Source organism: Marmota monax, unplaced genomic scaffold (assembly GCF_021218885.2).
Source record: "Marmota monax isolate L192 unplaced genomic scaffold, Marmota_monax_Labrador192_F-V1.1 WCK01_AAM20220418_F8-fsc00026, whole genome shotgun sequence".
In the NCBI taxonomy this organism is placed as follows: Eukaryota; Metazoa; Chordata; class Mammalia; order Rodentia; family Sciuridae; genus Marmota; species Marmota monax.
The window spans coordinates 10,492,851-10,564,939 of NW_026693108.1; the positions used below are offsets into that span (position 1 = coordinate 10,492,851).

Here is a 72,089-nt window from a genome sequence, read left to right on the forward strand (position 1 = left end):
ACTGGGGTTAGGACTTCAGCATAGCTTTTGGGGAAACAACATTCAACCCATAACAAGGGTACATATACTGATCAGAGATTAGTAATCAGTAATCAGTAATAATTAGTAATTAGTAATCAATAATCAAACGTTCTCTTAGAAGCAGTGTCAGTGGTAGATACATATAGGGAAGTTAGGTTGTTTTCCTGAACTGCATTTCCAGGTCTCATTAGTCCAATGTACAACCCAGTATCTAAAGAGCTAAGACCCAACATGTGCAAGAGGTAAATAAGGCAACTCACGTGCTAATCCATTTCTATTCATTCTTGTGCTCCAGTTGGTATGGCTGTGTGACAAATGACCCCAAAACTACACGCTGTAAAGCTATCAGTATATGCTCACAGATTTTGTGGTCTTGAATTCAGAGAGATAATCACAGTGAAGACAAGTGATCTCTGCTCACAATGCCTGATGCTACAGCAGGAAAACACAAAAGCTGGGGATGGAATCACCTGAAGCTTATTCACTTATAGGTCTTGTAAATGATGTTGGGTGAGTCCTTGGCTGAGACCCTCAGCAGGAGAAATACATTGCTTCCCCAGTGGCCTAGCCTCCCTCATATTTGGTGGCTGGTTTCCAAGGGTGAGCCTGTGAGTTGGGGCCAGGGTATGTACGAATCATGGCCTAAACTCAGAAGTCATGCAGTAGCAAAGGCTGTGTTTGTGTAAAATATTTATATTTATCAGGTATTTTTGCATTAGCTTTGTTTTTTAAAAAATATTACATTAGATAAACATTTATTTCTATTGCTGGTGTTTTGTTGTTGTTGTTTGTTTGTTTTTTGTTTTGCATCCCCTATGTGGTACACTCTAGGCCAACACCACACTGACCTCATCTTTATCCTGGACCTAGACAACATCATTTCTACCACATTCTATTTATTCAGACAGTCTCAACGCCCTGTCCATTTTCAAGGGAAGGGAAAGGAAGCTCCAACTCTCCATAGGAATGGAAAAACTCAGAAGGGCACAGGAGCTCAGAAATATTACTATGGCCACTTTGGGAAAATTCCATCTGCCATATCCCACAATAAAGCAACACTAAGGAATTTGAATTGACAAAACAACAACATAAGCCAATTTGATTCCAGAATCCCAAAGAGAAAAATGTCAAGACTAATATCCTCAGTGAAAAGATTTTAGAACTTCCCGCAACCTTGTCTAAGTAAAATTTCTGCTGACCAAATTGTCTCCAAAGAACAGTCATTACATTAGATGTTCTTTTACAAAGCAATGCTCAGTAAAGACCTCAATAAATATCTGTTCAATCCATTTGAACTGAGAATCTTGTTTTTGTAGAAAATATTTTTAAAGGCTTGATGAGATAATAAAAAGGAAAATCTCCCTTTATTTCTTAGGAAATCACCTTAATCATTGTGATTTTCCAAGAAACATGATGCATATTAATTTTAAAAAGTAAATCCTAAGAACTTATTTGTGTGGATAAATATAAAAAGGCAAAAGGCAACATTTTTCAACAGACATTCCAGTCTCTATTCAGATGCACAACTCTGTGAGAATTAGAGATAATTCGAAACATTCTCCCAGTCATTAGATATAATATAAAGCTATTCTCTTTCTTTAGATTGGAATTCTCTTAACTTATCATTCTTTTTTTATAAAAAGGAAAAGTTTCATTTAGAACATTACCAGGAGCAAAATGTTCCTTTGTACTTAGAGAACAAAAGGAGCTTTCAGGAAACAAACTTGAAAACTATCCTTAAAAAAATACTTAGGAGCTTAAGTTTTATCTACATGTAAGGAATTGTGGAGATTGTGAAATTTTACGCTATTAGAAGCTAGCAAATCAATCTGCCACAGTTTCGTAGATGTTGGAAGAATATACAAAACTTCTGGGTCAGAGACAGAAGAGTTTATTACTCCCAGCAACAGCAGAAGTCATTCTGTTGGGCAGCCATCGTTTATGCTCAAAGAAATTTAAGTGGCCAATAGCCATACCTGTATCCACCTGTTCCACAGGAAGACACTGCCTGTATTTCCAACACTGCTCACTGCACAAACGTCTTTGGAAAGATAGATAATCCAGGACAAATACTTTTAAATATGGTGTTCTCTAGTCAATTAAATAAGAATTAATTAAAACCAACCAAACTTTAGAATTCAGTTCTTTGATTGCATTGGCCATATTTCAGGAACTCAATCGCCACGTGTGATTATTGGCTAGCATATTGGACAGAACAGAGATGGAACATTTCTTAACAGCCCTGAATGCAGTTGAGCCAGTCAGCCAACCACAAAAACTGAAATAGATATACAATCCAGTTAGTCATCCACATTTATTTAACATTTCCTTATGCCAGAAAAATGCTTTATGTCAATTTTTTTCCCTATAATTCTAAAGTCTGCAGGGAAGCAGGGAAGATAGATCTTATAAAATAAATAAGTTATAATAGTTAAACAGGTGATTGAAATTAAAAGGATTCTGACTTAAGATGAAGGGTCTGGCAATGCTCCCTGAAATAGTAGAAGTTTAGGCTGAGATTTCAGTTAATTGAAAAAAAAGAAAAAAAGGGAAGATTTTTCCAGGCAGCTTAACCTTGAGTAGCATCAATATCAATGGTGGCTTATTTCAGATATTAAGAAAATTCAGATGATGTGGAGAGACTGGGGAGAATATAGCACTAGATGAGCTCCTCAGAGGTCATGGTAATCTGGGGTTTTGTCAACCACATTAAGAAATTTAGACAGTCCTAAGGGAACTAGGGAACTTTTGAAGTGTTTTAAGTAAATAACTGATACAATCTATCACTCATTAATCTTCTGTAAAGACCACTTCACAGGATGCATGGATTAGGTGGAGAAGGACAGGATTGGAGACTTGAAGGCTGTTTCAGAGGCTTAGATCAAGAGGGATGACTGAGTACCTACTTTCAAAAGAAATTTTAAAATAATTCTAAAAATAAATTTCCTAGGGAAAAATCAAAGCCCAAAAAGAGACCAAGAGAAACTTCAAACACTCAGCCATGGATCCAAATAGTGAGAGGGCCGTGGGCACATTCAGGGTAATATTTGGAGAATCCAGCTAGTCTTTCCCCCACCCCGACCTTGGGCTGCTACAGCAACAATCGGTTCTATTCTGTTGGCTTGCTGGATCCCAGAAGAGCATCTGGAGAATAGTGGTTGCTCACTCATGAATGGTGAGCCATCAATAGTTGTCAAGTATAAAGTATTAGTGAAAAAATGACCCTGGGTATGAGACAGAGGGTCAGGGCAGCATCCCAAGAGGAACACAGATCTCCCCAAAGCAGAAGACAGATCTCTCAATAATATTCCACCACCACCACTCAATCACCTGAGACAAGCTAGAAAGGGCCTGCAGACAGTTAGACAGTATTTTGGGGGGAGTCTCAAAATAGAGAAACAGAAAGCCAGGAAGCAGGACACAGAGCAAAGATAACCCGTGAAGAAAGGAGCTAAGCTTACTAAAGAGAATAATTTACTTCTAAGAAACAGAGCTCATTTAACAAACAAAAGACTTTCAAATAAGGGTGGCTCATAACCCCAGCGATTTTGGAGAGGAGAATATGGCAATAGCTTAGGACCAGATGATGGAGGTCTGGTCCAAGGGGGATGGAGTGGAAATGGAGATGTCAGAAGATATTTTACCATTTCAGAGACAGAAGTGATAGAACTTGGTAATTGGTTGAAACTAGGAAATGACAGAGGGAGAAGAGAGACTAACTAGGTGTCTGCTCGAGGGCTTGGTGGAGTGTGGTGTGTTCCCCGGGCAGGGGAGCACTGGAATAGCAGACTCAGGAGAGATACTGTACCTTCAGTCTGGAAAATGTCCAGCTGGTTGGAATGGACATCAGACATCTGATGGAGACACCAATGGGCTGTCAGCTGTCTGTGTTTGGCACTCAGGTACGAGCTCACTAAGAAGGTGACATTGTCTACATAGAGCATGAGTGTATAGAATGAGCTATTATGAAACTAACAGAAGTCACAGAACAGAAACCCCCCTGTCAGGGAAACTCTGGTGGTGGGCAGTGAGTTGTGTAGGGGGAAACAGAAGGCTCTGTGAAAAAAAAAACAAGTTAACTGTAAAACTTTCAATTTTCCCATTTCCATTTTGCTTTGATGGAGACCATGTTGGAAAAAAAAAAAAAAAACTCTGAGATGGGAATCAGAACAAAAGCAGTCCGCAAGAGTTTAATGTGAAGGTTAAGATGGTGAGCAGTTGTCACTTAGCTCGGGGGCTGACCCATAGCAACTGTTCATTTAATTTAATGAGTTAATATAGCACAGAGTTGACATAGGTAGAAAGAAGTTTCTCCCCAGGGTCTCCCAGGACTGAGGAGTGCTTTTCTCAATAGTTTAGGGATTTTAGCTTTGGAATTTTTTTAATCTATTTTCATTAGGCTTTTAAAAAACATAAAATGAAATACAGGGATATTTTACTTATTTCTGCAATAGAAATCTTGTAAGTATATTTGTATTGTACAGATTTTGCATTGAAAACTTTAAATTAATCTTGTGTGAAATATGATAAGCAGAATATCTGGAATAGTAAACATTCAATCTCATGTCACAACAATAACTGGTACAATTCATGCTTATATTACCTCTCCTTATGCCACAGCAAGTGCTAATTTTATTCTAAACACACAGAATAAATGTATCTCTCACTAATGATTACAAAGCCTGTGGAATGCAATTAAGAGCAACTAGGATTTTTGTTGTTTTTCTGACAGTCGTTTAGCGGAATCCTCTGATGCAGGTAGGCTGTGCATTTTTGTTTGCATTTGAGATAAACTAAACACTGAATCCGGAATCAGCCTCTGAGAACAGAACAGGAAGACTTCTGCACTGCTAGCAACAATCACAGGAGCAGCAGGCTGAAGTCATTTTTTTTTCAGGCCATTTGCATACTACAAATCCAACAGAAAATGAAGAAATCGTTCCAGAGAACTATGAGCCTGCACTACCCTCTTGTCTGCTGACTCGGAATAGAAGTGAAGAGGGACTAGGAAAGGCCAGAGGGGAAATGAGCTCTTTCTCTGTGTTGGGGTTCATCTTAGCTGAACTCAGAGGGTTATCCCAAGTAGACTAAGAAACAATAAAGAAACCACAAAGTTTTATTTTAAAAACAATTTTAAAAAGAGAATGTCACTGGAGTTGAATCTCCTCACACAAGTCCTTTTCTTTTTTCAAGCTCACCTGGGAATGGTGGGGTCATATTGGGGTAGGGTCCCAACTTATCCGCCCTCTGTTTCTTTTCCTGTAACTCCATTTGTGAACAGATGAGCTCTGCTCATCTTATAGACCATATACCCCCATGGCCCTGTCAATCTAGCAGAATTCCGTCTTCATACGTATCATACTTAATGAATGTGAAGCCTTGCCCGTAACCACTCCAGCTCCTGGTGTACTGGCCTTTCTGCTGACATTGGAGCCCTGAGCCTACCACTAGGCCCTCTTCCCAACTCTCCGCCCCACACCCATCTGAGAACACCTAACACCTCCACCTTCCAAATGGCTGCTGTCCTCTCCCTGTGACTTGACAAAACTAGTTTTGTCTGGTGAAAATTTGATGGCAAAACACTATGTGCAGTTTCCAGATTTGGGGATATGATAAGATTTGCATTGACAGGTTGCAGGACTCTGCATAACATTATTATCCTGGGTGGCAACATAAAAGACTTTCACTTTTATCTTACACATGTCTGTGATACTTAAACTTTGCATTTATTTATACATAATAATCATTAAAATAAAGAATAATTATTCTAGGACCATCTCCTCTCTGACATTTCGTCATATTTCTCCCTTTGAACTTCACCCATTGCCCTTACTCCTATAGAGTGTTAAAGGTGGATATTTCTGTCACTCTTTATATGCACGTATTTATGTGTTCATATATAACTTCTTTTTTCCTCATTAATTATGGTCCTCTCTGTCCACCCTGCCCCTTGTATTTTTTTTTATTAGAGACTTTTGTATAAGATGATGAACAAGACTGCCCATAACCAACAGACACAGATGCCTATTTTAATATTCCCTAGAACCCAGCTCTGGGTAGACACATTATTGAATGAGTACAGAGTGAGTGTCGTAATGCATGAATCACACTGGACCTATGTACTGGCTTCAATATTCTTGTGTCCTTCACTACTTGTCTAATTACTCTGAAGCAATATAAAAATGTATCAAATTATCCTGGTCCAATGAATTCCTGGAAATCTCCCTTTCCTTGTATTCAGCTGCCATCAGAATTCCTGAAGCCAGTTCTACTTACCAATAAGCCCAGGCATTCCTGGCAACTGGCTGAAAACTCAAGACCCTGTTCAAAACATCAAAAATGACCAGCCATGCTGACGGGACCTCAGAGGAGGTCCATGGGACACGTTCCACTCAGCTTCCTCCAGCTGGTGAGACCAGACTGCACAGCTTCTTGGGAACAACCTGCTTCTCCTGCCTCGCATTTGTCTCTCAGCCTCTAATTGTACCTCTGATGACTGGAGACAGACTATCTTTTGTTCTTCCCAAATGAGAATTTGCATGAGTTTTCTGGTCCCATTTGCCACCAAATACACATCAGAAGACGAATGTCCCAGCAGGAGGTCAATGACAGCCAAGGAAGAAAACAGCCCCTTCCAAGCCCAGAACCCCAGCCAGCAGAGGGCCTTCCCAGCTCGAGTTGCCATGGCAAACCATCGAATGAAAAATGCTTCCATTCAGAATTCACCACTGGAGGGTGATTAGAATGCAAATAATGATGAGATATGTAAGTGATAACATTTTTCTATTAAAAGCAATGTGATGAAAAGCACATCCCTGTTTGACAGTCACCAGCCACGGGTGTGGCTACTGTTTATCACACACCGAAACCCCTAAGCCCTTTACAGAGTCTACTGTTTTCCATTGCATCTTTCTATAAACTTTCATTATATTGCATTAAAAATATGCAACAATTAAGGCAATTGAAAAGTTAAATGGATTTGGGGCAAGTAGAGCAAAGTGTGTCATTTTTCTCACTGTAGGGTACAAGTAAAGAATTGGTTAGCATCTGTTCTCCATGATCCCTCCAATTCAATTACAACACATTTGGAAACTGCAGAGATATGGGAGGCATTATTTTCAATCATGATTTATCTCCCCCACCCCCATTTTTAGCTATTCAGAATATAGATTTCTAACCAAAAGGGAGAATTTGACACTTTCCATTTCCAGCTACAAAATGGCCCCATTTTTGAAAACCACAGTTTGCCATTCGAACGTAGCCCTCTTGCCTCCCTGCTTTTGCCTGCTGGACTATTCAGACCCCCGATGTGGGGACCTTTCTCCCACACTAGGAAAAGTGAGGCTGTAATTGTACTCTGGCACTGAGGTTTGATGAGTAGAGATAGAGAGACACCAGCACACGCCAAAGAGAAAGAGTTCTGTGTTTCTTCAGCATTCATTTATATCTTCATGCACAACTCATTCACCAAGGTCATTGGCATCTGTGCATGGACTGGAACTGGTTGTCTCCATGAAGGTGTCTGTGCGTGGCACAAATTACAAGGTTACTTTCCAAAAGAATCACCAAACTCTGCCCAAGACCATGAAACAGGTAACAAATCTCATTACGTAACTGTTGAAGAAGGATTGCAATTGATACAACAAATCACTTTTAGTTCTCTCATCTCATTCCAAGATTACAGCACTGGGTCGCTGTCAGCACTGTCACACTTGTGAGAATTACAAAATGTCACCCTCTGAGGGAGCAAATTATAAAAGCCACACCTTTCTCAGATTTTAGCCTCCCTTTTCCTGCACCAAGCTCCTCTGAGTATGTGCTGGTGGCATACTACATTTTGGTTTTTTTACTTTGAGACAGAGTCTCACTAAATTGCAGAGATTAGCCTTGAACTTGTGATCCTCCTGCCTGGGACTCCCAAGTTACTGGGATTATAGACATGTGCCACCATGTCTGGTGATCCAGATTAATTTCAACAGACAACTAATGAGAATCCCTGAGTACATTCAAGATACCAAACATGTGCTTGAAGTTTAAGAGAAAAAATCCTTGTGCTATTGATGAATTGTGCCCTAAATTCATACTCTAAGTCCTAACCCTCTATGTGAGGGTGTTTGAAAATGCAGCCTTTGGAGATAACTGGATTTAGATGAAGTCTTCATGGTGGGATTAGTGCCCTCATAAGAAGAAGTACCAAAGAGCTTGCTTGTTCTGTCTTCACCAGAAAATAATCATGCTGGCACCTTGACCTTGGACTTCCAGCCTCTAGAACACTGAGGAATAAATTTCTGTTGGTTAAGCCACTCTGCCTATGCTATTTTTTATGGCAGCCCAGCTGACTAGGACACTAGGTATTTGTCTTTAAAAATTAATGTGAATTTAACAAGAAGATGATCATAACTGAGAACCAAATTAATGACTCAAAAGACCAAGATCTCATTATCCGCACAGGAAAAAAAAATGCAAAGAGATGAAAATCCTAAGGGAAAAGATAAAAGATTTAGAAGAGAAATCAAGTCATGGTACCCTCAACTATCTGGATAAAGTTTTCATATCTGCACAGACTCAGGATATATACGATCATGTTTCCAGCCAAGGAAAATTGGAAACATGTAAGTAAATGCCAATTGACTCACATCAGAGACCTTAAGAGAGTAAATGAAGGAAAAGGAAACGGTAATGAACAATGAATCTTTCCATCTGTAGCTGCCGGAGAGGGTCAATGGTGGTTTGTCAGGAAATCTAGTGTTAATAGTGGAGGAAAATACTGCAAATTGGAGGGACTCTAAATGCAGATGAAAGGACAACTTCTTTTCTAAATTATAAAAGAAGAGTCTAACAACTACCTTTCAGAATTTGACAAATCTAGTAGAGTAAAATCAATAATGACACAGAATAATATAGTGAACAAGAACAAATTAATAGATATAGAAAACTGTGTTTCTTCCAAACAGAAAATGTAACTTTCCTTTTGCATCTGTGTTATGAAAATCAATCAAGTGCTTGGCCATAAAGAAAATTTCCCTCCAGTAGAAAGCTTACAGGCCTTATTCTTGGTTTGTACTTTAATAAAATTAAAAATGAGCAATGAAAAGATGATTCCAAACTTACGCTATTAGCACTAAGAAACACTCCATTAGTTAGCCTCTTAATCAAAAATGCATCAAAACTTGTTTTCAATTTATCTCAAAATGCACCCAAATGGATTGATGGGTGGAGAGGACGGATAGTTGAATGCGTACATGAGCCAATAAATACAGCAAATTGTTCCATGTAGAATTTGGTGATATTCACTGCATGATTCTTTCAATTCTTCTGTACATTTGAAAAAAATGTTATAATAAAATATTGGAAGAAATATATCAAAAACTCAAATAATCATCTAGAAACTACTGAAAGTCTCATATCAAAACCATAGCTAAAAATATATCCAAAATTAATGGTTCTACTTGACTCTTACTATTTAAAGAAGTTCATTTATTTTCCTTCTGTACATTTGTTATCAGGGAGATACTTTATGCCAGACACTGTTCTGACAGCTTACCTACATTAATTCATTTAATTTTCACAACCCATTTCACAGATGAGGACACAGGTACAGAGAGCCAAAGAAACTTTCCAAGGTAACACAGCTTAGAAGTGGCAAAGCTAGGGTTTGATTCAAAGTAGTGAGTGTTCAGATTCCATGGAACCTGATTGTTCATAAGTTTTCAAGTAGGAAATTATAATAAATATTACCAAAAACAAAGTAAGAAAATGGATTTAAGAAGGTAAAATCTCAGCTGGACACAGTGGCACATGCCTGCAATCCCAGAAATTTGGGAGGCTGCGGGGAGGATCATGAGTTTGAGGACAGCCTGGGTCACTTAGCTGGACTCAGTCTAAAAAAATAAAAGGCTGGGGATGAAGTTCAGTGGCAAGGCATCTCTGGGTTTAAGGGATACTAAATGCAGATGAAAGTACAACTTCTTTTCACTGCCAAAAGAAGAAGAAGAAGAAGGGAAGGAGGAGGAGGAAGAGAGGACAGAGAGCAGATTGAGATTTGAAAGCTAGAGTTAAATAGAAAATATTAAAAATCATTAACAGCATTAAAAAATCCTTATTCTTCATAAAAATTTCTAAAATAGAAAAAGACCTAAAAATCATAATTGCCAGAGAGAGAGAGAGAGAGAGAGAGAGAGAGAGAGAGAGAGAGAGAGAGAATTCTCATTGAATGAGTAAATTTTACTACAGGAAGAGTAGATTAAAATATCTAAAAATGTTAGGTGCATTTTGAAATCATGAATTCAATATCTAAAAGCAAAGTAGTATTTTAAAAAGTCTATCCAAGAAGAAGAACATCTAAAAAGACCAATAATGAGAGAGGAGATTAGACTGTTATGAGCTACTACTTAAAAAGATATTTGGTCTGTTTGGTTTTATGGCTCCTCTCAAACTTTTGAATATAAGAACTATTTTTAGCCTTTTTTTTTTAGAACTTGGAAAAAGATGGAGAACATCTTAATATGAGTTTCAGAGAATTATGCAGATGTGACTCATTTTCATAAAAGTAAAGAAAAATTGTAAATTCTTCATATGTCGATATTTGTTGTTCAAGCATTAGGTGAGTTGTGAAAGGTTATAAACCAAGTTGCTAAAGTGTTAAGATGATGAAAATCAAGAGCAGGGAGTTTTTGAAAATGAGCTTTTAAGCCAACCAAACAAAACTTTGGGTCACTGCCCTGCTATCTTCTCCTTGAGTGACCTTGGATGTCTCAACCCCTGTAGGCCTCAGTAACTGTCTCCACAGTGAGGTTATGAGGAGTGATTGGCGCAGGGCATGCGCAGTGCCAGATGTCTATGTGATAAGACACTCTACTCCCAGAGCTAGGTCTGCCCTCCTCCCAATGTGCTCTTTGTCATCATGAGAAGTGTATGTCTGCATGTCTCCCGGGATCACCCCTCTAAATGTCAATTATATCCTGGGATTGACCTTCTGCCTGTTTCAAGCAGCTTGCAGTCTAACACTTCCTCCGTGGTGCCAATAATTCGCAAATTTCCACATGACATCACAAAGTCCTGAAGTTAAAATCTGAGAATTTCTCCACAAGATCTAAATGGGACCTAGGAAGCGGGAAAGTTGCCATGGAACAGACTGCTGTGGTTTGGATGAGCTTAGAAGGTGGGGCCTAGGGAGAGGTCCTTAGGTCACTGGGGATGCCCATCAGAGGGATTGTGGGGCCACACCATCCTTTCTCTCTGCTCCTTAGCTCATGATGACAGTACTTTGCTCCTATGCCTGCTTCTATCATGACATTCCACCCTTGCCTGAGGCTCAAAGCAATGGGGCCACTGGATCTTGAAACTGAACTTTCAAATTTGTGAACTAAACAAGCCTTTTCTTCTTATAAGTGAATTGCCTTTGGTAATTCATTGTAATAACTGAAAGCTGACTAAAATGTAGTGTATGTCGTCTTCTGGTGCTGCGAAATCCAAGTATTACTCTCATAACTGCAAAGAGAAGAAATCCAGCTAACTGTCCTTTTCCACTATTTTTTGGAGATGCAGGTACAAACCCTGGCTGCCGCACCCACTGAGTCATGGTTTCAAGACAGATCCATAAAGGAGTGGGGAAACTGTGAGAATGTGAGAGCTACCACTGGGCTAGTCTTACCTTCCAGTAAGGACTAGAAAGCAGTATAAAATTCACCCGTAACGCTGATCTTTGTGAGGTCCTAGTTAAATGCACTGCTGTCTAGATTGGCATGGAACAATCTAACTCAGCCTGGACCTAATGACATCACAGCTCACCCAAATCCCCCACCTGATGTGGAGAGGCTCGGGAAGCCCAGATGTATTTTCCACACACCTTGAGTCATTCAGTCCCTTTTCCCCCACAGGGAAAACAACATGTATCACTCTGATACGTGCTACATGCACAGCTGAGCTGATTGTTCTGCATCACCTCTCTCTTCTCCAGGTAATTACAGCTGATTAGGGGTGATGCATTCTGGACCCTTCCAGGAGCAGCAGGTAGAGTGCTCTGAAGTGAATAAACCTATCCTTTGTCCTTGGAGACCATGCACAATGCTGTGCTCCTGTGTGGGGGGATTTTCTGTTCTTCCCTGAGTTCTCATGGTTAGTCCATCCACTCCTTTATACAAACAGTCTCATTCCCAGAAGAGCAGACCCTTGATTATGCTTATTAAAAGTAATGAACTCAGAAGATGAGGGATGATAAATTGAGAAACCCTGGAAAATAAAGGCCCTGTGCAAATTTAAGTTCCTATAATGAGTAAGTGTGTTCAACCCGATCCAACTCATGGAGGGTTTACAAAGTTCCTGGCGTATTACCACTGAGAAAACCAGAACTGCTTGCACTCAAACTAGCCATGAAAGCTGGCTCTAACAGCAGCTGTGAAATTACAGAATACACCCATCAAAAAGGCAGGCGGCTTCAGGTCCTGCATGGTGTGTAGGAGCCACCACGTAGGCCTCAGGGCTGCCATGGGGTGGAGAGAAAGTCCGTGATTGCTGCACCATCCCTGGGGAGGGGGAGGACGGGGCCACAGTTCTGATTCTCTCACTCTCAAGGTGACTGCAGATTTAAAGCAACTTCATTCACAGCCCAATAAAATGCTCCTCAGCCTCCATCTAGATAAAATTCTCTATCTACCAAAGACGATGCTTACCTGGCCTACCACCCAATACCAAAGGCCAGCAATAAGGCTTTATCGGTGTCACACAAGGAATGAGCAAACATAACGCACAATTTATTTATTACTAAAGCACACACACCTTGCGTGCCTGCACCTGTATTTCTAGCATATGATATTCTGGAACCTATGTTGAGAGCCACAGCCAGGTCAAGATGGTGCCTGGCATTTTGCCAGAAGGAGCGGTTCCTGCTGCCTCGGGTGCCCGCGATTTTTGAGATCTTGTGGAGTTCCTAGAGAGTTCGCGTGGGTGGAGTTCGCGGGTTGAGGTCCGGTTGAATGCTGGCGAGGTTCCCCAAGTTCCGGTGGAGCTCTTGGGGAGTTCCTGGAGGGTTCGCATGGGCAGCATGCGGCGAGAGTTCTAAAAAAAAAGTTCGTTCCTGCTGTGATTTGTGCCCAGCCAGACTGTGGCATATGGTGGCCTGCACGGAGAACGCCTGAGGGTAAGTGATAAGGTAAACTGCTCGCCCCTGAGGGCAGTGTGAGAGGATGGGTAACCATTTAAAGATTCTTCTTTCATTTTGTTTTAAGTTGCCTGTCCCTGGAGATGGGTGGGACGGAAAAAAAACCGTTCACATCTGAGGAAAAACTATTTGCATCTGAGGAACAGATAGGGAGAAAGGACGGATGGACATTTCAGGAGGATAGAAAGCTGATATAATGAATTTTTGTTCCATTTCTGTTTCATTTTGTCTCGGTTTTGTTTTGCATTATCTTAGTGAGGGGTATCTTCGTCATGGAAATATGGAATTAAAAATTAATAAGAACCAAACCGAAAGGTGTTAAGTAAAGTGCTAGAGGAAGGAAGCATCTCAGTAAAACCAAGAACAGTTAGGGCATACGTTAAGACGATACAAAGGTGTAGCCCATGGTTCATTAAAGAGGGGTTGTTAAAAGTGCTGGAGAGGATGTGGGGAAAAGGGTACTCTTGTACATTGCTGGTGGGACTGCAAACTGGTGCGGCCAATCTGGAAAACAGTATGGAGACTCCTGGGAAAGCTGGGAATGGAACCACCATTTGACCCAGCTATTGCCCTTCTTGGACTTTTCCCTGAAGACCTTAAAAGAGCGTACTACAGGGATACTGCTACATCGATGTTCATAGCAGCACAATTCACAATTGCTAGACTGTGGAACCAACCCAGATGCCCTTCAATAGATGAATGGATAAAAAAAATGTGGCATTTATACACCATGGAGTATTACGCAGCACTAAAAAATGACAAAATCATAGAATTTGCAGGGAAATGGATGGCACTAGAACAGATTATGCTTAGTGAAGCTAGCCAATCCCTAAAAAAAAAAAATACCAAATGTCTTCTTTGATATAATGAGAGCAACTAAGAACAGAGCAGGGAGGAAGAGCAGGAAGAAAAGATTAACATTAAACAGATACATGAAGTGGGATGGAAAGGGAGAGAAAAGGGAAATTGCATGGTAATGGAGGGAGACCCTCATTGTTATACAATATTACATATAAGAGGTTGTGAGGGGAATGGGAAAATAAACAAGGAGAGATATGAATTACAGTGGATGGGGTAGAGAGAGAAGATGGGAGGGGAGGGAGGGGGGATGGTAGAGGATAGGAAAGGTAGCAGAATACAACAGTTACTAATAGGGCATTATGTAAAAATGTGGATGTGTAACCGATGTGATTCTGCAATCTGTATTTGGGGTAAAATTGGGAGTTCATAACCAACTTGAATCTAATGTATGAAATATGATATGTCAAGAGCTTTATAATGTTTTGAACAACCAATAAAAAAAATTTAAAAAAAAAAAAGAGGGGTTGTTAAATATATCACAATGGAACCATCATGGTGAAGATTTAAAAAAGATACAAAAGGAAAGCCCAGGAACTCTGCCAGTTGGCACATTACCATTATGGACGTTGGTACAATCTTGTTAGCTTAGTCTAGGAGAAGACATCTTACATCAAGTAAAAAAGGAAGTCTCTCGAGTTAGTCAGACAAAGGAAAAAAGTTTAGAGGAGGAAGGGCTATCAGGGGAGAAATTACAATGGGAGGTTGCTACTAACCCCTTTCTATCACCAGGGGGCGTGGGTGTCCAACCAACAGCTCTGCCTATGGAGACAACATGTGCTGAGTGGCCCTCGACCCCTGTAGTTGATAGATGGGATCCTGAGACAGGACCTCAAAGATTAGCATGCCCTGTATTTGAGATGGCAGGAGGGCAGCGAATTCACCATGCTTTAGATTTCAAAACAGTGAAGCAGCTGAAAGAGGCTGTAACAACCTATGGTCCTCAAGCACCCTTCACTGTAAGTATGGTCGAATCCATTCCAACTTGAACATGACACCAGCAGATTGGGCTAGTATGTGCAAAGCTGTGCTAAATGGAGGACAATATCTGTTATGGAAGGTTGCCAATCAGGAATTTTGCACGGAGATGGCTAGGCGAAATGCAGCAGCCAGTTATCCTCAGAGAAATCTAGATATGTTGTTAGGAAAGGGACCTTATGAGGGTCAGCAGCAACAAATTGAATATGATCCTGCCATATACTCACAAATTGCTGCAGATGCAGTTAGGGCATGGAAGACTTTACAAGGACATGGAGATTTACAAGGTCAATTATCTAAGGTAATACAAGGAGCTAATGAACCTTACACTGAATTTGTAGATAGGCTTATACAAACAGCTACCAGAATCTTTGGGGATATAGAACAAATGATGCCATTAATAAAGCAACTAGCCTACGAACAAGCAAATAGAATGTGCAGGGAGGCCATTAGACCATGGAAACATGGAGATTTAAACACATATATTAAATTATGTAGAGACATTAATGAACAAGGGCAAGTCTTGGCAGCTGCAGTACAACAGGCTTTAGGTGCCAGGCCAAAAACATGCTACAATTGTGAACAAACAGGACATTTTAAAAGGAGTTGCCCCATAGGAGGAGGGTTTAACAAAACTAGGTATCAAAGGGGTAGAATACTGGGTATTTGCCCACGATGCCATAGAGGGAGACATTGGGCTAATGAATGCCATTCTCAAACCACCATAGAGTGTACTCCGTTATCAAAAAACGGACAAGGACCAGGTGTTTACCCACAATATCATGGAGAAAAACATTGGGTTACATTGCCAAAAAACGGACAGGGGGGCCCAATGCTCCGGGGCCCACAACCACAAATATACGGGACACTGGAGGAACCCAGCAACACCATCAGGGTAGTGCCCAGGACACATTATCCACTAGATCCCTCACTAGACAAACCAGAGGGAGCACAGGATTGGACATCTGTGCCTCCGCCAGAGCAGTACTAACTCCAGAGATGGGAGTTCAAATCATTCCCACAGGGGTAAAAGGGCCTCTTCCCCAAGGAACAGTAGGCTTATTATTGGGACACAGTTCTTCTACTCTAAAAGGACTTATGATAAGTCCTGGGGTAATTGATCCCGATTATGAAGGTGAAATAAAAATTATAGCCAGTTCTCCAAGGGGTATATCGGTAATTTCACCAAGAGATAGAATAGCACAGTTGTTAATAATACCCAGCCTGCATGATAAATTTTCCAGTCATACTATAGAAAGAGGTTCCAGGGGATTAGGCTCCACAGGTGTAGATCGGGCTATGCTTTCTTTAAATTTAGATTCTCGCCCCATGCTAAAACTAAATATTCAAGGACATGAATTTAATGGGCTACTGGATACAAGTGCAGACCTTAGCATTATCTCTCGTCAAGAATGGCCAAAACATTGGCCATTACAACAAGCCACTCAAACGCTTCGAGGCCTAGGAGTGGCAATTAATCCCCATAGAAGTGTGATGGTATTACAGTGGAAGGATCCTGAAGGATGTGAAGGAACTATACAGCCATATGTATTGGATCATCTTCCTATAAATTTATGGGGACTAGATGTCCTAGATCAATTAGGTCTAACATTAACAAATAACATCAATTCAAATGCTCCCACTACTATGGCTAGACAAGGTTTTAAGAAAGAAAAAGGATTAGGAGAACAAGGACAAAGTATAGGGGCACCAATACAAATAGATCAAAAAACAGATAGACATGAATTGGGTTTTCAGGAGGGGTTACTGAGACAATAAAAATTACTTGGAAATCAGAAAGGCCAGTATGGGTTCCTCAGTGGCCCCTGACTAAAGAAAAGATACAAGCAGCCCATGACCTGGTCAAACAACAATTAGCGGAGGGACATATACAACCTTCTGTATCTCCCCAAAATACTCCCTTTTTTGTCATCAAAAAGAAATCTGGTAAATGGAGATTATGGCAAGATTTAAGAGCTATTAATAATGAGATGGTTATTATGGGACCTGCTCAATCGCGGATTCCTCAGTTGTCTGCTTTGCCAAAAACCTGGTATGTTTTAGTTATAGATATTAAAGATTGATTTTTTCAATTCCAATTCATCCTGAGGATAGTCCATGTTTTGCATTTACTATCCCTGCGTTGAATTATGAAGGTCCTGATCAGAGATATGAATGGAAAGTACTCCCTCAAGGGATGGCTAACAGCCCAACTATGTGTCAAATTTATGTTAACAAAGTAATCCAGCCACTTAGAAATCAAAATCCTGAACTACAAATATTTCACTATATGGACAATGTATTATTATTACACAAAGATAAAAACACATTGCTAGAATGTTATGCCACACTTACAAATTTATTAAAAAATTGTAACTAGAGATAGCATTAGATAAAGTACAATTAAATTTTCCAATTCATTATTTAGGAGTTCTATTATTCTTGACCATGGTCCGTCCACCAAAAATTCAAATACGAATAGATCAACTCAAATCACTTAACGACTTTCAAAAGTTATTAGGAGACATAAATTGGATAAGGCCTTATCTAGGCATACCTACAGGAGAGTTGGGACCTTTATTTGATATCCTAAAAGGTCCATCAGATCCAAATTCACCCCACATGTTAACTCCTGAAGCAAGAAAGACATTAAAAATAATTGAAACATATATGGAAAATATGCCTTTGGATAGAATTGATATAAGTTTGCCTTTATTATTTATTGTACTACCAACAAAAAAAATATTCCTACAGGAGTATTTTGGCAAGAAGGTCCATTATTATGGATACATTTATCTTATTCTCCTAACACTATTCTTACTAGGTATCCTGAGGCTGTAGGACAATTAATACTCAAAGGAATAAAAGCAGCAAAGGGAGTGTTTGGAATTTCTCCCAATAAAATTATTACTCCATATACAATGGATCAAATTGATGAGTTAGCTAATGAGTTAAATACTTGGGCAATAATCATGTACAAATCTAATGTTTCATTTGATAACCACTTACCATCTAATCCTTTGTTGTCTTTTTGGTCTTCACATCCTATAGTTTTTCCAAAAATGACAAGAAAAACACCTATCATGAATGTTCCAGATATATTCACTGATGGGTCAAATAATGGTACAGCAGCAGTAGTTAACCCTGATCAAACTTTTACATTTTTAGTACCCAAACAATCAGCTCAAAAGGTAGAGCTTAATGCAGTATTACAAGCTTTTGCAATGCTTAAAGATTCTGTATTTAATTTATTTTCCGATAGTCAGTATATAGTATCCCTTGAAGATGCTGGTAGGATTTCCCCTTCCTCTAATGTTTTCTCTTTGTTTTCCACTATACAAAGTCTAATCTGGGACAGAAAAGATCCATTCTTTATAGGCCATATCAGGGCACATACAGGATTGCCTGGAGCCCTTAGTTTGGGCAATGATTTAGCAGAGAAAACTACACATGACATACATATTTTTTCTACACTAGAAGAAGCTACAAATTTTCATAAATCCTTCCATGTCAATGCAAATACTTTTAAAAAGCATTTTAAAATAACTAAGGAACAAGCTAGACAAATAATAAAACAATGTCAAAATTGTGTGACCTTTTTTACCACAAGTTAATCTTGGAGTCAATCCTAGAGGACTGATACCTAACCATATTTGGCAGATGGACATCACACACTTGCCAGAAATTGAAAAATTAAAATATTTGCATGTTACAGTTGATACTTCTTCCGGATTTTTGATGGGCTCCCTTCATGCCGGAGAAAAACTAAAGATATTATAGCTCATTACTTACAAAATTTTGCCACTGTGGGCGTTCCAAAACAGATAATGGCCCTGGCTATACTTCTACCTCTTTTAAACAATTTTGCTCATCATTTGGCATTACTCATATAACAGGAATCCCATACAATCCACAGGGGAAAGGCATAGTTGAAAGAGTTCATCAAACTATTAAAATGTACTTATTAAAGCAAAAAGAGGGAATTGGAAAGGGGTTTATATCCCCCAAAGATAAACTTAAAATTTTTACTCTTTACTCTTTAAAATTTTACTCTTTAAAATTTTTACTTTTTACTCTAAACTTTTTAAATTTGGATTCATCAGGGCTTAGTGCTGCGGAAAGGCACATGTGTCCAAAAAATGTACATAAGCCCAAGGTACTTTGGAAGGATATTCTAACAGGACAATGGAAAGGTCCTGACCCAGTGATTGTCTGGAGTCGGGGGTCTGTTTGTGTGTTTCCACAGGGAGAACAGCGCTAATTTGGATTCCAGAGAGACTAACTAAAGCGATTTCTACAGACCAAAAAGAAGATAATTTGGCTCAAATCCATAACAGCTGATATCCAGAACTCCAGTTTGGCTATCCTTACATCTGCGGTTCTCCCACACCAGGAGGCTAATGAATAATGAACACCATTAAGGCCTATTTCAAATGTAAAAAACCTTGGGGCTTGCTTGTGAGAATACCTTCATATGCAAGTTACAGGAAATAGGATGGGATATCAAAAGAAGAGTCAAACCCAGGTGGTAACCAGGATGGTTTTTTCAATATCTATTTTATTATTGCCCTTTCCCACATCATGAAGTTTTGTTTTATTTTTTGAGCTCATACAGACCTAGGTTAATGTTTTTCTGATCAGTTTTATTTTTTGACTGTGGAGTTTTTGAACATTGCAATAGGGATTTCACCTGTAAAAAGCTACAAGGTCTTTACTATTATGTTATGTGTTGTATGTATTGTGTTATATGTGCACACTTGTGTTTTGTGTTGTATGTCTGTATGTGCATATGTCCATATATCATATATGAGGAGCGCTCATGAAAAAATGGATCCAAATTTTTTTTATTATTCACGTGATTTAAATGGTTTAATTTAAGTTGGGTAAACAGCTGTTGAGGATTGTTTTAAAATGTGAACACAAAAGGTGGTTAACAGATCTGTTTATTTACTTTCACCTTTCCTTTTCATTATATCTAATTCTATTCAGGATACTAAATTGTTTAGAAAATTGCTTTTTTTTAGTGCCTGCTGGAATGTTACATAATTTTTTTTAGCCATCACTGCCAGAATTCCTATCTTCATCCCAGTGCCGGTGAAGACAAAGATAAAACCAAACTACAACTTCTGCGATAGCTATCACAACAAACTGTATAAACTGATGCATCAATGAATAATGTAACTCAACAAGTGATGCTCAATCAAGGAGTCGATTTACTTTGGGAGGAAATGGACATATTAATGGATTACTCTGCTTTGAACAGTTTGCAGAACTTGCCTGGACTATGTATCACTTGTATGCATTGTGAACTATCTGTTGGTGCAGTGAATTGTAGTAGTGCCAGGGTATCTTTGCTGATGATGTCATTGGTGGTACAATTTTTCCAAAAAGGGCCGTCAATTGGCTTAGTGTCATGGCATTTTGTATCCTCCCCTTTCTGCTTGTAGCAGGTTGTTCATGGTGTTTGTGTAAAAACCACTATCCACAAGTGTGGCTAAATGCTGGACCGGTAGTCAATGACAGGTAAGATCCAATTGCAATGGTACCAACCTAAGACAGGAGGCTGACACCTTGAGGTCAGCTCATCCGATGACGGGTAAAGACCATATGTAGTATTGGACAACCTAAGACAGGCACAGTCCCTAAGCCACATACTTGTTGTTTAATTAAACAAAAGGGGGGAGATGTTGAGAACCACGGCCAGGTCAAGATGGTGCCTGGCATTTTGCCAGAAGGAGCGGTTCCTGCTGCTTCGGGTGCCCACTATTTTTGAGCTCTTGCGGAGTTCCTAGAGAGTTCGCGTGGGTGGAATTCGCGGGTTGAGTTCCAGTTGAGTACTCACAAGGTTCCCGAAGTTGCGTGAAGCTCTCAGGGAGTTCCTGGAGAGTTCGCGTGGGCGTCCAGCAGCGTAAGTTCTAAAAATAAAGTTCGTTCCTGCTTGAATCTTCAAGTGGCTTGTGATTTGTGCCCAGCCAGACTGCAGCAAACCTAGAAGTGTACAGGGACTGAGTGGAAGAGGGGGAAAATTCCCCTGGAAACTGTTTTCTTCTGAAAACATAAACTTGCTCTCAAAATGTCAGTCAAATGGTCCTACATTTTAATCAGTTTAGGTTGCCATGAAACAAAAGCCACAGATTGGGAAGGGGTGGGCAGGTAAACAACAGGAATTTATTTTTCACAGTTCTGGAGATTGCAAAGTCCAAGATCAAGATGTGAGCTTCTGTTCCTGGTGAGGGCCGTCTCCCTAACTTGCAGATGGCCGCCCTGGCTACAGCCTCCTAGGCACAGAGCAAGTGCACAAAGCTTCCTGGTGTCTCTTCCTATATAGACACTAACCCCTCTAGATCAGGGCTCCACCATTAAGGCCTAACCTAACTTTAATTCCTTCCTCTTCCAAACACTGCCTCACTGGGGGTTAAATCTTCAACCTAAGAATTCTGAGAACACGATTCTATCCATACATCCAGGTAATCCAAGCTTCTCAGTAATTTCTCCCAGAAAGAAATATCTTGCTGATTGAGTGAAATAGCGTGTGTGATCTCCCCAGTTCTCTACTACATTTGGACTGTATTGATGCCATCCAGTTGGCAGTGTGGGAACTCATGAAACCTGCCGCGCAGTCTGGCTGGGCACAAATCACGAGCCACTCAAGCAGGAACAAACTTTATTTTCCGAACTCCCGCGAACGCCACCCACGCAGCCCTTCTAGGCACACCACACACCAACCGGAACTCTCTCCACCGGAACTCCACCAACCAACGTGAACTCTCCAGGAATCCCCACGAGAGCTCAACCAGAGCTCAACAGGAACTCCACGAGAACTCAAAAGTCATCATCTTAATGGCTCACTGGCATCACCTCTCAACCACTACTTCTGGCAAAATGCCAGGGGCCATTCCGACTCAGCTGTGGCTCTCAACAGAAACCTTCCAGTATATTAGTCATATGAAAGTTTTCTTCCTGGCACATCAGTCAACTCCAAATTCTCCATTGCCATCCTGTCTGCTGCTGCGGGGAGCCCTGCAGGACGGGAAAAGAGCCAGCAGCTGTCACAATCCACCGATAGCTTTTGGTTCTCTATGCAACGCATGTCCCGTATGCCCCCAGCTTTGGGGATTTGCCTCTCACCCAGCACTGGCTGGCACTTCTCTGTGGAGAGGTTCAGGCTAGCACTGTCCTCTCAGCTGGGTTTGGGATGATGGGATTCTGCAGGATCTCATCTTGCACTTCAGCCCATGTCATCCTGCTAAATGAAGAAGCCAGACACCTTTGGAGTCCCTTAAGTCTCCAAGGCAGAGGAACATGTGTAGCCTCACCTTGCCCAGCTGTGCCTGATTTCTCAACAGCTATGGTCCAACTGCAGGTGCAACCTGAATGGCCTGGCAGCCCACAGTAACCGTGGGCAGCAGATCTTGCCACCCCTGTCCCTGCTAAAGGTTTTGAAAGCTCTACAGCTTGAGACCACCAGAAAAGGCAGCTAAGAAATGAACACCCAGCCAGGAGGCAGAGGGAAGAAGAGAGAGCCCCACCAAGGACAGTGAGGGATGATGTTTCCCTGACCTTAGCCCAGCCTCTGCCCAGCGTCTTAGAGAAGTTCCAAGTTTCCAGCCTTCAGAGGAAGCTCTGGCAGAATCCAAACGTGCAGCCCATGCTACAGAAGCTCCTCAAAGATCCCAGGAGGAGGGGTTGGATGGCGTGGGTCTGCAGGAAGGTCCTGCGTGATGGATGGGGGCCAGGGAGGGAGGGAGAGGAAAAAATAGAACCTGGAATCCGGCTGAGAAGCCAGCCCGCTCCCCATGCAGTGCCTCCACACAGGCTCTCGACCAATTCCTTTCATTGTGGGGTCACTGGCCATGCAGGATGATGGGGTGTCAAAGGACAATAAGAAACTGTGATTAATGTCATTTATTTTTGCTCAAGTTCCACCTGGATAGCAGCCAGGAAGCTCACAGAGGGATATGGACTTGCTCCTCTGCATCAAAATCCAGGAGGGACGTTTTGATTTATTGTTGAAAAGGTAGCAGAAGAAAGAAGTTTCTTTTTTTTTTTTCTATAAAAGAGTTTTTTTTTAAATCTCCATTCAAAGCAAAAAGCCCGAGGCACAGAATGAGAAGTACATTGATGTGAAATCAAGCCACCATGACTGTCGTTTTTGTGGCTGTGTATGTGTGTGTGTGAGAGAGAGAGAGAGAGAGAGAGAGAGAGCGCACATATGTGTGTACACATGTGTGTATACATGTGTGTGCGTGTTGGGGTGCACAATGGTTTCCTGCATGCAGAGTTGTCAAGTGGCAGGAGAAGGGAAGTAAGTAGGGTGCAGGATGTTATTTGTGTTAAATAAGATAATTTTCAAATATTGTTGGCAGGAATGGGAGGAAATCTTTGTTCATCTTTGGGTGATTTTCATGCTTTCACAACAGAAATGCCAGCAGCTTCCTACTTACATTTTGTAGCTATGACTATGCTTTGTGACGTGACCTGAGAGGGTTGCTGCTCACCCTGGCTCTGCCCTCTACCTATCCGGTCCCAGACAGTCCTGTGTTCCGGGCAACATGCATGGGAAGGCACAGGCTTCTCTCACATCACAATATTGTACTCCCCAAAAGGCTTGTCTCCAAACAGGATCGAATAGGGGTTAGGACGGTCAGTGCACAGGTGGAGCCCAGGGATCTGCCATTTAGAATCAGAAACTCTCTGCTCGGGCTGGGGCGGTGGCTCAGTGGTAGAGCACTCGCCTAGCATGCGTGAGGCACTGGGTTCAATCCTCAGCACCACATAAAAATAAAATAAAGGTACTGTGTCCACCTACAACTAAAAAAAAAAAAAAAAAGTTTAAAAAAAAAAAAAAAAAAAAACCTTCTGCTCTACTTTGGATCTAAATGTCGCTCAGAGGCACATGTGTTAAAAGATTAGTTCCCAGCCAGTGATGCTGTTGGAAGTGGTGGACCCCTTAGGAGATGGAAGAGAGTAGGCCACTGGGGGGCGTGCCCTTGAAGGGGATGTTGAGACCCCTGCCCCTCGTCTGTCTCTCTCCCCCTGCTTCCTGACCACCACATGCTCCCAGCTATGATGTGCTGCCTCGCCACAGGCCCAAGCAACAGAGCCAATCAACCATGGACTGAAACCTCTGAAACCAGGAGCCAACATAAACCTTTCCTCCTTATAGGTTGATTTATCCCAGGTATGTGTTACGGTGATGGAAAGTTAACGCACTCTCACCTGATTTTGATGTTCATCCAGGGTTTCCCCCTAATTAAGGGCTCTAGGCTAGAGAATTCTAGAAATCCCCCTTCCTCCCCACTGGGACCACCACTGTCTCCCTGACTGTTGCTCTGCCAGGTAACTTGTCCGGCTGTCTCAGCTCTACATGGTCTGGGTCATACTGTGTGGCTTGAGGCTCTGCTGCTACCCTGTTGGTCACCACTCAGAGGGACCTGGGCAACTCTCCTTCTTTTGGCCACAGTTTCCTCGAACAGAGGAGATTGCAAAGAAGAGTCCAAAGGTCCCAGTCACTGTAAAACTTTCATCTCTGACAGTAATATTGAGGCTCAGTTCAGGATTTAACATAGAATTCTATGTATGAGGGCTCCTTTCCCGCTGCCCACTCGGATTATACTACTTCCCATGAAATTCCCAACAGAAAGAGTGCCTGGCACCATCCCAGCTGTGAAGCCCAGGTGTCAAGGAAACCCAAAATGGGGCTCTCTTTTAGCTGTGGCAGCCGCTTGTCATCTTTGCCAGGAGTCAACATCCTGCCCTGCCCTTTGGTTCAGATCCCAAGTTTCTCTCTTGCTTCCCAGCACCCTGGATTTGCTGCCCTGGACAACGAAGGGTGCTTCTCTGACACCTCCCGGAGGCTGCTGCAATGGAGGCTGGGGTTGGGGGAGGACATTTAACCGCTTCAACCCACATGAGTAAGTGATGTGTTAGACACAAGCCCCGCATCTGAATGCAGGGAAGGGTTGAGCAGGGACAGGGTCAGCCCCTGTTCAGGCCACTAGTTAGCCTTTTCCAGCTTCCACACTGCCCTTCCACGGAAGGCTTCTGGGAGACCCTCGGTCTATACAAGTTCCTGATCCTTGATCATCGTCCTGCCCCTCATCTGAGTCCAGAGAGGCGAAGACCACCTGGGTTTTGCTTAGCACTGAATTCTTAGTGTTTTAAAGATCTCCAGGTCCAGAGAGAGTGATCCGGAAATGTAAAATCTGGGAATGGATGAGCCCCCACGAGTCTTTATTGCCTCAGTTTCCTCCTGCACTGTCTGTTTCGGGGACCATGTCTTCACATCTTGGTTCTTAGACTTTCTGTTCTTTCCCTTTGTCCCAGAACCAGCAAAGAGCCTCATCACTCTAAGCACACAATGAATGCTGAAAAACCTGGATGAAGAGCTGAGACTGGAGGGGCGGTCCAGGGGGAGGTGTAGGGGGAGAGAGCCCCAGAGGTCCTGGGGTAGTGTGGGCGGGTGTCAGGCTGAGCCACAGCCTTCTTCCAGATGGTTTCCCAAGTGGTTTAGCAGGCACCTCTTGCACCTGTCTCTCCTAGCAGCACTGTTGTGGACCACACTTACATGTGTCTCTGACTTGACTCACAGTGCGTCTACCTTCACCCCAGTGTCTTTGCCTTCAGCCCACATCCCTCCAATCCTGTGGCCAGGCACCTGGGAAGGAGCCTGCTCCATATGCTACACTCCTACATGTAGCTTGATGTTTCTGAGAGAAGCTGCTGCTCTGAAGCAATCCAGGAGAGACGCTTCTGCAGGACCATGGTGGGGGGCTGGGGTCCGGATTGCTCCTCAGAAAGCCACTGCAGAATTCGGTCCCCATTGCCAAGCTCAGTGACCAGCCCTGTGACCCTCCCGGGTACTGGCTCTCCCTCCGTCCCTCTTGTTCTTCCTCATCCCTCTCTTCTACTCTTAGGACTTTGGAACCTGAGTGTCTTTAGGCCAACAGAGAGAAAGAGCAACAGCCTAAGCAGAAAGGAAAGCAGAAAAGAAGGAAGGGAAAAGGACTGGAAACACAAAGGAGGAGACATCACCGTCTGAGCCATCACATGTGCGATTCGGGCTGGGGCCTGTAGCCCAAACAGTCCCAGACCCCAGAGCAGATTAATGTAGCTACCAAACTCATGCTGGCTGTGAAGCATGGCAAATACAGCAGGAGGGTCAGGGAAGAGAGGAGACAGAAGAGCCTGGGCACATGTGTGAGCGCAGCACCACCCCAGCAGAGCCCTCGCCTCCGTGGATTCTCTCCTGCTTAATGACAGGAAGTGGCACTGCCAACACCATCCACTCCAGTGCCATATCTCATGGCTTTCAAATCAGTTTTAAATTGTCTTGATCAGTCCCAAATAAGTGGGCCATTGTGCCATCCTCAGGATGCATGAACTAAGACATAAATATGTAAGCAGTTCTATATTAACATTAATTAGCAGCAGTAGCCTGGAAATGCTTAGCGTAACACTGGGAATCACAAATGGCACTGTGTATCTTTTTCCTCCAATATGAGCAGTCGAGAATCATGCATAATGTAAAAGCGTAGATTGCAGCTGGTAGCCGCAGGCTGGATCACAGGAGATGATTTCAACTTGTTTTTATGATCAGGAAGAACTACCTTTCAATCAGCCGCCAAAGCAAACACTTGCCCCAGCCCTGGGGAGGGAGGATTCAGAATCATAGCACATAACAATAAATAAAGAGCCTGCTCAGAGGCCCCAGCACTAGCTCTTTACTTATGTTCAGGGTGTATTTATAGAGTCTAGAAGGAGTGCAGGCGGTGGTGGCAACGTGAGGCAGGTGCCACCTGAGCAGACAGGAGGCTGATGGAGACACAGGAAAGGAGCCCAGGCCCAGAACAAGCAGCGTGTCACTGGGGCAGCAACTGGTCAGCCCAGAGACACCATCCTGGGCATGCCACCTCCTAACCTCCAGATTGCTCAGATCGGAAACAGGGGCCACCTAGAAGCAAAGCCTATTTAATGGTCTTGGCACACCTGATAATAGAGCTTCACCAGTGAGCTGGATCAAGGAGAAGTGGAAAAGTCCCAGCAGGATTACCCGTTGAGCCTGATGCTCTGTTGCCTGCCTTTGCTGACATCTTCTGTGGTCTTTGCAACAGCTGTATTGAGACAGAAAACAGCCCCTACACAATTCATTCATTTAAAGTGCCTAATTCAGTGGATTTGGTATATTGCAATATATTATTTTTCAATTGTGAAATATATATAACAAAATTTTCCATTTTAAACATCTTTAGTAGGATACTCTTTTATTTCAGTGAAGTCTACATAATATAAAATTTACCCTCTTGATCATGTCCAGGTGAACAATTCTATGGCATGAGGGACATTCATACTGTCGTAAGCTGTCTCTACCCCCCATCTCCAGAATTTTTCCATCTTCCCAAACTGAAACTCTATACCCATTAGACAACAGTTCCCTGTTCCCTTCTCCCCCAGCTGCAGCTAATGTAATTTCTGTCTCTATGAATTTGTTTTATCTAGATATTTCATACATGGAATTGTGCATTTATCTCCCTGTGGTTTATTTCACTTAATGTAATGTCTTCGAGGCTCATCTGTGTACTAACATTAATCCATGAATTAGAATTTCATCTTTTGTAGCTGAATGATATTCTACCCCACATATACACCAAATTTTGTTTATCCATTCATTTGCAGAGACACTTCAGTTGTTTCCACCAGTTAAAACTATTGCAAATAATGTCATGAACATTGGCCTATGAGTACCTATTCCAGTGCCTCCTTTCACTTTTCTTGGGTACAGATAGGGGTGGATTTACTGAGTCATATGGCAGTTCTGATTAGCTTTTTAAGGAACCATCAAAAAGGTTCCCCAAAGTAGCAATTTATATTTGTACCTGTGATACCTGAGGGTCTTCATTCCTTGGCATCCTTGCCCCTTCTTAATTTCCACCTTTTTAGGGATTTTTACAGCCATGTTAGTAGGTGTAACATGGTACTTTTGATTTGCATTTCCCCAATGATGAATGAGTGAGTATCTTTCCATGTGCTTCTTGGCCATTGTGTATCTTCTTTGGAGAAATGTCATATAGGGCTGCCATAACAAAGTGCCAAAGATTAGGTAGCTTACGATCGAAATTTTTTTTCTCACAGTTCTGGAGGTTACAAGTCCTAAATCAAGGGGTCAGCAGGGCTGGTTTTTATGAGGCCATTCTCCTTGACATATGAATGGTGTCTTCTCCTTGTGACTCACACTGTCTTTCTTTCTTTCTTTTTCTTTTTTTTTTTTTTTTTTTTTTTTGGTGTTGGGGATCAAAACCAGGGCCTTACCCATGCCAGGCAAGCATCTACTCCTGAAGCATTATAGCTCCAGCTATTCCTCTTTATAGGAATTCTGACCCTGGAAAAGTACAGGGAAGCATTCCCCAGGTGCAAACCCCCAGAGGGTAACAGGCACCCTGTTTCCCACCCTTAGAATGCCCTGCAATCTCTCTTAGGATCTAGTCATACAGCTAATATATGAGCAATGTATAGCTGGTATGGCAATGCCCTGAGAAGCCTCCGTGTTAGATCCTCATCAAGCCTCGACCTTGATTGCAGGTACATAGCAATCCCTGGGAATAAGGGAACTTGTTTGGTAGCTAACTACAATGTTTCATCAAGCTCTGGTGCTCCTGGAGCTGCCCGCCTAACAGTAACTTCAGACAATGGACCTTCTTGAGAGCCTCAAAAAGCTCCTGACATGCATATTGTAACAGTAAAATGTAACTACTAAGTAAGCAACCTTACTGATTCTCTAAACAATAATATAGTTGTGGTACTAATGTAACCTATTGGTATAAATAAACGTGGCTGCTTGGACAAAGAGCCACTCTGCCACCTTTCCTGCCTCTGCACCTCGTCTCTGGGTCTCCCTTTATTATTTCCTTGTGCCTCTTCTTAGGAGAACACCAGTTATATTGGATTAGGGCTCATTCAAAAACTTAATTACCTCTTTCAAGATCCTATCTCCAAATACAATCACATTCTGATGTACAAAAGGTTGGGACTTCAAACTACAAATTTTGAGAGGACACATTCAATTGATAAATGTTGATTCAAGACCTTTGCCTATTCTCTAGATTGGGTTGTAATCATTACAAGTTTTGATATTGAGTGTGTGGGCTTAGTCTGCATTTTGAAGCAGTAGATGTGTATAGGTAGAATAAGAAAGAGGAATGTCTTTACTGGGTCTTTAATCTCAGAATGTTTCACTTGATCAGTTCTAAGCAAAGTCACTGTTCCAAAAAATATATGTCCCTATACGACCCCATCCCCCTCCCCATGTAGGCCCAACCATATTACCTTCCATTAAAATAGCATAATAGAAGTCGTTAGAGGTAAACAAGAAGTCACTATATTATGCCTAACCACAGTAACTCATTTTTTAAATGTCTGTAAATTACTTCGAGGTGAGCATCATTTCTTCCTCAACTTTGAGTTGGATTCCAGTTCATAAAAAAATGAATTGTATGTCTACATTAGTGAACACAGTAGCCCACATGCTAGGTTTCATAATCCCTATAATCCCAGAGATGAGGAAATTGGAACTCAAGGGGGTCAAGTGACTTGCCCAAATTTATGCCCCAAGTGGCAGAAGGAAGAGATCTGTCCATCTCTTCCTTCCACCATACTTTGGTTCCTTTCTCTGTACATGTGGAAATGAGATAATGTGCTCCACAAGTAAATGGAGTCTTCATTCCAGTCAGATTCCTGAATGAGCTGAGTTCACCCCCCACAGCTGGATACTTATCATTTACAGGGTGTCAAATGATCATTGTGTGTCTCCATTAAAGAATTTTCTTTCTCCCTTCCCAGGATCACTTTGTATCTTAGACCTCTCTAAAATTAAGGGAGATCACATCTTTGGCTTAGGCCTCGCTGACCAAAAGCTTTCAAAGAGCAATAGTTGCCAGACTTAGGTGCCACTCTAAAGCACTTGCCCAGTTTGTATGAGGCCCTGGGTTTGGTCCCCAGCACTACTGGGGCAGGGGAGAGGGGCAAAGGGTCCTGAATAAGGTCATGCTGTTTAGTGAAAAACAGACCACTGACTTTAGTGTCTGGGAAAACAAACAGCTTTAATCAGAGCAAATCTCTGCATACTGCTTCATTTTTACACATTCACTAATGAGAATCCTCTTAGCGTTGATAATATAAGTCAAAATCATTGTCTGAACTAAGGCTTTCTAATGTCAATCAAAAATAAGTGATGTGTTTTAATTTCTTATGCACATATGAATTAAATATTTATTACATTCCTAAGCCAGAACTCTCTCACTCAGTCAATATGTTCCATTCATGATAATTGTAATAAAGACATGGGATTTTTTAAAAAAGGCAATGAGATAAAGGGGCAAAGGGTAATGAGATGTAAGTCTCGACATACCAAGAAATTGAAAACAGTTAACGATTATTCTACTCTTGTTAATTCTCTATGCAAAACGGTGATAACAACATTGACAAATTATCCACACTGGTTTCAGCCCTCTGCTGGCGGATCATTTTCTGTTTTTGCAAACATCCAAAGAGGCTTTGGCTCTTCTTGATAATGTATAAAAAAGCTTTTGCAGGCAAATTGTAGCCAACCCCACAGGCAGTGCCAAAAACTACTGCACAAAGGGTAGGTCTCTGGCCTTATTTCTCTCCTGATAGAAACCTGGGCCATGGTGAATCCAATCATCTCTCTTACCTCATTTTCTGAGGTTTAATGAGCAGTCTTTCTCCACCAACATTAATCATCAGTTAACAACATTGTTAAACAAGAAATTCTAAGGCATTTTGCAAAAACCACACAATCTCCCCTCCCTGAGATAATTATAGTTGAAGAAGGACATACAGAACCACATGGGTACTTGTTTAACAAGCATTATTTGTACATTCCAATTTTTTCGGTGGCAAAGAAAATAATTGCCCATGTAGAACATGTCAGTGAAACTCTTGGTTCACAAAGAGCAATCTGACCAAGGCTGTTCCAGAACACCTTTTTACAGTCACGTGTTATTTTATTTTTTGTTTTATGTTTTGTTCTCAACACACTAGTTGCTCTGTGGGACATGTTATGAAGACACATTAGGCCCTGAATGGTTGGGCACGTACTCTGTGGATGGTTTTAATGCAAAAATCATATAGTTTATTAAAATCTTGCAGTTTGTAGTTTCTACAGCTCTTCTGGTAGGGACTCTCTGAGTGGGCTCAATAAGCCATGTGGTTAGGCTTATGTCTCTGATCAGCTGAACTCCATCTCACAGTGCATGACTCAAAGCCTGGCTTCATGTGTGATCCCACCCAACCAGTGCTGTACAGGTAAATGTTCAAGAATCAGCTCTACAAATATGTATGTAAGTTTGTTCTCAAGTTTACTGAAATAAAAAGTCTGAGTCACAAAATTTACAAATTATAAAAAAAAGTGTACAATATTGTAAACTATAAATCAATACAGCCAATAGATTCTCACGAAACGCACTCCTTGATTTTTGTCAAGCTCTTGTGTCCGCACCAGATCTATGAGTGTAGTTTTAGTAAGAATGTTGGTAGATGTTTTGTTGAACTTGATGAGCTGGGTAAAGGTGAAACCATGAAGATAATGTCAGAGCATCACTTGATCCTCATGATGTCAGCAACTTCTTTGCTGATTTACATAATAGTATTTCAATGCTGGAAGAATATTTCCTCACATTTTTGACCATTCAGAATATAATGGTCACAGACACAACAATATTTTAAATTTAATCTGGATTAACATTTTCTCCATTTCATTCTTAAATCTAGACCCTCATCAGAACAATAAACCAAGCCCTTTGATCTGTAGCAGTTGTCAGTTTCCGTGACTTAAATATTCCCACCATGGTTGGCTACAAGATGCCAAAGTGATGTCATAGAATATGAACTTGGGAAGAGAGGCACAGGAGTGACCCATTACATACTATCTGCATCATACAAACACAATACATGCAAATAACTTCAAAAGGTCAACTGATAAATAAGTTGGAAATGCTAAGTTTGACTACTTTTAATATAATTCAATTACACATGTATACAACTTAACCAAGCTGCTGTGTTTAAAGAAAAAAAAAATCCTAAACATTTATCAATTCTTGCAAGCTGGTAGGAGTCAGCTCCAGCACACCACTGCACCCAAACCATAAAAGTTCAAATTATACCACGGATATTCGGAAAAGGTTTCAACTGCAGGCAGTAGGTAATGACAACTAGCAGCTAGTATGTAGCTCTAGGAAGGCAAGGATCTTTGTTAATTGATGTTTTTAAGGGATTTAAAACAGTGGCTAACAGATTATAGGCACTCAACAAACATCCGCAAATTTAATTCATTGAAATGTGGCATTTAGTTATCATACATATTAAGGAATCTGAACACCGTGGTTTTAGAGCTGATCCCAAGAGGACACTGGGTCAACCACTCCGTGAGGAGCTTGACTTTTTCCTTTTATCTGTAAAGTGGCTGCTAACATCAGCCCCAAACATCAGAACCTCCAGCACAACATTTAGGGAATGAAAATGTCTCCCTCATGCTTTTCTGTTTTCTTTGGTAGTTAGAAGAGGGTCATCTACATAGGCCAGGAACCCTCCTTTCTAGACCCTGGGATGGGAGAAAGTCAAAGAAAAAGTGCTGGGTGTCCGTACTACAGTCAGATTTCCTTACAAACAGGATAAATGAATGCTAGGAATCCAGTGGCACAAGTATTTATTTTAGTTCAAGTATCTTTTTCCATCTGAATAAAATAAAAAGTATGATTCTGACATTTTCTATTCTTATTAATCTCCTTAAAGATAAATCTATGATGGTTCTTCCTCACTACCAATAATTACCTTTAGAAGGAAATCTAGAAAGACAAAGTATCTGTGTACTACTTGACTAAACAAGATCTATATCAGATCTTTGCAGTCAGATTCTTAGTGCAACAAACATAATTACAAAAAGAAAAATGGGAATTTAAACAGCTTTCGGAGGCATATTTTTTCTGCACTTTGATCCACGTTGAATGTTGTTGTTGAAAAGAACTGAAACCCATTCACACACAATCACCTTCAAATACGCCATTCTACCTCTTCCACCCAATACTCAAGAGTCCAGGAAATAAACGCAGCTTGCTCTGGCCTCCAAAGGCTGTTGGCCAGGATTCTGGTCACTGAGAAAGATTCTTTCCCATCTCACCGTCCGGACATGTCTCTGGCAGCGAGAACCCCTGTGATCAGAAAAAAGCCAGCAAGTAAATGTCAGAAATGGCTGTGACTGGGGTTGACTCTTCAGAGAAAGAAGTCAGAGGCCATAGAACCACAAATGGACCCTAGAGATGACCTTCTTTCTGCCAAAACTCCAAGATCAATTTAGAAATGTTTTTGTACAGAGGTGAGGAAGGTTTTCTTTATTCATATAGAATCTACCTTTTCCAAGCCTAATGTAACCATAAGACTCCCTTCCCCTTTTTCTGAAATGGAAACCTGAAAAAAATATATATTTAATTGTAATAAAATACATTTAACATAAAATTTGCCCTCTTAAATCATTTTTAGTGTGCACTGACATTTAGCGTTCTACTCACATTGTTGTTCATCAGCCTCCAGATTGTGTTCATATTGCAAAACTGAAACTCTGTCAGATGCTAACTCCCTGTTTCCCTCCCCCTGAGCCAACCACTGCTCTACTGTCCCCATGAATTCCACTACTCGAGATATTTAATAGAAGTGAAGTCGTGTAACATATATCTTTCTGTGACTGGCTCATTTCACTCAGCCTCTTGTCCACAAGGTCATCGGTGATGCAGCACCTGTCGGAATTTCCTTCCTCTCTAAGGCTGAATGGTGATCCATCACACAGATGCACCCCATTTGGCTTATCCACTCATTCACCGATGGACACTTGAGTTGTTTCTGCTTCTTGGCTACTGTGAGTAATGCTTCTAGGAACCCCGGTGTACAAATATCTTTTCAGAACCCTGCTTTTCATTTTTTTTTCAATATGCACTCAGAAGTGGAATTATAAATCCTATGGTAATTCTATTTCTAATCTTTTAGGAACTGTTTTCCGTGGTAGCTGCATGGTTTTACATTCCCACTCACAGAAAACAAAGATAGAATCCCTTTTCAAAAATGCTTACCAATATGGAACTGAGTTTGAGAAACACCAGTCTGGTCCAAATCCATTATTTTGCAAATAAATGAATGGACGCCCAAGAGGTAAGGGACTTGTGTAATATCACACAGCTCTTCTTTGGTGAGTCAGCCAGGAGTCTGATGAATGATGGAGAGAATTTAATGCAGGGATTATTTGCAGAGGTATGAGCATCTTGAAGACACGCAGGAAGAGGAGCAGTGAGGAGCTGTCACCACCCGTTGACCTACAGGAGAAGAGACACAAATGGCTAATTGAACACAGAAAACCTGGAGTCAGGAGGGCACCCTGCCCAGCAAGCACTGCACCTATCAGGCAGGTGGCCACCAAGAGTGACGGTATGGAAGGAATAGAGGAAGAAATACCCCAAACACTCTCCCCTTCCGCCCACTGATCTCTCACCAGTTGCCCCCATTAGCCAAACCCAACTAGGAGCCAGAAGGCAGTAGTCTTGTATGTAGGGGTAAATCCCCAGGGCCCAGAGGAGAGCACAGCCGGTAAGGAAGAAAGAGGAAGAGAGAGAATGAGTCCTGGGCAGGCAATCCATGGTGTCTGACATGGGAGCTGTCTGTAGGTGGTTTTCTACACTGTACATTGTAGAAAATTGAAACTTTAGAATGTTCAGAATATTCGGGAAAAAAAAGGAAAACAAAAGAACTACCAAAAACCTCACCACTTGCATATAACAGATATGGGTGTTAACATATTTGTTTCCAGTGTATACCGTGGAAAGATAATTTATAAAGATATTAAGTTGGGTTTGTTCTCACTGCTGCACAGTGGCAGACCCAGAGGCTATACAAAAGAGGAACAAAGGGCTTAAAGGAAGCCTAGCAATGAATCTTGGAGAACACTTCCTCAGCAAGCACAGAGGGGGATTAGATCGTCTGTTTACTTGGGGACCTCTCTGGGGCTGCTGATGGAGACTGGAGGCTTGTCTGGAAGCTGCTTAATTGTTGATTATGATAGGTTTCAGGAGGAAGGTAATGTCTATGGAAGGCAAAATCTCCCTCACTCAAGCCCCTCCTTGGCAATGCTGTAGATCTGATGTGAGAGTTCTTAGGGAGGGAGAAAATATATTTCGCAGGTGAAAAGAAGGTGAACTATTGTGGCCAAAGGGCAGCCTTTGCCAGATTGTGTCTTCCAGAGGGCATCCCAAGTGCTTTTCTGGCTGTGCTACTTTACACTCCTCCCATGGTGGTGGGGTGTCTGGGGGAACCTTAAACAGGATGTGAGGAGGTCCAGTACACAGCCCCTATGGTGGAGGAGGCTTCAGAAAGGACACTGAGACATTTAGGCTAATAACCAAACTGACCATGAAAGCCATTTGTGGTTTTGGTTGGATTTTTCCTTGCCCGCTCCAAGAAAGCTTTTGTTCAGCTAGAGGCAGTCAACTCTTTGGAACCCTATCACTCTTTTGGAGGTTACCTCCTAAGGATGGAAAGGAGAAAAAATACGGCATTTGGGGGAAAGCAGGGGCCACAGAAAGAATGAAAAGGAATCAATAAGGAGAATCCCCTAAATTAGCAAATGAAAGTGGGGTGTATGCAAAAGCTTACAGCCCACCACCACATCCCTCATAATGACCAAGGAAGGTGGTTAGATCTCAGGGGTTGCTGAGAACTGCCAGTTGTGCCTACAGAGATTGAGCCCTGGCACAGGGTACATCAATGTCTACAATTTCTGTACTTATTGGGGTACAGAAGCAGTAGAACCTGCAATAGGCCTTGACAGTGGACTTCTCAGGGGTAAGCACGGATCAGCTCCCAGGATAACTATTCCTGCACATGATCCCCACCCCCAACCCCCGAACACACAACTCGTTTTGCAATGGTGGAAAATGGTGAAATGCTTTCCATGTAGGATGGAGGCCTGACAGACATCTCATAACACATTGCCAATTTCCTCTCCCTGAAATGCATAGAACTCATTAGAAAGATATAAAAAATGAAACACTTAAGGGCAAATTCATGATTAGAAAGAAAGCAAACAGGATGAACCAGAAACTACACAGAATCCCTCAACGTTAGAAAGCAGGCAAGAATCAATGAAAGAGGGAAAACCACCGCCCAAGGATGACTGTGGGAGGATTCTGCGGCAAGCTCAGGGGTGCACCAGAGCAGCAGGCTGGATCCAGAAGGAGGAGGAGAATCTCTGGGGGCCAAGGTGAGAACAGCAGGCCAGTAGCCCCTGGGCAGAGCCTGCAGCACTTCTCAGGGATGTAAGGGTGTGTGGACAGGGCTCTGGGAGCAAGAGACACAGGGCAGTGTCCTGGACATGCCTTGAAGATGTGCAACTTCACAGATCCATACACTCAAGCTGGTGTGAAGCATGAGCTACAGTGACAGTTCCCCTCCCCTCCCTAATCCAGCTGCATAAATCCCTGTAACATCACCTAGCAGGGAATCTTAACACTAATGGACATAGTCAGACTTAAATGTGTAAGGAGAGCCAGCACCATATGGTAGGAAAAAAAGAAAAAATTAAATTTCAACCAATGGAACAGATTGGTGCATAGAAGGGATTCTTCTTTAAAAATATATAATAAGTGTCTTTAAAGATTTAAGGAAATAATGTGGGCAATCACAAGAATAGACAGAAAGAACCAATCGAAATTAGTGGGCATTAATTTTTTAATGGTTAAAATTGAAAGCTCAACATTTCTGTGGAAAAACAGAAATGCCTCAGCTGAGGATCAAATCAATTAGAAAATGGAGGCATGGAATTTGCTCAAAAGGACCAGAAATTTAAAAATTATAGAGCAAATGTAGTTCTAGCATCCACATACCAAGAATTACAAAAGAAGGGCCTAAAGAAAAATGAAAAGTAAATGAAACTTAAAGAAATAATTGGACGTGTCCAAAGCTCAAGTGATACATTGGGTCTCTGAAAGAAGCCATCAGTACCCAGCAGGATTAAAAAATATATTACTAATTATTCAGACAAAATCAAGAATTAAAAAAACATCCATTTCCACATGGCTTAAACATTAGGGCCAAGGACAAAGGCCACCTATTTCAACATGCCTTAATTATTTGCTCTTAGAAATCCTTTCCCAGAAAGATAAACCCATAAGTCAACAAATAACTGCTGTTGGTTTCAGGAAATTCCTGCAAACCAATTTGTCTGAGCAAATAGTTTGTGCATCTAGACAAATAATTTCCCTCGAAGGACAATGATGCTTTCATCTGGGCAAAAAGATCATTTATCAAAAGGTTTGCATGTCAATATTTGCTTGGTGCACCTCGCTTCACTGGGTCCTCCAAACCCAAACTTTGAATTATAAATTTTGCCCTATCCCCTGGACTTCCCCCACCAGGACAGGCTTGTCTGAAGCTCCAGGTGTCCTGACCCAGCACCCCTAAACATCCCCCCCAGAGACCCCAGCTAAGATTCTCTCAAGGTGATGGTATCCCTGCTGCAGGAAGTTTAGTAAACGTAGCTTTGCCTTATCAAAAGGTTGGTTTTTGATAGACATTTGGAGGAGCTGACAGTTGAAAATCCATAAAGAAATTTCATCACAAAAATTTAAAAAAAAAAAAATTCTAAAACCTTCCAGGAAGGAATACACTGTTTATCTACAAAAGAAAAAAGAATCAGACAGACCTCAAGCTTCTTGAAAACAGCAGCAGATACAGGAAGAACTTGGAGCAAGTATTTTCCATATCTAAGAAAAATAACTTTGAACCTAAAACTTTATACCCAGACACAAACTACATGGTTAAACGGGTCAGCAAAAACTAGCCAGTGGACCAGCATGCTGCTTTTACAAATAAGATTGTGTTGGAACACAGTCATGTCCATTCATTCATCTGCTTTGGTGAACTGTGGTTGTTTGGGGGTTTCATCCACACAGCTGAGACCACATGGCTCAAAATATTTACTACTGGGGTCATTTTTAAAAAGCTTGCTGACATCTGCTTTATCTTATTTTTTTTACATCCGCTTTAAAATAAAGACATTTATATATGTGTGTGTGTATATGTATATATACACACACACTAGTGTGTACATATACCACACACACACACACACACATATAAGTGTGTATATATACATATTCTCATAAAATTTGCCACACAATGGTGGTGGTAAATCCCTGTGAGAATTAAGGGTAGAGGTAAAAGAGGAAGAAAGAGGTGAGATGTATAAGACAATGAGTCACACAATAGCAAAAAACTTACAATTGCATTAAGATAAATATTAAATATTTAAAATTTAAATTAAATCATCCACAGAGGCAAGTGAGAGGAACTCAGAGGGCAATAGAGTTCTCAGGCTGAGGAGGAAAGAGAGGAAAGATAATTCCAGATGATGCTATTCATTCTAGATAATAATGGACTCCAGACAATATTCAGTATTTACAGGTAAGCATTAGAAGATTAGATGTAAAATGTGTAAACTCTCAGACTTATAAGAGAAAATTTTAAACGAAGGGCTGACCGACCCAGTGAAAGGTACTGGGAGGATAGGAGAACGAAGTTCAGAAGGCAGGAATCAGTCCATAGCAGCGAACTGAATAGATGTGGCTAAAGTACATGTTTTTTTGGTTCACTCAACGTCATGTTTAGTTCATTCAAACTTTGTGGCAGGCCTTATTAAAGGCAGTAGGAACCCAGTAATTAATGGTTCCTGTGAAGTTTACACTTCAGTAAAGAAACAAATCAAATGCCAATGGTCGTATAATGTAATTTCAGCCACAGGTGCCATTCTACAAAGAAAAAAAGCAGGATAAAGGGCAGACATATGATGTGGGTTGGTTGACCTGGAGGCTACTGCAACATGTTAAAGGGGCTGAGATTGGGGGAGTATTTGTGGAAACAAGCCACACATTCTGGAACTGGAGGATATTTTTAGGAGAAGGATGACAAGATTTGCTGTTGGAAACTACGAGAGGTGAAGGAGCATTCAGGTTAAACCAGCATTGAAGGAGATCAGATTATGCCTCCCCAAATACGGCACTTTGGCATAAAGATTATTTTGAGCTAAAAGCAATTGAGAATCAACAGACACAGGAAGAGTTCTCTTTATCTACCAAAAAGCAGGACATACATTTTCCTTCAAAAAAGGTGAGCCCAGATCCGGAAGAAGAGCGAAACCTGTCAGCAGACCCAGAGAGCTGTCCCGAGTAAATACGCCTCAATAAAATAACTTCCCTTCCATTAGTTCCCTCCACTCCATGTGTATCTTAGTCATCTCCCCACAATGTGTTGTCTCTTAAAGCTCAAACCTCCTTCCTTTTGTTAAATCCTATATACAGGCCCTGCTGCCTGACCACTCCTTTGAGTTCCACTTATTTCACCTCAACATGAGTAAGAATTTCCCACCACCATTGTGTGGCAAATCTTATGAGAATATGTATATATACACACTTATATGTGTGTGTGTGTGTGTGTGTGTGTGTGGTATATGTACACACTAGTGTGTGTGTATATATACATATACACACACACATTGACTCCTGTCAATCCATATTTTGTTAGTTTAACTCACAGGCTGCCAGCCACTAATGCTGAGATGGTAGAGGAAAAGTGTGTTGACCCCAAGAGGGTATTAAAACAGTATCCAGCTGTGTGCTAAAGCACTCACGTAGGCGCACAAGCACGCATCAACTCTATCCCGTTTACAGGAGACAGACTGTAGCAGACACCCTGGGAACCCTGCTGAGACTCCTCTTCAGTCTGAATGTCCACCCTGGACACTGTGGGAACTGGTTTTGAAGGTTCATGGGCCCTTCTCTGGAGAATTGCTGACTGCAGCTGCCTCACCTGGGTGGTTACCCAATCAGAAAGACCTCCCAAAAAAAGACTTCATGGTATATGATGCCAATGAGCACCCCCACAGGGCACTGTGTCTTTCCTGTGTCTCTCTTAATTATTCTATCATTAGAAAGTAGGAATTCTGAGCCTCATTGACAATGTTCTGAGTTCAGATCTGGAGTGAAGTGAAATGATGAGATTTAATTTTTTTTTTCCATTTATCTCATTGCTTCTATTATCCTGGACCATTGTCGAAGAATGTTTCTATTCAAAGGAAGAGTTCTCAGGAGGACCAAGCAAAAAAGATTTTTGTAACTTAATTTAATTACATGCAAAAATGTAACTTCTTCCATATTCTTAAATGTAAACAGTTCTTTTCAGCTGTTCTCAGTACTCATGCCTGGGATATTTTAGTACATAGAGAAATGTATAAATAGCAAAGGCAGTAAGAGCTGGTGATGTGATTCTAGTTACATTTTTAATGTAACTAGAATTATTTTGGAAATACTACATTTTTAAAGATATTTCTGACAAAACCTACAGATAAAATTTTTACACGATTTCCTGCAGATCGAGGCAACTGTAAAGTTCTTTCAGCAAATCATTTTTATTCCAGAGTCACTCCTCATAGTGGTTAATCTCACAAAAACATTTAGTTTTCTATTTAAAATGTAAAGTAAAATTGATATTGCACCCTATCTCATTTTCACAACATACCAGACTCAATTATTGTATTAGCTTCTTATTGCTGCTGTAAAAAATTACTACAAAATTGCTTGAAACAAGGCAAACTTATCATCATATATTTATGGAGACCAGAAGTCTGAAATGGGTCTCACCACAGTAAAATCTAGGTGCCTGCAGGGCTGTGATCCTTCTGGAGTCTCCAGGAGACAATCCATTTCCTTCCTTTCCCAGTTTCTAGGGCCAGCCCCGACTCCTTCAGTCATGGCCCAATAAGAGGCATCAGGCCTAGTACTTCTCATGCTGTGTCTTTCCAGTTCTCCCTCCTCAGCCTTCTCTTCCACTTATCAGGACCCTTGTGATTTTATCAGACTTACCTAGGTAGTCCAGACTACCCTTTTCACCTGAAGCCTTAACTCCACTTTGCCATATAACCTGTCATACACAGAGTTTCCACACATTAATAAGACAGGCACAAGTTCAGGTAGCCAGTATTCTGCCCATCACAACGATTAAGAAATAATTCCAGTCACATGTAGTTTTAAGTTTAATAATTGCTCACTAAGATTTGTAATATATTTTCAATCAATGCTCAAAAAGTATTTGTTTGCAAATGGACGATTAATTGGAAATTTGGTTTCCTATGAATATCAGGCTCTTACGGACAAGACGTTTATGCTATATTTAGTTATAACTTAAATTACAACATAATTGATCAAACAAAATAGAGTGAGCAATAAATGCTTTCAAGCATAGAATTATATGTATAGGATATAATTCTATGGGAGAAGTGGAATGGAGAAAAACAAACTAATACATTTTCCAGTGCTCAGGAAAGATTTATTGGTGCCTACACTTACAAAAAAAAAATAATAATACTCATCAAATCATCATATTTAGGTTTCACTGAATAAATTCAAAAGTATAATTAACAGATTTACTTTAATGTTGATGCAATTGAATCTCACCAACTGATATTGTATAATTAACAGGTAACCCCTTTAGACAGGTGGGATGGTTCTGCAGGTGACCATCAACTGACCAGTTTTCCTCCTTTCCTTGCTAATGGTTCTCAAGGATAACTGTAGCTTGTGCTGGGAATGTGGTGTCCTGAGAAGGGGAAGTTGGCCAAAGACCAGGGTCCATTCCAGTCCCTGCCACCAATAGAAATCGAATGCCTTTTGACAATTTAGTCCAATGAGTCCATCCCAAGGAGTAAAGACCAGGGCAGGCTACTTTTCAGGGTCCCTTAGTTGTCATGCCTATGGAGCATGAGCAGGCAAGGCTCTGCCCACCTTGGGAGCTTTCCTGAGCCTTGGGAGGATGGGGGCGGGGGGCCACTCACAATGAATCCCTGGCTTCTTCATCCCTTGCTGCCTATCTGTAAACAACAAACCTGCTTCCTGTAATCTATTGTGTGTGTGGATATCCTACCACACCAGTTTCAGAAAAGTTGGAAACAGAGCACAATGAGTGTTTCACAATATAAAGTTCAAAAATAAGCAAACTACTTAGTGGTATAGAAGCCCAGTTGGATGGTTACCCTTGGATGGCACTGGCAATGACTGGAAGGAAGACAAGAGGCTTCTGGGAGCCTGGTGATGCTTTCTTTCTCACTCCGAGTATTGTTATGCAGACCTGTTCACTGTGGAAACCCATGGCTGTATACTTAATGCTTTATTCACTTTTCTGGGAGTTGTAATTTAATAGCACCATTATTAAAAATGTCAACATAGCCTTTACGTATTATGGATATCTTATCGTTATTTATCTTTCAAATATTTTTCTCACTCTGTCACTTGTACTTTAACTACTATATAGAAAATGTGGACGAAATTTACAACCAGGCAATTCGCAGAGGGCATCCTGCGGATAGTCAGCAAACGTGAAACATTATGCAATTTCATTACTACCCAGAGAAATGCAAATGAACACAGTATATAAATCTTTTGCTCATCAAAGTGGAATGTTTCCTGAAGGTTTATAATGTATATTGTTTACAGTGGAATGAGGAAAGAGGTACTCACACATCCAATAGGGGATTAGAGCAGGGTTGCCCACAGGGCATGAAGGTGTATGTAACCAACCTCCAGATACAAGAGCCAGCACCCTGCTTGGCACCTTGAGCAGCTGGTGTAACCAACCACCTCTCTCCAGAATGTGAAGACAACAAACTCCTATTTATGGTTGTTGTGTTTTTTTTAAATTTCAAGATAACTCCCTATCCAAGCTCATGTCATTTGAATTCAGGAACCAGATTTGGGTGAATTTGAATTTGAATGAATCTCTCACTGACCTCTCTCTATTCAACAACCACAACTGAAACATGACATATTTACTATTAGAAATCACTTTCTATTAGTAACTATTTAAACTTACAGTGACTATTTTTAAATACCAATTTTAAAACTGTGCAGTAGTATGGGAGTAGTATGTTTGCAAAAAATTTCTTTTAGAGTGAAAATGCGAAGATAACTGTCCTGATACACTTCTTTGAAATGTATTCTTCAATCCAACCAGAAATAAAGAAGAAAATAAAGAGTAAAGAATAAATAAATAAATAAATACTACATACAGGTTTATTGGCACAATGAATGGGGGTAAACAAGTGCATTTTTTTTTAGGAATCATCAAAGCAGAAGATATATGTTCTTTCTAAACAACCACCTTATATTTTGAAAAATTGGGTTAATAATAGGCCAAATATTATTTTTCAAAGAAAAATAATATCACACTGTTCCTATTCACTGCCCATGATATAGTCTTTAGCCCCTAAATATTTTCACCTGGAAATTTAAAAATACTCAGCTAAAAAGCTCTTGAATTAAACAGGACATCAATCTCTGGGGAAGGAAAAAAAAATGACATTTCTTAGGCTTCCCACCTGACTTGGATGTTCTCCCTGGGCCCCCATACTGACCCCCACCAGGGCCATGGCTGCTGGCCTCTCTAGAGAGGCTGGCTGCCCTCTCTGCCCAGCACTTTCTCCACATTCCCAAGTGAGCAGAACTTGCAGGCAGAACGTCCAAAAAGAGGCCACAGCTAAGCTCTTGGCCTCCCTATGACCTCCCAGATAACCTCCCTAAAGGATTCTGTTGGTGGGAATTCTTGTCCTTCTGCAAGAAATGGGCATTCTCTTCTTATTCCCCATAAGAACTCTGTGGCCTATACTACTTCTTGTTCTGTTTTATTTTAATTTTCTCCTTTGCCCCCAGAAAACTCAGAGTACATTTCTTTTTTTTTTTTTTTTTTTTTTTTAGAGAGAGGGAGAGAGAGAGAGAATTTTAATATTTATTTATTTTTTTAGTTTTCGTCAGACACAACATCTTTGTTTGTATGTGGTGCTGAGGATCGAACCCGGGCCGCACGCATGCCAGGCGAGCGTGCTACCGCTTGAGCCACATCCCCAGCCCCTCAGAGTACATTTCATTCTGAATTTTCATGTTTGTCCTTAGCCTAAATTTTCTGATTTAAATTTTTTTTCTTCTGTTCTTCTATTACAAGGCTTTTGGCTATTGTTTGAATGTAGGTAGCCTCCTCAAGTCCTTTGGAAGTGGATGTTATAAATACAACCATACATGTATGTGAAAGGGTAAAGTTTCTAAGCTGCTTCTAAATTGCAAAGCCTGAGTTACACCCAGAACCTGAAATTCCTGAGGCAGTTAAGACAACGCCCTACTGGCCATTTAGTTGATTAATAGCCTAGGGCCCTGTGCGATCTTGCACGTAGGCATCGCAGGGCCTAAACCAATCAGTTTGAATGTGTACCCCGCTTAGGAGTAACCAATCACCCCCACCCGACCTGTTCCCGCCAATGAATGAACTAATCATGTTTAGGAGTTGTTGTTTGATTTTCCCGCGGTGTATGATGATTTGTTAAAGAAGACTGTGATGTGACCCTTACATATGCATATCTATATGTATAAACAAACATACAATTAGCTAAAATAAAACCTAAAGGGTAGAAATTTCAAAAGAGGTGGTAATTTTAGGCAAGTAAAATCTTGATACACCATAGAATCATATCAGAAAAGTGACCCTGGTTCATAGATGTTTCCAGTACTACATGCAGCTGTCCTTCCCCACCTCCTTGGTCATCCACAGACAACATGAATTGAACTCACCAAGAAAACCTTGAGCATAATATCTAACACCCTAAAGATGCCCACACATGCTAAGGAAGGGATGTTCCTTCTGGATCACCAAGAGTTCTTGGAAGACCTGCTGAGGACAGCCCCAGTGGGAACCCCACAGCAACTCCCTGAGCTAATTAACAAATTAGCACTTTTGGGAGTGACACCCTCCATTGTGTGCAGGTGTGGTTGGAGATAGGTTGCAAGCTTTGCTTGGGGAACACAGCCATGTCTTCAACCTTTGAAAGCGGAAACTGGGGTCCCTGGTTGCACTGTGAACAGGCCCCCCAGGAAACAATGGGCTGTATTTAGAGTGTGAGGCGAAGGCACTCAGCACCTTGATCCTCCAGTCCTCCTTCGCCAACTTAATCAGTTGCCCGACAAGCGGCCACTACAAAAACTCACGGAACCTTTGAATCTCAAGGATTTCAAAGTGACCTCACAAAAAGTGGAGGGTGACTATTGGCTTGTCTTTCTCTCTCCCTTTTTTTTTTTCTAAATCACAGTTTTCTTTCAGATAAAAACAATATCGACCTTAATACTTCTGTTCCTGGAAAAATTGATTTTTCACATGATTCCCCAACACTGCTTTCACATGGGATAAAAAAGGGACAGCTCTTATTTTCTAAAGTGCTAGATCAAGGTCAGTGGATGAAGGAACCCTTCCCTTCTTAATGGGATGTTTTATTTTGCAAACTAGCTTCCTGGGGGTTGGGCCAGTGTTAACTAACTGCGAGAGAATTAGACTCAGGTCAGGCAAATGTGGGAATCAGGAGTGAACAAAAGTAGAATGACAGTTTTGCCACCAAGGACAAATGCCATATCCACAAAGTGCTGCCAGTATGATCCTGCTGCCCAGGGTCAAGGCTATGAGCTAGAGGCGGTCCTGAGCCTGCAAGAATCCCACCACCAGCCCTGAGTCACTGTACCCCCCTGCTTTCTTCTGGTGTTTCTGCTTTGGCAGTGGATCTACTGATGTCCCTACTCACAGCCCAGTATCTGTCACCCTCGCCCCCTGCTCTGGCATCACGCATTGGAATTCAGAACGACCTCACATGTCACCTTGAGCCCTGTATTCATCTCCTGCTGGTGTGATTACAAATTGCTACAAACTCAGTGGATTCAAATAACACAAAGTTATAGCTCCCAGTCCATAAGCAAAAATTCTGGGCAGGTTAGCCTGTTTCTTTGCTCTGGATCTCACAGAAGCAAAATCAGGGTCAGCCTGACCTGGCTCTTATCTGGAGGTTCTAGGGAGACTTCGTCTCAGCTCACTGAGGTTGTTGGCAGAGTCCCATCCACCCGGCTGTAGGACTGAGCTCTCTTGGAACCTAAGGTACCTGAGGCCACCCCATATTCATCATCACAGTACTCCTCCATCTTCAGTGCCCTGCTGGGTCCTTCTCACACTACATCTCCCTGACTTTCAAGTCCTCTGCTTTAAGGACTCAGGTGACCACATCAGTATGCTCCCTAGTCTCCCCAGCACCTGCCATGATCCAGGATGATCTCCTATCTTCATGTTGACTGATTATTAACTAATACTATAATCAGATCCATAAAAATCTCTTTTGCTATGTCATGAAACATATTCACAGGCCCTAAGAATAACGGTGTGGACATCTTCAGGGGGCTGTTCTGTCTACTGTCCTCCCTCAGTTTCCTTATTGCAGAACAGATCCATAATGTGGTGCCTGGGAGAGCCCTCTGCACACGGCCATGCCCTCCTGTGATGGACTAAGGCATGGAATCTGCCTCCACCCTGAATTCCTTACTGGAATCCACTGTTCTGCCAGGATTTCACATCTCCTTACCACCTGGGCACTCATTTGAGATGCTGATTTTCCAATCATCACCCATCAGCTCCTCCCCCCCAGAGTTTGCCCACAGGCTGATGCCCACAGGCTGATGCCATGCATGCCATTGTACAGGGACCCAGGAACTGACTGCCACCCCCATATCTCCCCTCCAGGTCTACTGACCTCCACTTGACCTTTCTTCAGGATCTGACAGAAGAATTGCCAGAATCATCCCTCCACATCTGTTCTCCCCCCATGAATGCCACCAATGACACTCTGCCAGAGCTGGAGCAGGAATACTAAGAGGCTGCAAAGTCGCTAGTCGGCATCTGGACCCGTTCGTTCTTCTGCTGGAGATCCAGTAAATTCTTCTAATCAAGGCACATTTGAAACGTGTAGATATCGACAGTGTGTCCTCCCAAATCTCACTTGTTTTGAAACATTTCACTCTGCAAAGAGATATGCTCTAGCTCTCTTTTCTCTAAGGCCAAGAAAGCTAAACAGCACCAAGAATTTATATAATATAGATTTAATACCTCCCAACCTCCTCTTCATTTCATCTCCTACTCAATGCATTTCTCTAACTTCTCACCCAATTCACAGACAGAATCCTGACACAAAGAACAGCTGCTAGATCTATATATAAAGAGAAGAAGGGCAAATAAATCTATATGTAACTAGAAAATGACACGCTCCCTGACACCCTCTGGTGGGTGATTAGATAACTGACCTATCTCCCCTACTGGCCTTCCAGCCCCCCAAATCACATGTGTTGCCATACATTCAGCCCACCCTGAAACCCTGCATCCTCAGTGGGAGATAACCAGTTCTCTGACCATCCTGTTTTTGTTACCTGGGTTTAAGTATCAAGTTCATTCATGAATCACTGCCCACAAACTCAGGTGCAAGAAATGATGCATTTCTTTGTATAAATCAGTTTGTTCTCTGATCCCATTGCTGATAATGCCAGGTTGATAGATAACTTAGCCTTAATTGCTTTCAGAGGTTTCCAGCCAGCTCCCTGAAGCTATGGCAAGAGTGCTGTTGAGAGCCACAGCCAGTCGGAATGGCCCCTGGCATTTTGCCAGAAGTAATGGTTGAGAGGCGAGCCATTAAGATGATGCTGGATTGATTCAATTGTATATTAGACCTTTACACCAGTAATCAGGAGGCTCTTGCTGCCTTGGGCGCCAGCTACTTTGGAGTTCTCCTTGAGTTCTCCCAGGGTTCCGAGAGTGAATGCGCGGCGCAGCCCAGTGGAGGGAGTTCCGGTTGGTGTGTGGTGTTCCTGGGGGCCGCGTGGGTGGCGTTCGGGAGAGTTCCCAGGGAGTGTGCGTGGAGTGCTGTTGGAGTTCAGGCAGTAAAGTTTCCTGTTTGAAGATACAAGTGCTTTGTGGCGGCTCGGTGATTTGTGCCCAGCCAGACTGCGGCAGAGTGCAATGATGCGTACCCTGCCACAGGCTTGGGACCAGCCCTCTGGACAAGCATCAGTTTGCTTTTTGCAGAGATTTCCTCTTCTTGATGGTCCCACAGGGCTTAATTCCTGCCAATTACACGGGCTCCATCTGTCTATGAGCTGGGTAGACACTGCCATTTCTCCATGGGGTACTTCCAGGAAGCTATAACCCAAAACTCCCTCCTCCAAGACCTCAGATTCCCTGCTCTTCTCACCTGAACTTTCTTCCATGGTGGGGAGAGCTCAGGTGGAGAGTGGGAAGCTCCGTGGCACTTCTCTCTCCTGACTTTCCTCAGGCATCAGATCTCCAAGCAGAGCCTTCAGGGATCTACAGCCTTACCTAGGACTTAGTTCTAGAAATAAATCAGACAACCTCAAACCTTTCCTGAGACAATATATCTCAGAGTCTATCTGCATGAATGAGAAGCTGAAGGGAGAAAATCAGGCTGAGAAGCACAATATCTCAGAATACTCATTAGCCCATAGCAATGAAAAGACACAGCCCTTTTTACTCCAAGCACTTTTATGCTCACATCCAACAGAGAATTCCTGAAATCTAAATAAACCCATGCCATCGCGGTAGAGCAAAATGAAAACTTTGGCAGTTTAAGAGCTGACAGGCTGTAGTTTTGCACAGTAACACACAGCAGCTCTGTGTACTGACTTTAACCATAGAGGTCTGCAGTGGCTAACACTGGCTAACAGACAAGGGCAGTAGCAGAGGCAGGAAACAAAACAGCCAGGACAGAACAATCCCCTCGTTAGGCTTAGTTAGAGCCCCAAGGCTGTTGACAAGTATGTACCCAGATAAGGAATGTAGAATGCTCCCTTCAACAGAATCGCACCAACTCCCTTGCCTTGATGTACCCCCAAACTTGTTTATGTATGAAAATAAAAACCCTGCTGTGCTCAAGTCTCAGACTTTGGGAATTATCCCTCTGGGCCATGGCGCCACGAATAAAGTGTTGCTTCAAGGTCTCAGTGTCCTGACCCTCTTTCCCGCTGCACCGTGAGCTAGGCAGGAGGCAAACCTTAGCCGTGGCAGCCTTCCTATGGCATACCCCAGGGCGGTGGGGGTGGGGAGGACAGCCAGTTTCCTTTGGCTGTCCAAATGCTGTCCACACATTATTTTAGCCTTGGTGCCTAAGAACATAAGAGAGGAATCACTTAGAAATGCATCATGGTTGTTTCTCTGCAAGGCTTTCTTTACCAACTGCTTGGTAATGAATTAACAAGAATTACTCCATCTTTTATTTACACATGGGGTGGAATTTGTAAGTATTTTAGTACTCCTTTGATGCTGCCTTCTCTAGGTGAAAACAAAGCCCAACCAGATGAGAAAGGCAAAGGCCACCACCCAGAACTTGCAACAGCACAGGGCAGGCCATCAGCGCTGGCACTTGGATTTGGTAGAGACTCAAAGGCCAGGGGAGTGGGAGAGTTTTACATTGAGGAAAAGGGGGTCAGCCCCAGGCACGCACCATTTGGAGGCTGCTGGCCTGGGGTCACTGGGGCAGCTGGCTAGGTTAGGGAGCTTATGGGGCCTTCTCTGATTGATCCTAAGTTGGAAGCAGGGACAAAAATTAGAGAAGCTGTCAGTTTTAAACTAAGTCCCAGTCATTTGGGGCCAATTTTTAGAGAGCTTACTGCTTGGTTTCTGGGCCAGTTGCTACACATTGTGGTCCGACTTCCAGAGGTCTGACTTATGCACCAGCAGGCTGTCTTCCTGGGCTGGCTATTATACACAGAGGGCTGGTGGCTGCAGATGTGGTCAGAGTTCTATTTTTCTATATGTCCTGGCCACTTATGTATTCACTTGCTGTTTACATTCATGACTACAGGATCCTTGAGAATAGGAACAGGTCTTTGAGTCCATATTTCCAGTGGGCAATGTCTTTCCAACACACTTGGATCATCTCATTGAGCAATCAGCTCCCATTCCTATTATCCCCAGCCCCTAGCAACCACTTAACTATATTCTCTATGTATTTGACTATTCTGGATATTTGACATAAATAGAATCATACAATGTTTAGCCTCTTGTGACCACCTTCTTCCATTTCATATAATGCTTTCAAAGTAGCATGAACCAGGGGCTGGGTTATAGCTCAGCAGTAGAGCACTTGCCTTGCACTCGTGAGGTACTGGGATCAATCTTCAGCACCACATAAAAAAAAAATAAATAAATAAATAAAATAATTAAAGTTATTGTGGAAAAAAAAGTAGCATGAGCCAGTACTTTGTTTCATTGCATGGCTGAATAACATTCCACATGGATACATCCCATGTTGCTTTTCTATTCATCAGCTGATGGACATTGGGGATGTTTGCACATTTTGATTGGTATGAATGACTTTGCTATGAACCTGGGTGCACAAGTTTTTGTGTAGACTTAACTTCTCTTGGCAATTGCAGGGTTATATAGTAATTCTTATTTAACTTTTTGAAGAATCTTCTCTTTTTTTAAAGTGCCAGATGTGAAGCGTGCTCCATCCAACTGAAACACACAGGAGAGCTGAGAAGAACTGGAAATCTTTCACACTCCAGATGTGATCCCCGCCCCGCAGCCTGCTGAGATCCATGCCCCACAGCACACTGTACCAAAACGATCTGTTTCTTACATCTGTAGCCCCGAGTAGCCTGCAAGTCCCTGTATGGTAGGGACCACACCTTCCAGACTCATCAGCGTATCCCCAGCAGTTAGTGGTCAGCACAATGCTGAGAACATACCGATGCTCGAAATTATTGGGGAGTCTAGGTTCATGGATGATCAAACTAATTAAGGCATCCTACCTTTTGTGGTTTGGTCCTTGTTTAATAAGTGCAAGATTTTTCCTTACTCAGAACTCTTGATATGGTACAGCAACATCATCTACCCAGATACATGTAAATTCAGAAAGCAATAAACCCCAGATGCACTGTCAGCAGTGTGTGTGGGGGGAGGCAACAACAAAGGCAATCTCCACTTGGAGATGGTACATTTAACTTGTGTTTAAATTAAAAGTGAGTGCCTTTGAGTGTTTCTCTGTTCTGAGTACAAAGACTCATTATCTTAAAACAAAAATGCAATCCCAGATAACACTGGCAAATAAAGCTGAGCATTGTGTCTGTAAGAAAAAACGATCTGATACATGCGTTACATTGTGTCTCTGACATTCAGAGCTTCTAGGCCTGAAAACTCTCCCATTCTGCTTCCACAGAATGACTAGTTTATCTGAGGATCGTGAGGGACAGAGTTAATTTTCCAAGTGTACAGTGAGCTCAGCCCCACTGTCAAATGCTACCATTTAACAGCTCCATCCGCTCGGCTTTGGCTGTGGGCTGGAGGTGTTATCTGCACGCCACTCAAGGACATGCAGAAAGGGACTTATCTCATGGCTCTGTGGGGCTCGGTGTCATTGTGATGAGATCTCTTTTTTTCCTCCTGTAAATTCCCCCTTGATGTTGAAGGGCTGAGCCTGAAAATGATCAAACACCAATTAAGCCCTAATGATCTAAGACTTATGCAAGACGGTGACTTGGAAAGGACAGTCTGCTCCTGAAAGATAAATCGAGAAGGATGTGAGGGAAAGAAATATTAATTCAGGGGGAAATGTGTGCGCTCGGTGTGGCAGATTGCAATTGCAGACCCGATTCACCCCCTTCCTCCTGGACCAGCCTTTCTCTCTGGGTGCCCTGTGTCTGCACATGGCCTCCCACTTGCCCATATTTTAGGCCCCGATGTCAGCCTGTGCCTCCTCTCCGGCCCTCAGCTTCAGTCTCCACATGTGCCAAGACACCCGCGATCCCTCTCACATGTGCCCTGTCCCCTGCTGCCACATCCTACAAACCTCTTTTCAGCCATCAGTGCTCGGGATTACGAAGATAGCTGCCGTGTAGCCAGCTTATGCCTCTGTCTCCCCGACTCTGATTTCTGCCGTAATCCCCTGGTGCGCGGCTGACACCCAGTCCCAACACTGGCAGGCAGCCATTCCCCACAGCATAGGGCACCACCACCCGGCCTGCTCGGCGTTCAAAGCCACCGTGGTCTGACTGGCTTCCCTGTCATCACGGCTGTTAACAGGAGCTATTTCTGGTCCCCATACCTACTCCTAGAGTCTCAGGCAGGGTGCCCAGAGGCCCTGAGATGCCATTTCAAGTGCAGGGGACTTACTGGAGATGCTGGATGAGGGAGGGGAAAGGGCAAGGAAATGTGTGATTCAGACAAAGGCCCTGGAGGTGACAGAGGGAAGCAACAGGCTGAGGGGACAGGGAGCCCTGAGGTTTGTCCTGACTCCAAGGAAGCAGGCCACCAGACACCCAAGCCAGCCAGTCCCTGGCCCCGGCTGAGGGAGAGCTGGAGTGAGAGGAAGAGCTCCGTCTCCCTGTGAAGAGGCAAGTGGACCCCACCGTCCTAGGTCCTCCGCTAGCCAAAGGGGCAGAGCTCAGAGCTGTGCAGAGGGCTGGGAGGTGGGGTGGGGGAGAAGAGCAAGGAAAGGACCCTGGGGCTGTGATGCATTCATGGCCGCGTCTGCCTCACCTGCGTCCCTCCCTGGTGTCCCTCTGTGCCCCTCGCCTCCACTTGCTCAAATCCTGAGCATCTGTCGCAGCCCCACTCAGGAGTTTCAGCCAGCCTCCTGTCACTGCCCACGCACACAGGCGCAGAGAAGCAAGGCCAGGCCAGCTGAGTGGACAGTTGTTGAGTCCCCCGGGGTTAACTTCCCAGAACCACCACCCCAAAAAGGATATTGTTTTCTTGATGCTGTAAGGGTCCGGCGAACGTCGGAGGAAGAGACCACCAAGAGACCGCGGCTCATGCAACAGCAAAAAGGGTTTATTGAGGATCCAATCCAGCGCGCTGGGGCTCCGTGCTCACTCAAGAAGGGAGAGCAGCCCAGAGCCCCGAGCAGGGGCTGAGCACTGCTTAAGTACACTTTTTGGGGCGGGCGGGGACTTGACATACATCACAGTCTCCTTTAACAAATCATCATACACCGCGGGAAAATCAAACAACAACTCCTAAACATGATTAGTTCATTCATTGGCGGGAACAGGTCGGGCGGGAGTGATAGGTCAGTTCTAAGGGGGGAGGTACATTCAAACTGATTGGTTTAGGCCCTGCGATGTCTACATGCAAAGTCACACAGGGTCCTAGGTTATCAAACAACCGGTCGGTCAGGGGAAATATTTACTGGGCGGTTCCAAGTATTGTCTTAACAGCTACAGGAATTTCAGGTTTTACGTGTAGCATAGGAACTTAACAATACCTGGTCCTTTACATTTTAACTCAGGCCTTGCAGCTTAGAAACTTTACAATGCCCGGTCTTTTACACTTTAACTTCAATTTCTTTTACCCTTACAATGCCACTATTCAGGCAAGAACAATTTTATCTGAAACCCAGGACAGCTGACATTGCAGGGTATGCCTTTTTTTTTTTTTTTTTTTTTTGGTACCAGGGATTGAACTCAGGGGCACTCAACCCCTGAAGCCACATCCCATTCCTATTTTGTGTTCTATTTAGAGACAAGGTCTCACCGAGTTGCTTAGCGGCTCGTTTTTGCTGAGGCTGGCTTTGAACTCACAATCCTCCTGCCTCAGCCTCCTGCACCAATGGGATTACAAGCATGCACCACCACACCCAGCACGCCAAATATTTACGTGTAGAAAACTAGTGCACTTAGCACACTCATAATTAAATAATATGGCTAATCACAAGATAATTACAGCCCTTATTTAAAATATTAAATAATGCTTTCAAAGTGTGGTGTAGTAATGAGACAAAAGGTTAAGTTTTTGTGGCATCATTTTCTTTCTATCCTGTCCATGATTTCTGACACTCTATGTTTAACTTTGACATCAGAAATCTGACATTCGGGGCTATCTGTCATGTGAGTTCTGGGCCAAAATGCTTTCTAGGCCCAAATTCTGAGGGGCACAGATTCACCCCTGCCTCTGCCACTGGATCACAAGACTCTTGAGAATAGAATTTGTGTAATGCTCCTCTGCACCTCCAACATCTAGACTTTTAAAATGGGTGGGTGGATGGATGGATGAAGCTCTCAGAATGATTGCTGCAGTGCCAAGGAGTTAGTAGCTACGCTTTTCTACACCAAAGATGGCGGGTTGCCAGAGAATCGCTTTGGAGACAGATGTAAAAATTAAGACTGTGCATTCAGTAATTCAAGCAGTCTTGAAATTAGATTTGATGAGGCTTTTGAGAAATCAGGATTCTACATCCCATTTCCTACATCTTAGGACTGGAAGGAATCTTGGTGCCCATGTTCTGTTTTATAGAACAGAAGAGGAAAGAATGTGAGGAGGGTTAGGTGATTGGCCTGAGTTCTAAGTGCCTGAGTCAGAGCAGAGCCCAGGCTCCTGACTCCCAGACCAGCGCCAATGTCCACCCAGCCACGCCTGATAAAAAGACGTGTAACAGGAGTCAGACACAATCACCCTGTGATCCAGCAACTCTAGTTTAAAACAAAGATGATTAATTACTCATTCATGTTGGAGCAGCATTAATCACAAAGCCAAAAGGTAGAAAGAAACCACCCAATTGTGCATCAAATGATAAATGAACAAGAAAAATATGACATATACATACAGTACAGTGTTATTCAGCCTTAAAAAGGAATGAAGTTGCAGCACATGTTATAATATAGTCAAACCTTGGAAACATCATGCTAAGTGAAATAAGAGCGAATGTACCATTCCACTTACCTAAAGTATCAGAATCCATTGAGAGGCAAAATAGAAAGGCTGCTCCAGGAGCTGAGGGGAGGGGAGGAGGAAGTAAGTGTCCCATGGGCATATGGTTTCAGTGTAGGATGGTGGAATGTTCTGGAAACAGAAGCTGGTGATGGCTGCACAACATTATGAATATACTTAATGCCACAGAAGTGTCCAATGGAAAAAATGGTTAAAGTGGTAAATTTTATGCAGTGTGTATTTTGCCACAAAAAAAAATACTAAAAGCAAAAATACTTCTGACAAATGGAGAAGAGGGTTCTGCCTAACAATTTGATTTCACCCAAATTTAAGAAGGTCTCCAGTTGAACATTTTAATGTGTGTTTTTTTTTTTTGGAGGGGGGTTGTTTTGATACTAGGAATTTAACCCAGGGGTGCTTAACCACTGAACCATATTAACCGGGCCATTTTATTTTTTTACTTTGAAACAGAGTGGTCTTGATAAATTGCTAAGGCTGGCCTAGAACTTGCGATCCTCAGCCTCCCAAACCACTGGGATTACAGGGATGCACCACCATACCTGGCTCAACCTGTTCTTTGTTCTGAAGGGTAATGTTTCCCTTAGCAAAACTCCTTAAAGAGAAACTCAGGCACCCAAATGTGTCTGCCTCTTGCTGGGTGTTCAGTAAACACACAGCAGGTTTTTTGTTTTGTTTTGTTTTGTTTTTTGTTAATTCAAAGAAGGCCCAAAGCCCAGTCTGGGATGAGGATGGAGTGACATAGATTTTCAGTCTTGCCTTGGTAATTAGAGGAAAAGAGAGTGGAGGAAAGAAGTATGGAGGGTGATTTAAAGAGGAGATAGAGAAAGAGGAAACACACGGGAAGCTGAAGTTGAGGGAGGACGCTGGTGAGTGGCTTGGGATAGGGGAGTCCCTGTGCTGGGACTGGATACACCTCCGTCCAAGAGGAGATATCCAGAATACACAGCTAGGGATGGGCACAGGGTCATCAACTCCAGGGACCTTCCCAGAAGTCAATTTGAGGATGCTCACCACCCTATTTTATATGAAGTGCGGACACCAGCCATGTGGCTTTCATATTAGAGAACAGGTTGGGAGACACCGAAAGACCTGCAGACGTTCAATATGCTCCCCTCCCGCAGCTCTACCTCCAAATATTGAATCAAACAAACTGAAAACATTCACCAAAAACTGCATCTATGCTGAACACGAACACAGTTTTTTCCTTGTCACAAGTCCCTAAACTATTCGGTACAACAGCCATCTATCTACACAGCATTTCCATGGTATTAGATATGATAAGTGATCTAGAAGAGATTTGAAGTAGACAAGCAGATGTGTATAGGTTCATGCAAATCTTAGGCCACATTATGCCAGGGACTTGAACAGTGGCAGATTTGGGCATTCATGGGGGGTGGGGCATGGAACCAATCCCCCTCCATCACATCCACAGCCCAGTTGTCCCAGGGCAGTGGGACAGTTTCTGAGAGATGGAAGAAAATACCTGGAGACAGCATAGGAGGCAGAAGGGTTTGTTGAGATGGTCTACTGCAACAGGCTGGCAGGTCCCTCACTGCTTTGCCACTCAGCATCTCCTGCCCACCTCAGGTATGCTGTCTGGTGACAGCCGGTTGAGTGACAGGTATCCTTTCCATGGTACCCTCAGTTCCACTCTAGTCACCACTGAGAGAGGGGTGTTAGATGCTCGGTTGCAGCACTCATCCGCGTTAGCTTGCTTAGTTTGCTGGGACAGTTCCCCAGGAGCAACTGTCCGGGCGTACATGCAAGAAAGTAGCTTTCTACAGATGACAGTGGCTTGCCCCCGTCTCCACGGTGCATGAGAGAAAGCCAGCCCTTCAAGATGTATGTCTCTGGACTTTCCATCCCAGCCTTGTTCTCACTGTTCCTTAGCTTGACACCTTAGAAGACACCTGGGCTAGGTGTCTGGGAGCAGGAAGGGAGTCTTCAAGGACATGGCGTTTCATTGTCCTGCTTTTCTTTGAGGATGATGCACCCTCTGATACTGAGGGATGCCTGTGGGTTTTTTTTTTTTGTGTGTGTGTGTGTGTCCTGGTGTGCATGTGTATGTAGACATATCTTACTGGCTTTAGAAAGGATGTCTAGAGAAATTATGCTCTTTGATTTTTCTTCTGAAGAACTACATAGTGCATTAAATTATCATTTTCCACACATCCTCATAGGATTTCCCGCAGTTAGACTACCATAATTTCTAATCAGCGCTATTTGTTAATGGTTCAGTGATGGTCCATCCCTACCAACCACATCAACAAGGCACAGCTCCCTCATAGCACATTGTCCTCTCCCTGCAACTTTTATTAAAGAAAAAATGTCCACCCATTAAATGTTAGTTTTGTGAAGTCAGTTATCTCCAGTGGAGAGTGGCACAACTTCACAGGTTAGTGTTCCTTAGAATCAACTACAGAGGTAATTCTTGTCAAGATGCAGATTCCTGGGCTCCAACACTAAGAGATTCCTACTTATACTGTTTCAGGTGGCCCTAGAATCTGTGTTAATAACCTAAATTTTCATATCACTAGGAGATAGGAAGCTGTTGGTCTCTGGGCCATCTTTGGAGAAATGTGTCCTAGAGAGACTTTATTTTTCTTGTGGTTTTCAGAGGTACAAGGTAGAAACACCCCAACAAGACTCTGAATGGCGGGGTGAAGAAAGAAGGAAATGGAGTCACATTAGAATTAATAAACTCCTTCCCAAACCAGCCGGACCTGGCAAACGAGGCTGTTATGAACTGAAGTGTTTCCCCCCGAAATTCACATGTTGAAGTTCCAATACCCAGTACCTTGGAAAGTGACTGTATCTGGAGACAGGGCTTGTAAAGAGGTGATTAGCTTAAAATGAGTCTTTTAGGGTGGCCCCCATCCTCATAAGAAAATGGACACAAAATGAGATGCCACAGACACAGAAAAAAGACCACATGAGGACACAGTAAGAAGACTGTCAGCTGCAAGCCACGGAGACGGAGGAAACCAGACTGGCCAACAGACCTCTTCGTCTCAGACTCGGGGCCATCAGCACTGTGAGGAAGTGCACTTCTGTGGGTGACGCCCAGCCTGTGGCACTTGCTCTCATGGTCCCAGCAAACCAACAACAAGCAGGAGCAGTTCTTCCTACCTGCCTCCGAGTCGGCTCCCCGTCTGCAGAGGTGGCCCCACTGTGAGGTCTTTGGTTTTCCATGTAGGGTGCCAGAAACCAGGGCTGAGACACCCACTAATGTTCACTGAGGGACAAAGAGCGGGCTTGGAGGGAACTGAAGATCATCAACGACTGAGATGACACAGTTGTGTCAGTTAAGATGGGAGGATAAGCCCTCCCTCATGGGAATGAGGGCAGAGGGTGGACACCAGAGGCCTCGACTCTCGACTCCTGGATCTCGGAGGCTGGCTCAGCTTGTTCAACCAGATTCATCTGTAGTTACACATAGCAGCTCTTCTGACAAACCTCATCAAAATTCCTCAAGTATTCCATGTGATGGGCTGTCCAGCAACAGACCCCACTGAGGGGTAGAGCTGATAGATTTATTTACAGTTTTATTGCAAAAAATTTGAGTTGTAATCCTTTTCTACTCATTTAGAAATCTACTGCTTCACGTTTGCCAAGTCTGACAACATTCTGGCAGGTATTATGAAAAGTAGTGGAAAGATATTAGCTTCATTAGATTAATTGCCTGCTGCACTTGTCTAGAGACTTGCTCCAGCTGTATCTTCCTTATCTTCTCATCTCTTTCCCTCCGGGGTTTATTGTGGGTGGCATTTCCAAGATGATAGGACACGGAGAGTGGGAGAGAAAAGTGGTTGCTGAGACTGTGTCACTCTGGAGACTTCTGCCTAAGCTTTTTCCCTCCTCCTACACTTCCAAGAGAGCCAGAGTCACTACTGGGAGAGAAATAGGGCTTCAAGGAAGGCTGATCTGGGGTGGAAGTGAATGAAGGAGGGAAGGTATAGGAAGAATGGGATGAGAGATGGGAAGTAGAATAGGAAGAGGCATTTAAAGAGAAGATGTCAAATGTTCAAGTGTGTCTTCCCCAACAGCACATTGAAATCCTTACTCCCCGGTGCCTGAGAATGAGACCTTTGAAGATAGAGTCTTTGTAGATGTAACCCAGTAAGATGAAGTCACTAGAGTGGGCTGTAAGCCAATAAGTCAGTGTCCTCATAAGAAGAGGAAAATTTGGACAGAGACATGGAGGGAAGATGCTGTGAAGACAGAGGTAGAGATTCGAGTGAGGGGGCCACAAGCCAAGGAATGCCAGCGTCTGCCAGAAGCTAGAGCAGGAAGGGAAGGATCCTCCCCCAGAGGCTTCCAAAGGAGCAAGGCCCTGCCAACATCTTGAGCTCAGACTTGGGGCCTCTGGGTCTGAGAGAGAGTGTCACTTGTAGTTTTAAGACTTAGCCTATGGTCCTGGGGTGTGGTGGTCCTAGAAAACTAACGCAAGGAGAGCTTGAAGAGCTGAAGGAAGACCCTCGAGGCAACATACTTCTCTATTCCAGACACCTGGGAGGCACTCAGGAAACATGTCTGAAGTCATAAACTAGAACGACAGTCACTGCTACGTCTGTAATATGTTGAGAACAAAGGAGGAGAGGAAACGAAGCGTCAATCAATGTCATACAGTTTTTATGTCTTGCTTCTTGGCTAGATCAATATCTTGCAGAAAATACAGAGTTAACTGATGTGTGCATGAACCGATTGATTTATTTCCTGAGTTACCTACACTTGATTGTGGTCTTGGGGTGCACAGTTCTGCAGTGAGGTCATTTGTTTTGTTTTGTTTGGAGTTGGAACCATTATTGGTCTATACCCTCATGGTATATAAAAGAAGGCGGGGAAGGAGGCAGGAAGGAAGGAACCTAGAGAAAGAGAAGGGGAGAGGAAGGAAGAGGTTTCTGCTATGAATGGTGAGAGCAGCCCCTGCGAGGTTCATGGATAGAGAAGCTCCCCCCTTCAGTTCTCCTGAGAGAGGGTGGACTTTGTTTAGGATTCCTTGGTAAGTTCAGGCCCACTAGCCATCTGCGTCTGCAAGCATAAAGGTTTCAGGGTGGGGAAGGATGTTTTTAAGGAGGCCAGAGCAGAATTTGTCTAGTTGGCTCCTGAAGAGAAGTGGCAGTGTGCAGGGCCAGGACAGGAGGAGGGGAGAGAGGGGCCCTGTGAGGAGCCAGCAAGAGGGAGATGTAGGTGGAGGGGAAGGGGGCTGGGCATCTCTTCAGAGATGTGTTCTACTAGATTCCATCACAGTCACACTTGCCGCATAATTTCTTTTGCTGGTTCTGAAGACGGCCAGGAGCTCAACTGAAGTCTCCAAACCCACAAGTCGATTCAATTTTTGGTTTGGTTTAGTTTCCCACAGTATCACAGGCCGCAGAAGTTATAAACAGCTGGCACTCGCCTCATCTGGAAGATCCAAGATGACTCGTTCCCATGACTGGCAGGGACTATGCCAGCTGGCTGGGAGCTCAGGTGGTGCCACATCACATTGCATCTCAGTCCTGTGACTGGGTTTCAGGGGGCAGCAGCCCAAGGACGAGCATCCTAACAGAGGACATGGAAGGGTCCAGTCCTAAGAAAACTGGCTCTGATTAATTTCCATTGCATCCCATTAGGTAAGCAGCAGCCTGGCCAGGCTAGACTCAAGGGGAGGGGAAATAACCTCCCTCTTCTCAACAGGAGGATGAAAGGATTTATTGCCATCCATCCTCAACCAGGGGCAACTGCTGGGGCTTTAGAAATGGAAGTCTTCTGTGCCTATTAAAATTGTTTGCTTTGCTTCAAGATAAAATCATCTCCAGTCTTGTTCAGGACTATACATTGTTTAGCAGAGCCCTGGGTAGGGGGAATTTTTTTTTTTAATCCAAACGAATATTGACTTTTATCTCTGGTTTTTAATGTGGACTAAAATAGAAACAGAGGGAAAAGATGCAGAAAAGAGGACTATGTAGACTGGTGTCCTGATAAGTCCACAGACGTTAATACTTTCTCTAACATTAGTACATAAATAAACACAAAAATAGTGTGGTCCTCAGTTATTACAGAAGTACCCATCATAAATAATAAAAATAGAAATATTTAAAACCAGAGAATGTTAGGGAATGTAGAGCGTGCATGGTGATATACATGTTAATTTAAAATTCTCTAGTGTTTTTTTTTAATCTTTTTGAAAACAAAATTAAGCTATTCGTATCTCTCTGTATGTTATAGGGACAAAATCTGTTTTGGCAAAGTATTAAGAAATGGGCTTCTATGGATTGTTGAAGAAAATAGAAATGGGTATACCCTTTACTGAAATGTTTTACAAATGTTCACATATTTTTAGTCAGCGCTCCCCTTTGAAGACCTTGGCTTGAGATGATAATTACAAAATGGAGGCACAAAGATGTCCAGCATTGTTTATAATGATGAAAAATCAAAAGCAACCTAATTGGCCCTTGATAGGCAACTAATTACATTAATTATATTGTGGACAATGTGATAATCTCCAGCCATCATAAGTGACTTCTAAATGTAGGTTTATAAAAATGAAAATGTGTTCATGACAGAGCATTAAAGGATAATATTGGTTGCAGATAGTGTGTGTGTGTGTGTGTGTGTGTAAAATTGTACACAAACCTTTAAATGTGTCTATGAGCACTCATGTGGTCATCACAGAGAGGTAGGATTTCTAGCGCCTTCTCTCTTTATGCTCATAACAAATAGCATTTTGAAATATAAAGCTTCTATAGTTTGGATCTGGAACATCCCCAAGGGCCCATGTGTTAAAGGATTGGGGATGGCACCACTGGGATGTGGTAGAACCTTTAAAAGGGACTAGTGGGAGATCTTCCAGTCATGGGGCTGTACCTTGAGGGAGATTGTGGGACACGGGTGTCCCCCTCCCTTTCATCTTCCAGCCAGGAGGTGAATGGCTACCCTGTGCCACATCGCCCCCCATGATGTGCTGCCACACAACCAGAAGCCTAGAAGCAATGGGCTCATCCAGTCACGGAGTGGAACCTTCACAACTACGAGCCAAACAATCCTTCTCCTTTATCAGCTATTTCAATGTATTTTGCAACAGTAACGGAAAGCTGACCACACAAAAGCTCATTCTGAAGGCAGCTACCAAAACAGTAACAATAGCAGCATCTGCAACAACTCAAAATTAAAGCTAGGACTTCTGTGTATCAGCCATGTGGGAAAGATGACAGGTATCTCTGCATTTTATAAAACAAATGTCATAAAGAATAATAGCCAGTGTATTTGGGAAAACACCAAAAGAAAAACAGAATTTGTTGTATCACTTCCTTGGAGTGAGATCGTTCTAACCAATATTTGTCAATGTTTTTCAAAAAAATAAGAATAACAGGCCTTATGTACACAGGCCACACCCCTGTAATCCCAGTGACTGGGGAGGCTGAGGCAGGAGGATTGCAAGTTCTAGGCCAGCCTCAGCAACTTAGCAAGATCCTGTCTCAAAACAAAAAAATTAAAGAGACTGGTGTTTTAGTCAGGTTATTTTGTTGTTGTTGTTGTTTTTGTTTTGTTTTGTTTTGTTTGTTTTGCCACTGTGACCAAAAGATCTGACAATAACAATTTTAAAGAAGGAAAGAGTTTTTGGGGGGTGCTCATAGTTTCAGAGGTCTCAGTCCATACGTGGCCAACTCCATTGCTCTGGGCCCAGGGTGAGGCAGCACATCATGGCAGAAGGGTGTGGCAGAGGGAAGCAGCTCAGGACATAGCACTAGGAAGGAGAGAGAGAGAGAGAGAGAGAGAGAGAGAGAGAGAGAGAGAGAGAGAGAGAGAGAGAGAAATCCCCTCACCACAAATAAAATATAAACCCCAAGGTAATGCCCCCAGTGACCCAGCTCCCCCAGCCACACCCCACCTGCCTGCAGTTACCACCTATCAGGGGATTAATGCACTGATTGGGCTAAAACTCTCATAACTCAATCATTTCATTTCTAAATTTGCTCGCATTGTCTTATACATGAGCTTTTGGGGGACACCTCATTTCTAAACCGTAACAACTGGGGATGTAGCTCTGTGACAGAGCACCCCTGTTTTCAATCTCCTTTAATTAAAAAGAAAAAGAAAGAAGAATAATACAGTTCTAAACAGAAAGCCAGAATTTTCATATCAAAAAAAGAAAAAGAAAGATTCATCTCCAGATGACTTGTACCAAAAGAAAAATCAGGCATGAATGTCACTGAATGCCTTGTAATCACTTGAGCCGTTTTATCAGTTTGGGAGACAACCAAGGTCATACAAGCTTTTGTTTTTCTAATTTCTTACTTGACCTCTATCTGACCTATTTATCAGAAAATTCATTATGTACTTCTTGAAAGTTTCTTTCCTTCCATCTCAATGCCTAGAATTCAAAGTTCAATTGCTCAGCCCAAAAGAAGCAAATGGGAAACCCAAGTTGTTTAGATCAAACCCAGCACCATCTCCCTGGGGCCACCATGCCAACTGGATGCCCAGTTGGCAGTCATAGCCTCTGGGTCTCAGACACAGTCATGCATTATACCTGTACCTTAAGGCTATATTACCTTTAGTTCTGCCATACCTAGGCCCACTTACTTATCCTGGTGTGATATTCTGCAAGAACAGCTGGATTTAGGAATGTCACAAATGTGTGATGTTGTGCTGAGCCTGGTTCACCAGCTCAGACACCTCTGCCTAGACAGAGAAACAGATCCATAAATAGATACATAGGTGATACCTAGATACATACACTCATGCATACATACATAGACAGACACATAGATATATATGTCTATAGATAGATGACAAAGACACATAAAACTATGCATGGATATATTAATACATAGAGAAATAGATGCATTTAAATACACCCATATAGATATACACTTAGATACATAGATCTAGAAATAGATGATAGATATTAGACAGCTCAATGCATAGATGTTCAGATACATAAACACAGAAATAAATACATAGACAAACATCTGGATAGATGACTTCCCATTTGAGACCTCAGTGACCTTTACCATCAGTGCACGTTCGCCATCTTAATGTGCCAGAAATCAGGGTATCTCAGCAGAGAGAAGGTAGGACAGGAGTCGCTCCCTTTCCTCTCAAAGTTACCCACCTCCTAATTCAGAAGCCATTCCTTCCAACCAAGATTTTGTAAACAAAATCTAGCTGAAAAACTTCATGTTAAATTGCCATTAAAATCTTCCTTAGGGTAATTAATCTCCACTCATTTAACTTTCATATTAAAAAGGCCTGTTGAGGGGCTGGGGTTGTGGCTCAGTGGTAGAGCGCTCACCTAGCACGTGCAAGGCACTGGGTTTGATCCTCAGCACCACATAAAAATAAATAAATGAAAAATGAAGGTATATTTTTTAAAAAGACCTGTTGAAATGACTTCCTTACCTCATCCAACCCCCCCCGCCCCAAAAAAAAAAAAAAAAAAAAAAACGCACTCTAAAGAGACCAACCTAGGTAATTGCTGGCAACTTCTCTGGTATCAAATCCTAGGCCCTGCCTAATTGGACATCCTACTAAAAAACTGTCATTCAAACAGAAAAGACAGGGGAAGGGAAGCTACCTATATAACTTAAAATGCTCTCCTCTGTCTTTAAGGTGCACCAGACCCATCTCCTGAGGCGTTACCTCCACAGGCAAGTTCCACCCTGCAGCAGCTCATGAAAATGATGGCTCCCAGAACCTGCCTGAGTAGCGAGGCACCTGCATGGCCGTTAAGCCTCCTGTGTCATTACAGTCCAGCTTCCTTATTTCATCCATACCTTACGATTTTTATTAGAAACATGTTTTATGTCTTTCCCTTACATCACATCATTAGACACAGAGTGAGCCCCAGCTGGAGACCTGTGTCGAAGTACATGAAACACAGTGAAACAAGAGACCAGGAAGGCACTGACAGCTGCTGGCAGGAAAAACACTTAAAACAAGGAAATAAGCCAAAGGAGCAGGAGGCAGGTCCCTTTTTCTGTCCTACTGGGTATACTGGATTGAAAAAATCTGTGTCCTTTGCAGAACTTTAGACTGATTTTACTTGACAGCAGAGTTTCCACACATGTAATTAGACAAGATAAGGCCATACTGGGGTACAGTGGGCCCCAAATCCACTATGACTGCTGTCTTATAAGAAAAAGAGAGACACAGGAACAGACACACAGGGAAGAACATCCTGGGTGACAGCAGAGAGCAAAGTGCTGGGTCAACAAGCCGAGGAGCCCCAGAGGTGGTAGTGACTACAAGCTGAGAGAGGGGAGTGGACCCTATTCCAGAGTCTCCAGGAGCATCTGGCCCTGCTGACACCTCGACTTTTCTAGCTTCTCAAGAGAATAAATTCTGGAATTTTTAGCCACTCCATTGGTGGTGATGTGATACAACAACTCTGGAGACAAACACACTAGGACATTGTTTAACAGGCTCACCCAAGTATCCAGATGCCTTAGAAGACTGTTTTTTTTTTTTTCTATTTATTAGATAAGTGCTCAGTCTCTGTGAAGCTACATGTTAACTGATAGAGTTGCAAATAATTTCAGTAGAGATACAAATAATTTTTTCTAGTAAAAACGTTACCTAGAGGTTACAATTTTATTGCCCTATAGGACATGAATCAGTCTTGTTTCAAACTCAGCAAACACACCAGGATATCTTTTCTGGTGGAATAATTCCTATTTTTCTTACTGTTCCCTCATTAGAAAGTTGCATAAAATCTTTGACACTTCATTCTAGAGATGTACAGGACTCATGCTTTTAATGTTTTGAAAATTACACTTCAACAACACCCAGAATCTTCAGGTTCTGGACATCCTTATCAGATGATCTGAATCAATGTCCCTCTGAAGAGAGGAAAGTTCTGTCCTCAAATGCTCTTCCTCATTGTGCTGTCATGGATCTGTGCAGCCTGCAGGGGAACTCCTGATTGTTTTCAAGATAACTTGTTCCGTTGTTACATAGATCTTATTAGGAAGTCACTTCTCACCCTGACACAAATCTCCTTCCTACTCTTGACCATTAGTTTGAATTGTGCTTAAAACAGCTCTTGGGATATTCTGTATCAAATCCCGTTTGGTACTTTCTCTCCCAGCTAAATATCCTTAGATGCTGATTCTGCATATATTTTGTACTTCTGTTGAATTTGGAAGTTGAATTAAATTCAAGAGAATGCTTTCTTTTGAACTTTTGCTGCGTTAGGTACTGTGGGCCTGGGAAGGGAACCAGATGCCATTCAAAGCATAGAGATATCGCTGCACTTATAAACGAATCTCTGCACCAGCCATTGCCAGGTGAGACAGTCTCTGGACAGCCTTATGGGACCCACTGAGGACTCAAGGGAGGCACCATTCATTCTATCTGAAAGAGCACCTTGCGCTAGGACCTAAAAGTCAATGGGAAGTCTCCAGGAGGTCAAGGTTCAGGGACATCCCAAGCAAAGGAAGAGGTTTAAGCAAAAAAGTTAAGACGAAATTCTGAAATGAACAGTGGTATGAGAACACCCTCCACATTCCATATGAGAATTAGATAAATATACATGTAATCAGAAAATACAAATGATAGAAATGGAAGTACAGTCTGCTCCTGAAGAGGTACGCAGGGGACTGCTGATCTGTACCAAGACCATAAACCTTGAGCTGAAGAGCAAGAATGTGTCGATGTTCACTCAGCCCAATCCAAGGAAAAGGGAGAAGATGGAAGATCCTAATATTTTAGAGGAGAAAAGCAAACATCAGAAGAAGCAATAATCAAATGAGAGGCAATGTTGCATAATGATTTCAAAAGAGGATCTGGTGTCATATCTCCCTGTGGGAGAGAGTTCAAGAGCTCTGGCTCTCAATTTCCATATGACCTCAAACAAACTACTGAGCCTGTCTAAGATCCAGCATCCTTATCTCTAAAATTATAATAATGGTAAACCAAACCTTAAGGTTTGCCATTAGTTAATAGGTTCATGCAAAATAATCCATGAAAGCATTACATGTCATACACATGCTAAGCTCAGTGAAGATTAACTATTATTGTTATTGTTGGTCATTAGTATATTGTTCAAATCTTTTAAGTAGAGATTTAAGATAAGAGGGCTGGGATTGGAAAAAGAGAACAAACCCTGGGAGGAGAACAAAGGCAGACACAGGAGAAAGAAAAGCCCAAAGAGGTAAAGATGCAGGTTTTGAGGAGAAATCTTTATAAATTTTGGTTGATATACACCCCAGGCCATGCATGGGCAAGATAGTGAACTGGTTAGACAAGACCACCACCATACACTCCCCCTTCCAGGTCCCTTGGCCTTGACTCCTAGCTCTACCACATAACAGCTGTTCCTTAACCTCTCTGTGCCTCCGTGTCCACATCTACAAAAAGAGAGCGACTACTATAGATGTACCTTATGAGGTTGTTCAGGGAACAAACAAATTAATATATGAAATGGGCTTTTAAAAGTTTTTGTTTGTTAATACCAAATAATCTGTCTGTCTGTAATATATTGCAAATCATAATGTAGTGAGGAGGGCCTGGGGAAGCTTGCTTTTGTCTTCTCTCTTCAGAGCTCACACTGATCTACTGTGATTTCAGTCTCAGATTCAAATATAACTACGTAGGCTACACGGCTTGTTTGCTTAATTTATTATTATACACCTTGTGTTGAAAATGCACATTCAACATGAAAATTTATGGAAATACTATGCAAAATATGATGCTTTAAGATTAAGCAAATAAAGGAAACCATCTAGCATTTCTCTCCAAAGCATTTTTAATATTTATATGAAAAAAAACCCCACCCAAAACCTAAACTTGGTAAATATTGATTGACCTACAAATGTTCTCACCAACTCTAGTAGAATTTGGGAATTCTAAAATATAGAGGTGATTGTATGAATCTGGACAAAAGGGAAATTTAGAAGAAAATGGATAACTAATGTGAAAATAGAGTAGGCAGTAAATATGATGAACTGGGGTACAGGTAGAAAATATAAGAAGTTTAAAAAATATTAGACAACCTATCAGTGGGAAGTTTATGATATGTAACATCATTAAATATTCTTGAGCTCCAGGGGAAAATATATATACACCAAACTGTACTTTGGAGTAAATTTTTCTCTTGCTTCTTCAGAGACAGCAATTCATATATAATTAATTGTTTTTCTTTTTTATTTTTCAATCTCTCCCTCTCCCTCTCCTTCCCTTCTCACCTGCCCTCCTTTCTTCTGGCTCTTATATCTCAGCAAACAAATTAAAACTTTTCATGTATTAAAAATAAAACTCTTCTTTGATCTATCTCCTCCCAGCTGTCATGCAGTGAAACATTGATGGCTTCTAACCCAGCATCCACTCTTCCCACAGAACCTATAAATTGCCAGCCACCCAACCATCCCCTACTGTGTGGTTCAGTAAAAGAAGGAGGTACTGAGGTGAGCCCTGATGGTACCAACTAGTGACATGGTCCTCCTTCCCCAGGCAGTGATTGCTTTAGGGGTGGACTTGCGACTAGGCAATTTCTAGCAAAGTTTTCTCCTTTCTAAGAATGAGACATCATAGGAACTGAGAGAGTCATGTCACAGCACGAAGGAAACCAGAGCCATCCTGAGGATGTCTGCGCAAAGACCCGGCAAGAGCCTGGCCCAGCCCGGAAGCACCCAACCTCTATCCTTCCCATGAAGCATCATAATAAATCCCTTAGCTTAAGCCCTTCTCCGTTGGGATTTTCTATTGTTCGTTACTGAAGATAACTTATATGATACACGCCTTTTCTTCCCTATTTAGAAATTCTCAGAAATTAATAAAGTCATCATCTCCATTTCCTCTTCACTGTGATCTAAATGTCTGTGTCCGCCCCCACCCCACCCCCATTCATATGTTGAAACTTAACCCCCTCATGTGATGATGGTATTAGTTGTGACCTTTGGGAGGTGATGAGGTCGTGAGATGGAGCCCTCCTGAATGGGATCAGTGCCCTTATTAAAGAGGCCCGTGAGATGCCTTCTGCCATGTGAAAACACAGTGAGCAGGCTCCACTATAAATCAAGAAACAGCCCTCACCAGACACTGAATCTGCCGCACCTTTATCTTGGGCTTCTCCACCTCCAGAACGGCGAGAAATAAATTTCTGTTGTTCATAATGTCCCTGTGTATGATATTTCGAAATAACTGAGTGGACTAAACCTATATTCCTCAAACCCCACAATCTGCCCTTTTCTTAATCCTAAAGGGTCTACTCAACTATATAAGGTCTACAATAACACTGGCCAAATTTGAAGGACATTCCTTAGCACCCATCTTATTGACCCATTTGGCATTTCTTTCCCCTCCTTGTTGAAGTTCTTTGCTCTCGGATTCCAGGGTCACATACTCTCTTAGTTTAGGCCCAGTTTTCACTGAATATTACTCTCTATTGTGGATTCTTTTCTCACCTGACTTTCAAATGTTGACCTTCTGTGGAGTAAAGTATTAGCCTCATTCCCAAGAGACGTCTAACCCTTTCCCAGCTCCTGGGAGGTAACCTAGAGGCCTCTGGAATATTCTATCTGATAAGAGTCTCTTTGTTCAGGGTGTTCAGTCATATTAGACTATGCTAATATAATTTATGGAGGCGACCTCAGACTCTATCAGCTGGACCTAGAAATTTGGGTCAGTAATGTATGTTGTCAGTCTTGTCTATATAAATAACCCCTTATACCATTCTGGGACACCAAGGCTTGGGTCAGCTTCTCTGGTTGGCAATACTTCATGGGGATTGTCACACTGTTGCTGGAAGAATCAGGTGTTGTCTACAGAACTCCACAAGGAGAAGACAAGGGAAGTTGTGTCCCTACCCCATGTACCATGTTCCTTACTGGTTCTGATCTGTATTCTTGGCTATAATCAACTGTAACCATGAGGAAGCAATGACTTCTGTGAGTCCTTCTAGCAAATTCTTGGAGGTGGGGAGAAGCACATTCCCAGGTTCCCCTATGAGAGTCACAGCTCACATGCAGTTGCAGTTTCTGCTGTCTTCTGAGGCTCTCAAATCTGCAACAGCCCAGAGTTCTTTCCTGGGCTTTAGACCAGGATTATCCAGCCCCTGTACATCTCCCTGATGTCTCACAAGGGTCTGCTGCTTGTGTCCATATCCCCAGGCTGCCTTCTTCTGTATTCCCTGTCTTCCACTCTTCAGCCACTTAGAAATCTGTTCCTTTCCTAAAGGTACAAACAGTTCATCTGTGAAATTCCAGCATCCAGGACAGTAACTCATAGACAGTAACTGGGATTCAGTGCCTTTGGGTTGAAAGAATGAAGAAGCAAGTAAATAAATAATTAGCCCACCGTTTAAGTAACTCCTATTTCATACAGACAAGAGCAACGCTATTTTTGAATCTGCAAACTGGATATTTAATTTGAGCTTAAAATTTTTAAAGGTGAATCGTTAAAAGACACATCTGCTTTAAATACTATGGAGATGCAATTTGCCACAAGTGGAGCTGAAATTGCAGAAGGTTTATTTGTAGAAAGAGATGATTGAGTTATTACATTTTACTTAAAAGTGTGGAGAGGTCAACATTAAAAAATATATGTATATATAATGTTGCTGTAAATGAGAAGGAAAAGAGTTAGTATGCAAAATATTTGAGTACCAGCAAGTTCCAAGCTGTGACACCCCAGGAATAAAGTCCATGAGTGCCAGGCCCTGAGCAGTTCCCACGTGCCCACAAGTACTTTCCTCACCCACTGTCGGGGCTCTCTGTCCTTCTTGCCTCCAAATTCCCATCATTGGTGGTACTTTGCTCTAGCACCAAGGTCATTGTTAAGTGCACATCACCTCAGAGAGGGAGCAGGCTCTTCTGGGTGAGAAAAAAAATATGAATGAGGAGTTTTTATTCCAGGAGAGTGGTCAGAAATGACCTGGATAAAGAAAGTCGGGAGCTTCAGAGAACAGCTACATGTCCATGGTGACAGCAAGGAAACCCAAGAAAACATGGGTTGGGGAACCCAAAACCTTGCTGTGCTGTGAGCAAACAACACTAGCATCACTCTCTCCATGAGCACCCTTCTCCAATGTGCCCTTCACATGAAACCCAGCTTTTCCATCTGAAGCCCTCTTCCATTCAGCCATCTTCATTTCATCTGACTTGTTAATACCCACTCAAACCCAACTTAGGGATATCCTCCTCCAGGAAACCTTCCTGACCTGCCTCCTTCAACTTCCTAGGAAAGGAGGTCACTGGCATCTTGCCTCTGTTGCCAATTCCAGATGATTCTACTGTCATCTCATGTAATGAGGAATCCGAAGGCCACACCCACTTGGAGGAGTTACAACACACCTGTTATGTGCAGAGCTTTGGGTTCCAGTCTGTCTTTGTCCCTCAATGTCTGCAGGACTCTAGTCAGGCTACTTAACCTAATTAGCCTCAGTCTTCCTATCTGTAAGAAAGGAATCACAATGGAGCCAGCTCATGGATGTTTTGTGAGAATTTAACTAAATAAGTTATGTAAACCGCTTGCCAGTAGCTAATACACAAGTAGAGGTTAGCAGACATAAGCTGCAGAGAAATTATCACTCATCTCTTCTTCCACCTGCTGCAACGACCTCTTAGTTTTTGGCTCACCACTTTCTTAGGAAGCCACCCAATTTGTGGCCATCCTCTTTGGCAAAATGATGTACATGTGTTTTCCAGTAACTAACACAGGGCTTAGTACTCAACACGCATTTATTGACTGGGATTTCCACATTCAGGATCATTCTACCTGCCTGACCTTAAAAACTGCTCCCTCTTCCATTCCTTTGGGCCTGTATTAGTCTGCCTGGGCTGCCATATTAAAATACAATGGACTGGGTAGTTTAAACACTAGAAATTTATTTTCTCACAGTTCCAGGAGCCTGGAAGTCCAAGATCAAGGCTCTGGCTGATTCAGTTTCTGGTGAGAACCCTTGTCCTAGCTGGCAGATGGCCACGTTCTTGCTGTGTCTTAACATGGCCTTTCCTAAGTGAGTAGACTACCAGGTACCCAGAGGAAATGGGAGAGAGAGATGGAAAGGAGGGACAGGGTGGGAGAGAGTACAAGCTCCATGGTCTCTCTTCTTATCAGAACACAGTTCTTTGAGGTCCAAGAGTCCCAAGCCTACCATCTCAATGAACCTTGCCTCCTAACGGCCCCATCTCCAAATACAACCATTTAAGGATTTGCACTCCAACATATGGGTTTTTGAGGGACACAATTCAGTCGACAGCAGCAGCCCTCACCTCCTCTCTGTCTCACTCATTCATCAAGTAAAGTGGGTCCCATTTGTCATATAAATAGCCCTAGCTCTGAGATTTTGGACTCAGCCTCCACCTCCTGTTCCCCCTTCTCAGTTGCATTTTTTTAAATTGGGATAAAATTTGCACAACATACTTCAGCACTTTCACCATTGTAAAGTATACGATTCAGT

The 72,089-nt window shown here is 42.5% G+C and overlaps 1 long non-coding RNA gene across 1 annotated transcript; it reads right to left on the bottom strand.

Annotated features, from left to right (window-relative positions):
• Nucleotides 1–31,412: 31,412 nt before the first annotated feature.
• On the bottom strand, nt 31,413–57,968 carry LOC131424574 (uncharacterized). Its single transcript, XR_009227855.1, has 3 exons — nt 57,833–57,968; nt 34,150–34,389; nt 31,413–33,237 (listed from the first exon to the last, which is right to left on the bottom strand). It is a non-coding gene; the product is annotated as an uncharacterized LOC131424574 (long non-coding RNA).
• Between the last annotated feature and the right edge of the window lie 14,121 nt (nt 57,969–72,089).